This window comes from Pristiophorus japonicus, chromosome 9, assembly GCF_044704955.1.
Source record: "Pristiophorus japonicus isolate sPriJap1 chromosome 9, sPriJap1.hap1, whole genome shotgun sequence".
Classification (NCBI taxonomy): Eukaryota; Metazoa; Chordata; class Chondrichthyes; family Pristiophoridae; genus Pristiophorus; species Pristiophorus japonicus.
Window position 1 is genome coordinate 190,344,169 of NC_091985.1, and position 71,691 is coordinate 190,415,859.

Below are 71,691 nucleotides of genomic sequence, written 5' to 3' on the forward strand. Positions count from 1 at the left end.
GAAATGTCCTTACAGGCTTTTGTCTTTTGTGGGGTAATCGCGTGGTCTTGCCCAAGAAAGGCAGGGAAACGTTCATACGCGACCTACACAGTACCCACCCAGGCATAGCCAGATCCCATGTGTGGTACCCCAGCATGAACTCTGATTTGAGTAATGCGTGCACCAATGCAACATTTGCTCTCAACTGAGGAACGCATCCGGAGAGGCACCGCTAAGTTTCGGGTCGTGGCCCTCCAAACCATGGTCTAGGATCCACGTTGACTTTGTGGGCCCATTTCTAGGCAAAATGTTCTTGGATGTTGTGGATGCTTATTCAAAATGGATTGAATGTGTAATAATGTCTGTAAGCATGTCCACCGCCACCATCGAAAGCCTACGAGCCACGTTTGCCACACACGGCCTGCCAGATGTCCTTGTCAGTGACAATGGGCCCTGTTTCACCAGTGCCGAATTCAAGGAATTCATGACCCGCAATGGTATCAAGCACGTCACATCTGATCTGTTCAAACCCGCATCCAACGGCCAGGCAGAACGGACAGTTCAAACCATCAAGCAAAGCTTGAAACGTGTGTCGGAAGGCTCCCTGCCGACCCGACTGCCCGAGTCCTGCTCAGCTACTGCACCAGACCCCATTCGCTCACTGGAGTCTCCCCAGCAGAGCTGCTCATAAAAAGGATGCTCAAAACAAGGCTCTCTCTTGTCTAGACTGATCTCCATGATCACATCGAGGGCAGGCGGCATCAACAAATCATATATCATGATCTCGCAAACTTGTCACACGATATTGAAGTCAATGGCCCTGTATTTGTACTATGGACATGGTCCCAAATGGCTTGCCGGCATGGTCATAGCCAAAGAAGGGAGTAGGGTATTTCAGGTCAAATTGGCCAATGGACGAAGGTGCAGAAAGCATTTGGGCCAAAACAAATTACGGTTCACAAACAGCCACGCGCAATTGAAGACGACTCCACCAACTTCGACCCTTCAACACACATGCAAGTGGCAACCAACATCACTGTTGACCACGAAGCCGAACTCACCATCCCCAGCAGCCCGGCAAGGCCAGCTGGCCAGCAGCACACCGAAGAACTAACTAACTCACCCACACCTGCATTTGTACCGAGACGATTGACAAGGGAGCGAAAAGCCCCAGATTGTCTCACCCTGTAAATAAGTGTACTGCTGACTTTGGGAGGGAGTGATGTTATGTATGTAACCCTTTGCAACTTGTATCACACCACCACCAGAGGGCCTACCTATTGGAGTCCCAAGGGATCCCAGCATCCCTTGGGAGCACTGAATATAAGCAGGCCACACACGAGGTACCTGCCATCTGGAGTTTAATTAATTGAGCTAATGTCACACATACTCATTGCATACAGTACTCAGTTGTATCTTTTATAATGAGCATAACAATATCTTCGTTCATTACCCACCTTTCGCCCTAATTAGAGTTGCTTTCACCAGCATGACCATTCCCCATACTGAGACTCTCTAATTTCCGAGCAGAGCATAAACACTGGCATCACTGGTTCATCTGAATGGCCCATTTCTGTGCCGTATATCCTAGGTAATTCTGTAGTCACAGTATAAGTGGTCCCTGGATTTGATGTCTCAGTGTTACTGGTCCCTGGATTTGTTGTCATGGTATTAGTAATCACTCAATTTGGTGTCACGATGTAATTCATCGTGGATTTGATGTCTCATTATAACTGGTCCCTGAATTTGGTGTTACAGTATAAATGTCCCTGGATTTGATGCCTCAGTGTAAGTGGTCCCTTGTTTGGTTTCACAACGTAAGTGGTCCCAGGAGTTGGTATCACAATGTAACTGGTCCCTGGATTTGGTACCATACATTGTGTGGTCCCTCGATTTGATGTCATTATGTAAGTGGTCCCTGGATTTGGTATCACAATGGAAGAGGTCCCTGGATTTGGTATCACAATTTATGTGGATCCTGGATTTGGTATCACAATGTAAGTGAACCCTATATTTGGCGTCACAATGCAAGTAGTCCCTGGATTTGTTGTCACCAGCACCTCGTCACTGGGACTGAGGGCAAACCCGCAGCCCAGCAACACATTCAGCACAGAACGATCCCACAGAAATCTATTCCCAATTAATATTGCCCACATTAATTCACCAGAATCAGTCCAGTGCCTGCAACGAACTGCAACCCCACGTATAACTTCAGTGAAACACACAATACAAAATATTAAAGGAAAAATAAACCCCATCATAGTTCAACAGAGGCTATTAATGGGAAATAAATCCCCCTCACTCATACACCTCCTTCACCCCTACTCTCCAACCCCTCACCAGAACTCCTTTTTCATCCCATTTATCTCAAACTCTCACCCCGACTCCTATCTCACTCCTAATCTCCAATTCCCCTCATCCAACTCCTCTTTCACCCCTACTCTCCAAACCTTTCACCCCAACTCCTCTTTTACCCCTACTCTCCAAACCTCTCACCCTAACTCCTCAGTTACCCCTACTTCCCAAACCCCTCACCCCAATTCCTCTTTTACCCCTACAATTTCATTTTCAACATCACTTACACAAGCCATCCACACAGGAGGTAAATCTGAGGAGCTTCTGTGTGACGTTGAGGTGATCACTGGACAATAAAGTGTAGAGACTGGCGGGTGGCTGCTCATTATCCTCGGTGTGATTTACTCCCCTTTTCCACTGAATACTGCGGACAGACATGGTCACCTTAGTAACGGAATAGTCAGTGTGACATCACTTTCTAAACAAGAGCACACAAGACAATGCGTTATCAATAAATGGTAAAGGGATTAAACACTCTGCAAGTACATTGTAAATAATAGGAAATAAAATGCTGGAAAATAATGCTGGCGAAGATAATAACTTATCTTAGATGCATAACTTATCTCTGTGGCATTAAGAATGATGTGGTTAGTAACACACACACACACGCACATACTAGATATAGAGAGAGCAAAGACATTGTGTGCACACTTTTCAGTTGTTCTGTTTAATCTGTGCAATTGTAGATATTAGGTCTTTAGGACCCTGCGGGAGCCCATCAGGCGGTGCTTGCTGCGTCAGGATACAAAGAGACCGCGCGCTGTTGCTCCTCCCACTGCCTGAGGGAATGGGGAAGATAGTTAAAGGGACAGTGACTCTCTTGTCACTGCCTATTTATACTTAAAGGAACAGTCCAATTTATTTCGGAGTTTCGAGGACTTCACGAACCGAGCTCCCATTAACAGTCGCTCCCTTCTGTACTGTGCAGTGATTGTAAAGCTGTCTATTTCAGTGATTTGCGCCTTTCTAAAATGTCTCACTGTTTTTGATGATCCATTTGACGCTTGTCAAATTTGGAAAGACTTCAGAATTGTGCAGTGTGCAGAAGGTTTTGTTGAGTAAAATTTGTTTCAAAATATTGTTTCTAACCCTCCCCCAAACCCCCAAATTTTAGAACATTCTGCAACACTGATTAGGAAGGTTCCAAGTTCGATCCTTGATCTGGACTGTTCGTTGATCTCAGCCAAGGCAGCAGTTCAGGGGTTATAATTGTCCTCAGTACCACTGGGCTAAATATTAGTAAAAATTAGCCATTGCCCCTGCTCTTGATACCGATCCAATGACATCAACTGGGAAATGACCTCAACTGGGAAGTGTGTGGATCTTATTTGAGGGCAGGTTTGGACTCGGCTCTGATGCTTACCACAGTGTAAATTTATATCCTATACTTAAAGTAATAACTTTTGTAACCTCCGTTTGCAGGGTATTAAAAGGGGAGGATCTGCAGCTGGGAAACTCAAACCAAACATCACGTCAAGATTTGAGAGATTCACCGGATTGATCAGGATCACCTTATCATCAGCCTTTGGAAAAACACCAATCACAGCGGGGAAAAACAGGACATATATACTGTGTGTGGATGCACCTTCAACCAGTCGTCTAGCCTGTGAGACTCTTGCGCCCAGCTGAATCAACACTGTAAATGTGGGGACTCTGGGAATGGATGCAGATGCGCGTTAGGTGGAAACATATCAGGGAGAGGCCGTTTACCAGCTGAATGTGGAAAGAGATTCAGTCGCTCATCTCACCAACTGACATTCGAGGATTTAGATATCAGACTTTCTCCTGTGAATATAGAACTGTGTTATTGAGCTGTGATGTTTTTACGTGTTCATCTTGTTGACTGTATACCTTTGCCAATTATTTGATGTGATCGATTTACTTGTACATATTTTTAAAAATACATTTACTAAGTGGATTCAAATTTAAATTGAAAGCAGCTTTGCAGGCGTGATACTCTATTCACACATCGAAGGTGAGAGAGATCCTGTGGGGCACCCGAAAAGTCCAGTATCTGAGCGTAATTGACAAACTGGGTTTTGTGTTTATTGATCCTGGGAGTGTTAGCTATCCCTACCCTGGAGACCAAGGCAAAAAGAGGCACTCTGGAAGGTATGGGGAACTGAGAGTTGTGCCTGAGCGTCACCAAAGGCATGAGAACTGAATCACTCTGGAGTTAGAAAGGAGAAAGGGCGCAAAATGGAGCAGTCGGTAACAGGACATCAATTAGTCTCACCTTATCATGGAGATATCAAATATCGACACATTGTATTATTTGAAACATCACAATATTAAACTCCATCCCAGTATTCGGGGTTATTAACATCAGCAGAAACAAATCCCAAATGACAGAACGAACACGATTCAGTCAGAATGCGATTATCAGCAGTAATAACAGTAGAACCACACTCCTGCAGTCAATTGTGAACTCGCATTTCAGATAACTGAGTGAATCCCTTCCCACACTTCCCCAGTGTGAACTCGCTGGAGTTTCAGGAGATCGGATGACTGAGTGAATCCCTGCGCACACACCGAACAGGTGAATGGCCTCTCCCTGGTGTGACTGCAACGATGAATTTCTCGATCAGACGGGGAACTGTAACCCTTCCCACAGTCCCCATATTCCCACGGTTTCTCCATTGTGCGGGAGTCCTTGAGTCTCTCCAGGTTGGACGATCAGTTGAAGCCTTGTCCACCCACAGAACACGCATAGTTTCTCCCCGCTGTGAATGGTGCAATGTTTTTTCAGGCTCTGTAACTGGTTGAATTTCTTTCAACAGGCAGTGCATTGGAACACTCTCACTCGGGTGTGTGTGTGTCTCGGTGCTTTTCCAGTCACAGTGATATTTGAAATATTTTCCCACAGACAGAACAGACAAACATTTCTCCTTCCGCATTCAAAGGCCGATGATCATCATTTCCAGCTTATATGGTTGGGTTCAGACCTGCACCCGCTGTGCATAGAGTGAGAGTAAAATCAATGAGATGCTGATTTTCTCTGCTGGTCACTGGGCCTTTCGTGCTGGCACAATAGGGTGAGCCTGGGCTGGCCCAATAGGGTGAGCCTGGGCTGGCCCAATAGGGTGAGCCTGGGTTGGTCCAATAGGATGATCCTGGGTTGGTCCAATCGGGTGAACCTGGGCTGGCCTAATAGGGTGAGCCTGGACTGTCACAATAGGGTGAGCCTGGGCTGATCCAATAAGGTGAGCCTGGGTTGTTCCACTAGGTGAGTCTTCATTGTTCCAATAGGTTGAGCCTGGGCTGCGCAATAGGGTGAGCCTGGTTGGCCCAATAGGGCGAGCCTGTGTTGGCCCAATAGGGTGTGACTGTGCTGGCCCAATAGGGTGAGCCTCGGCTGGCCCAATAGGGTGAGCCTGGGCTGGCCCAATAGGGTGAGGCTGGGCTGCTCCAATAGGATGAGCCTGGGTTGGTCCAATAGGATGACCCTCGGCTGTTCCAATAGGGTGAGCCGGGGCTGTCAAAATAGGGTAAGCCTGGCTGACCCAATAGGCTGAGCCTGTGTTGTCCCAATAGGGTTAGCTTGGGCTGTGCTGGCCCAATAGAGTGAGCTTGGGCTGTCTCAATAGGGTTAGCCTGGGCTGTGCTGGCCCAATAGCATGAGCCTGTGTTGTCCCAATAGGGTGAGCCTGGGCTGGTCCAATAGGATGAGCCCGGGCCCAGGGTCACCAGACAAAAATCAGACCAACAAGGTTCCTTTCAGGGGCCACTGACCTGGGCACAAACATGTGACCAATCAAACTGACAGACACCGTGAAGCCCCGCCCACACTTTGTCCCTGCCTAAAAGGCCGCTCATGCGACATGATACCTATCCTGACTGAGATGGTGGCCGCTGAACCTGCTCCCCCAGCCAACACCCACCCCCCACCCCCACCGCCGTGGAAAACAGTTACCGACAAGAAAGCCGCGAAGAAAAGGGTCACTGAACCCCCAGCGAAGGTCGACAGGCAGCGCAGAAAGTCGAGGAAGGAGAGTTACTCCATCTAAATCGACAAAGTCATGAAGCAGGTTCACCCCGACACCGGCATCTCCTGCATGGCCATGCGCATCATGAACTCGTTTCTGAACGATATTTTGGAGTGCATCGTAGGTGAGGCTTCCCGCCTAGCCCATTACAACAAGCGCCGCACCATCAGCTCTCAGGAGATCCAGACCGCCGTTCGCCTGCTGCTGCCCGGGAGTTGACCTAGCATGCTGTGTCAGAAGGGACAAAGGCGGTGACCAAGTACACCAGCTACAAGTAAAACTGTGCGCTGTCCTGAGAGAACAAACCCAAACGCAACGGCTCTTTTATGCGCCACCCACAGCCTCTCTGAAAGAGCTGCACAAACCCATCATCATTTAAGAAATAGGAGCAAAGTAGTCCATTTGTCCACACGAGCCTGCTCCGCCATTCAATAAGATCATGGCTGATCTGATCATGGACACAGCTCCACTTCCCTCCCCGCTCCCCATAACCCTTTACTCCCGTATTGCTCATAAATATGTCTATCTCCACCTTAAATATATTTAATAACCCAGCCTCCACAGCTCTTTGGGCAGAGAATTCCATAGATTTACAACCCTCTGAGAGAAGACATTTCCCTTCATCTCAATTTTAAATGGGTGGCTCCTTATTCTGAGACTATATACCCGAGTTTTAGTTTCCCCTATAAGTGGAAAGATTCTTTCTGCATCCACCTTGTCGAGCCCCCTCATTATCTTATAATTTTCAATAAGATCACATTGCATTCTTCTGAACCCCAACCTACTCCACCTATCTTCATGTCAACCCTATTATCTCCGGAATCAACCTAGTGAACCTTCTCTGAACAGCCGCCAATGCAAGAATATCCTTCCTTAAATACGGAGACCAAAACTGTACGCAGTACTCAAGGTGTGACCTCACCAATACCCTGTACAGTTGTAGCAGGATTTCCCTACTTTTATACTCTATCCCCCTTGCAATAAAGGCCAACATTCCATTTGCCTCCCTGATTACTTGCTGTACCTGCATACTAACGTTTTGTGTTTACTGTACTTATTTCCTGACAACCTTTGAAGTTCCAACCGTAGATTTAGTTTTGAATTCTTAGATAAGGAGCTTCACTGTCTGGTTAGACCTTAGCGTCGCTGTTGAATTTCCCGCCAAACTACAAACACGGTCCCTGGTTGCTCTTTCCTTTTGTTATCATCCGTTGATTTATAGCACCTGCCGACAAATTACGAGCTTGTTTTAGGGCTGAGACTCAGATATTAGCCACCGCATTCCCTTTCATGGCCTTTCCAATTGAAAAAAAGTTCTAGTTGGTGGTCAAACCGTTTATTAACCTGAGAGTCCGAGTGTAACAACCCAGATTGGGAGATCTTACAGAGAGAAAAACGGGGGCAGTCTGAACACTCTGTCCTTCTTCGCTTTTCACAGAAGGACTCCCAGTTCTGGTCTCACTGCCGCCTGTGCAGGGGATCGATCGATAATAAGAACATAACAATTAGGAGGAGGAGGAGGCCATATGGCCCCTCGTTTCTGCTCTGCCATTCAATAAGATCATGGCTAATCTGATCATGGACTCAGCTCCACTTCCCCTTACGCTAGCCATAACCCCTTATCCTCCTATCATTTAAGAAACTGTCTATTTCTGTCTTAAATGTATTCAATGTCCCAGCTTCCACAGCTCTCTGAAACAGCGAATTCCACAGATTTACAACCCTCCAAAAGAAGAAATGTTTCCTCAGCTCTGCTTTAAATGGGTGGCCCCTTATTCTAAGATCATGCCCTCTCTGCATCCTCTCTGCATCCACCTTGTCAAGTCCCCCCAAAATCTTATACATTTCGATAAGATCACCTCTCATACTACTGAATTCCATTGAGTAGTGGCCCAACCTACTCAACCTTTCCTCATGTCAACCCCCTCATCTCCGGAATCAACCTAGTGAACCTTCTCTGAACTGCCCCCCAAAGCAAGTATACCCTTTCGTAAATATGGAAACCAAACCTGCACGCAGTACTCCAGGTGTGGCCTCACCAATACCTTGTATAGCTGTAGCAAGACTTCGCAGCTTCTGTACGCCATCCCCTTTGCCATAAATATCAAGATACAATTGGCCTTCCTGATCACTTGCTGTACCTGCGTACTATCCTTTTGTGTTTCACGCACAAGTACCCCCAGATTCTGCTGTACTACGGCACTTTGCAATCTTTCTCCATTTAAATAATAACTTGTTCTTAGATTTTTCTGCCAAAGTGCATGACCTCACACTTTCCAACATTATACTGCATCTGCCAAATTTTTGCCCACTCGCTTAGCCTGTTTATGTCCTTTTGCAGATTATTTGTATCCTTCTCACACATTGCTTTTCCTCCCATTTTTATATCGTCAGCCAACTTGGCTACGTTACACTCGGTCCCTTCTTCCAAGTCGTTAATATAGATTGTAAATAGCTGGGGTCCCAGCACTGATCCCTGCGGCACCCCACTAGTTACTGATTGCCAACCCGAGAATGAACCATTTATCCCGACTCTCTGTTTTCTGTTAGTTAGCCAATCCTCTATAATCTAGGAATCTCAAGTTTTACAAAGCTTGAGCTGGAATGTATGCCATTACAGAATCATTGGTGATTCAGTTTAAAACTGAACCTGAATTTAATCCTGATTGTCACAGACTGGAATTTGCGAGAGAAATATGGAATATGATAAAAGAAACAAAACATATTTGGAAATATTTGGCTAATGTTGAAGTTTTTAACATAATCCGCAATTTTAACAATTATTGGAGTGATTCTTGACTTTCTGAATCGTTTGGGGACTGACTTTTGAGGACAGTAATTTCATCCCTGGATTCATTTGCGGGCTATAGAGACTTTGATTGGACATCGGAAAAGACCAATGAAATTCGCCACAAAGCGACCAATCAAAAGTTCCCTCCCTGCATTTCTCCAGAAGGGAAAAAGGCAGATGTGGCAGGAGTTTCTCATTCTTTCTCTGAATGCGTTGATTGTGGAAATGTCTGGAAGAGGAAAAAGCGATGGTAAAGCTCGGGCCAAGGCCAAGTCTTGCTCCTCCCGGATCGGACTGCAGTTCCCTGTGAGCCGTGTTCACAGGCACCTGCGGAAGGGAAACTACGCTGAGCAGGTGGGTGCCGGAGTCCCAGTCTACATGGCTGCTGTGCTCGAGAATCTGACCGCTGAAATCCTGGAGCTGTCTGGCAACGCGACCCGCGACAACAAGAAGACCCGCATCATCCCCAGACACTTGCAGCTGGCCATCCGCAACGACCAGGAGCTGAACAAGCTGCTGGGAAAGGTGACCATCGCTCAGGGCGGGGTGCTGCCTAGTATCCAGGCTGTGCTGCTGCCCAAGAAAACCACCAGTGCGTCCGTGAGCAAGTAAAGCGGACAGGTTTTAATCTAAGAACCGAACAGCTCTTTTTAGAGCCACCCACAGTATCTGAAAGGGGTCCTTAATGTTCGATGGTTCTCATTTGTCCGTTGATCTATGGATCATAATTATCCCAGATCTAATTTAACATATTGCATTTCGGCAATGAAGCTGAGCGTTTCCTGATCTCGGTTATAAACCGGTCACTCTCTGTCGAACATGTAGAAATCTAGATCACCAAACACTGCCACAGGTTTGCTGTCAGCGGATATTCCCATCAATGGTTCAATATAGAGAGAGACCTACTTCAGAGAAATGCAAAACAGACGGAACCTGAACGTGAGACCGGCCTTCAGTGAACACGTTGTCTGAGTCGAATAAAAACGGATGTTAAGAACCGAGTATAAAGGGAATCAGCGGTTGATGGCCCAACGTTTCTGACTGAGAATTCATTTGTTGGTTCAAGTCCGTTTTAATTCCATGGGAGACTCACATGAATGATTTTCGTCAACATTCATTTCATTGTCAAAAAAAGTGCAGTACAAATAATTGTCAGACAGGCATCTGTGAAGCTCCGCCCCCGCACTTTTTGGACAGACATGCGACAAGCTCCGCCCCCTGATGGAATCATTCCATGGACGTGGTACCGAGAAGAAACACGTGAAGCTCTGACGATCTCCCCCTGGGGCCGCTCGGTCCGAATACAATCAAGCTCACATAAGTCATTTCTGACCTGACAGGGATATTAAAATTACAGCGGTTGCGATGGCCGGGAATCGAACCCGGGTCAACTGCTTGGAAGGCAGCTATGCTCACCACTATACCACCATCGCCTACACTACATGCGTTGTATTTACGACCAACTAGGTCTTGTGGCTCTTAAGTGGGACAAATACTATGTTCAGTAATCAGAACCTGAGCACTCTGCTGGGACACTTTCCCTCGATTAGAAATGGTTACTGTGAATAGTTAACTTGCTTGGGATGAGCCCACACCCCATTTATTATTTAAAGCCCTTCTAGCCTAAAAAATAATTATCAACAGATAAAAGGAATATGTTTAGTAATTTTTAAAAGTTGCACATCTTTTGACTAATTTGAGCGACATCATCCTGCTGGAAGGCACTGAGTTTGGTCCAAATTACCATCGCGTGACCATTATATTAAAACCAGCCTGCTTTCAATGGACAGGTATCGAACCAGCGGCAGGTGTTTGAAAGACAGCTCTGTTCACCACTTTACCACCATCGTGCTCTGTGTAAACTGTGAGCTTCTCTATGTGCAGAGCACTGGTCATGGGTCATTGGAGCATTACTGGATCTTTACTCCTGCTCCTATTTCTCATGTTCTTTTGTAAATGTGGATTTTATTTTGTACCTGTCATTTCTCTGTTGTGTGCATATCATTTTTCTAATATGTGAGTGTGGATTTAATCTATATTTCCGCTTCTGATATGTGATTGTGGGTTTTACTCTCACCCTATCAGCCCCGGGTCGTTAAGTGTGGATTTTACTCAGTGCCTGTCAGTTTCTGGTCTGTGAGTATGTGATTGATTCTGTACCTGTTGGCTTCCGTTATGTGAGTTCAGGTTTTATTCTGCACATGTCAGTGTCGGATATGACAGTGTTTTATCCTGCAACTGTCAGTTTCTGGAATGTGAGATTGGGATTCCTGTCACTTTCTAAAATGTGAAGATATGTGAGCGATGGTGTATAGTGAGCTGCCTTCCAAGCAGTTGATCCGGCTTCGATTCCCCGCCATCGCAATCGAGCTAAGTTTACCTCGCCTCGCGGGCCAGAAATGAATAATGGTACCTTGCAGCAGGATCTTATAACAGCAAACCTGTTGCACTGTTCGTCGACAGTGACCAGTTTATAACCGAGAATGTCTGAGGGTCATTTCTGATCAGGAAACTAACACCTTAATTACAGAGATTCAATGTTAATTGTGATCCATAGAACAGTAACTAGCCCTTTCACAGAAACTGTGGGGGGCTCTGAAAAGAGCCTTTGGATTATTAGATTAAATCCTGTCCGCTTTACTTGCTCTTGGACGCATTGGTGGTTTTCTTGGGCAGCAGCACAGCCTGGATATTAGGCAGCACCCCGCCCTGAGCGATGGTCACCTTTCCCAACAGCTTGTTGAGCTCCTGGTCGTTGCGGATGGCCAGCTGCAGGTGTCTGGGGATGATGCGGGTCTTCTTGTTGTCGCGGGCCGTGTTGCCGGCCAGCTCCAGGATTTCAGCGGTCAGATACTCGAGCACAGCAGCCATGTAGACCGGGGCTCCGGCACCCACCTGCTCAGCGTAGTTCACCTTCCGCAGGAGCCTGTGAACACGGCCCACAGGGAACTGCAGTCCGGCCCAGAAGGAGGAGACTTGGTTTTGGCCCGAGCTTTACCGCCACTTTTTCCTCTTCTAGACATTTTCACAATCGACAGGTTCAGAGAAAGAATGAGAAACTCCTCCCACATCTGCCTTTCTGTGTGTGTGTGTGTCTGGAGAATGCAGGGAGCGAAGTTGTAATTGGTCGCTCTGTGGTGCATTTCATTGGTCTTTTCCGATAACCAATCACAGTCTGCTTAGCCCACCAATGAAAGAGAGGCCGAAATTACCGTCTCCAACAGTCAGAATAATGACTTTTTAATTCAAAACCCACGCCAATAATTTTAAAACTAGCGGATTATGTTAATAAATTCATTATTAGTCAAAGATTTGCCAACACGTTTTAATTTATTTTGTCTTATTCCACATATCCCTTGCAAGTTCCATACTGTTACAGTCAAGATTAAATTCGGGTGCTGTTTCAAACTGTCTGTAATGGGCGGGAATTAATCGCCACTGATGCTGTAACGGGATACATTTCAGCTCAAACTTTGTAAAAGTTGGGTTTCATAGATTATTGATCGATCCCCCGCAAAGGCGGCAGTGAGACCAGAACTGGGAGTCCCTCTGTGAAAAGAGAAGAGGGACAGAGTGTTCAAACTGTCCCGGTTCTGGTCTCTGTAAGAACTCCCATTCTGGGTTGTTGCACTACGGAGAGTGTCGGGTTAGTAAACGGACTGACCCGCAACAGGAATTGAAAAACAAACTTGAAAAGGGCTTGCGAGAGAGAATGTGTGATTGAAACCTGAGTTTCAGCCCCTAAACAAGCTCTTAATTCGGCAGGCGGTGTAAATGAACGGGGTTGAGAGCAAAGGGAAACAGCGAGCAGGGACCGTGTTTGTAATTTGTGGGCGGGAGATTCCAGCGACACTGAGGTTGAAGCGGACAGTGAAGATGCTTATCGGAGAATTCAAAACTAAATCTACAGCTGGAAGTGCAAAGGTTCGCACACAATTGTTCAGGAAATAATTAGTGATTTGAGTCTAAAGGGTGGTGCGTTTGTGCAGCTCTTTCAGAAAGGTTGTGTTTGGGTTTGTTCTCTCAGGACAGCGCGCAGTTTTACTTGGAGCTGGTGAACTCAATCACCACCTTTGTCCCTTCTGATACGGCGTGCTTGGGCAGCTCCCCGGGCAGCAGCAGGCGCACGGTGGTCTGGATCTCCCGGGAGCTGATGGTGCGGCGCTTGTTGTAATGGGCCAGGTGGAAAGCCTCACCGCGATGTGCGCCAATTCACTAAATATATTCAAAAAGGAGTTAGATGTAGTCCTTACTACTCGGGGGATCAAGGGGTATGGCGAGAAAGCAGGAATGGGGTACTGAAGTTGCATGTTCAGCCATGAACTCATTGAATGGAGGTGCAGTCTCGAAGGGCCGAATGGCCTACTCCTGCACCTATTTTCTATGTTTCTATGTTTTTCTAAAATATTGTTCACAACCGAGTTCATGATGCCCATGGCCTTGGAGGAGATGCCGGTGTCGGGGTGAACCTGCTTAATCACTTTGTAGATGTAGATGGAGTAACTCTCCTTCCTCGACTTTCTGCGCTTCTTGCCGCTGTTCGGTGCGTTTTCGGGATTACTTTCTTGGCGCCTTTCATGGCGGAAACAGTTTTGGGGGGAGAGAGCTCACCGGCCGCCATCTTGGTCAAGGTGGGTCTTGCAGCACATGCGCGGCCTTTTGGACAGGGACAAAAATGGGCGGGGCTTCAGAGTCTCTGTCAGTTTGATTGGACAGATGTTTGTGCCCAGCTCAGTGGCCCCTGAAAGGGAGCCTTGTTGTGCTGCTTGTTGTCTGATGACCCTGGGCAGCACAGGCTCACCCTCTTGAGCCAGCCCGGGCCTCACTCTATTGAGCCAGCCCAGACTCACCTTATCGGGCAAGCATGGGCTCACCCTATTGGGCCATTCCAGGCTCACCCTATTTGACCAGCTCCGGCTCACCCTATTGGGCCAGCATTTGCTCACTCTATTCGGCCAATCCAGGCTCACCCTATTGGGCTAACTGAGGCTCACCCTATTGGGCCAGCACAGGCTCACCCTATTGCACCAGTCCGGGCTCTCCCGATTGGGCCAGCACAGCCTCACCCTATTGCACCAGCCCGGGCTCTCCCGATTGGGCCAGCACAGCCTCACCCTATTGGGCCGCACAAAAGGCCCAGTGACCAGCAGAGAAAATCAGCAGCTCATTGATTTTATTCTCACTTTGCCCACAGCAGGTGCAGAACTGAACCCAACCATGTCAGCTGGAAATGATGAACATCATCGGCCTTTGAATCTGGAAGGAGAAATATTTGTTCTGTATGTGGGAAAGTATTTTGAACATCATTGTGACTGGAAAAATACCGAGACACACATACATCCGAGTGAGAGTGTTCCAGTGCACTGACTGTGGAAAGAGTTTCAACCAGTTACACAGCCTGAAAAAACATTGCACCATTCACAGCGGGGAGAAACTACATGTGTTCTGTGTGTGGACGAAACTTCAATTGATCGTCTAACCTGGAGAGATACACGGACACCTGCACCATGGAGAAACCGTAGGAATATGGAGACTGTGGGAAGGTATTCAGTTCCCCATCTGATCGAGAAAATGATTGTCGCAGTCACACCAGAGAGGGGCCATTCACTGGCTCCATGTGTTTGGTTTCACTCAGTCATCCGATCTGCTGAAACTCCAGCAAGTTCACACTGGAGATCTGTGGGAAGGGGTTCACTCAGGAATTGTGAGTTCACAAGTGACTGCATGGGTTGAGTTCAACTATTATTACTGCTGTTAATCGCATCCTGACTGAATCGTGTTCATACTGTCAGTTGGGATTTGTTTCTGCTGATGTTAATAAGCCCGAAAATTGGGCTGGAGTTTAACATTTTGATATTTCAAATAATACTGTGTTGATATTTGATGGCTCCATGATAAGAGGAGACAAATTGATATCCTGTCACTGACTGTTCCATGTTGCGCGTTTCCTCCTTTCTAATTCGAGATTGGTTCCGTTCTCATACCTTTGGTTATTCTCAGGGACAAGTCCCAGTTCCCCGTACCTTCCCGAGTGCCTCTCTTTGCCTTGGTGTCCAGGATAGCGATAGCTAACACGCCCGGAATCACTAAACACAAAACTCAGTCTGTTAATCACTTTCAGCAACAGGACTTAGCGTGTGCCCACAGCATCTCTCTCACCTTCGATGTGTGAATAGAGTATCACGCCTGCAAAGCTGCTTTCAATTTAAATTTGAATCCACTCAGTAAATGTATTGTTTTAAGATATGTACAAGTAAACAAATCACACCAAACAATTGGCAAAGATTTACAGTTAACAAGATGAACAAGTAAAAACATCACGGCCCAATAACACAGCTCTATATTCACAGGAGAAAGTCTGTTATCTTAGTCCTCGAATGTCAGTCGGTGAGATGAGAGACTGAATCTCTTTCCACACTCAGCTGATAAATGATCTCTCCCTGATGTGTTTCCACCCGATGCGCATCTGCATCTATTCACACTGTCCCCACATTTACAGTGTTGAGTCAGCAGGGCACACGAGTCTCACAGTCTGAACGATTGGTTGAAGGTGCATCCACACACAGAACATGTTTCCTGTTTCTCCCCGCTGTGATTGGTGTTTTTCCAAAGGCTGATGATAAGGTGATCCTGATCAATCCGGGGAATCTCTCAAATTTTGACGTGATGTTTGGTTTGAGTTTCCCAGCTGCAGATCCTCTCCTTCTAATACCCTGCAAATGGAGGTTACAAAAGTTGTTACTTTAAATATAGTATATCAATTTCCACTGTGGTAGGCATCAGAGTCGAGTCCAATCCTGCCCTCAACTAACATCCACACACTTCCCAGTTGATGTCATTGGATCGGTATCAAGAACAGGGGCACTGGCTAATTTTTACTCATATTTAGCCGAATGGTACTGAGGACAATTATAACCTTGAACTGTTGCCTTGGCCGAGATCAACTTACAGTCCAGATGAAGGACCGAACTTGGGACCTTCCCAGTCAGTATTGCAGAGTGTTCTAATATTTGAGGGTTGGGGAAGGGTTAGAAAGAATATTTTCAAACAAATTTTACTCCACCTTTAAATAAAACCTTCGGCACACTGCACAATTCTGAAGTCTTTCCAAATTAGACAGGCAAGCAAGGATCATCAAAAACAGTGAGACATTTTAGAAAGGCGCAAATCACTGAAATAGGCAGCTTTACAATCATTGCACAGTACAGAAGAGAGCGACAGTTAATGGTAGCTCGTTTTGTGAAGTCCTCCGACACTCCGAGATAAACTGGACTATCATTTAAGTATAAATAGGCAGAGAAAAGTTAGTCCCTGACCCTTTAAATATCTGCCCCATTCCTCTATCAAGCACTGCCGGATAGGTTTCCGACGGGTCCGAAAGACCTAAGAATATATATTGCATCATGTAAAGCAGAACAACTGGAAAATGTGCAAACAAAGTCTTTGCTATCTATCAATCTATATATATACGTGTGTGTAAACTAAACACATCATTCTTAATGTTTGCTAGTCAATTCCACAGCGATAAGTTATTATCTTTGCCAGTTATTTTCCAGCATTTTATTTCCTTTTATTTACAATGTAATTGCAGAGTGTTTAATCCCTTTACCATTTATTGATGACCCATTGTCTTGTGTGCTCTTGTTTAGAAAGTGATGTCACACTGACCATTCCATTACCAAGGTGACCATGTCTGTCTGCAGTATTCAGTGGGAAAGGGGATTAAATCTCACCGAGGATAATGAGCAGCCACCCACCAATCTCTGCACTTTATTGCCCAGTGATCACCTCATCGTCACACAGAAGCTCCCGATATTTACCTCCAGTGTGGATAACTTGTGAAAGTGATATTACAAATAAAATTGTAGGGCTGAAAGAGGAGTTGGGTGAGGGGGGTTTGGAGAGAAGGGTGAAAGAGGAGTGAGGGTGATGAGTTGGAGAGTAGTGGTGTAGAAAGTGTTGGGGTGAGGGGTTTGGCGAGTAGGGGTGAAGGAGATGTTGCGGTAAGGGTGTGAGAGGAATGCAGTGATAGAGGAATTGGTGTCACGGGTTAGAGAGTTGGGGTGAAAGATTAATAGGGGAGTGGGTGTTGGAGAGCAGGGGTGAAGGAGGTGTATGAGTGAGGGGGATTTACTGCCCATTAATCGCCTCTGTTGAACTATGATGGGGTTTATTTTTCCTTTAAAATGTTTTGTATCATGTGTTTCACTGAAGTTAGAAGTGGGGATGCAGTTCCTTCCAGGCACTGACTGTTTGTCGTGAATTAATGTGGGTAGTGTTAATTGGGAATAGATTTGTGTGGGATCATTCTATGCTGAATGCGTTGCTGGGCTGTGGGTTTTCCCTCAGTTCCAGGTATGAGGTACTGTTGACACCAAATCCAGGATCCACTTACATTGTGACATCAAATCCAGGGACCCCTCACACTGAGGCATCAAATCTAGGGACACATACTGTAGCAGCAAATCCAAGGACCGCTTACACTGAGGCAACAAATCCAGGGACACATACTGTAACACCAAATCCAGGGACCAGTTACAATGAGACATCAAATCCAGGATTAATTACATCCTGACACCAACTGAGGGATTACTAATACCATGACAACAAATCCAGGGAGCAGTAACACCGAGGCATCAAATCTCGGGACCACTTACACTGAGACTACAAAATTACAAAGGATATAAGGCACAGAAATAGACCATTTGGATGAACCAGTCCATGCTGCTGTTTATGCTCTGCTTGGGAATTAGAGAGCCTCGGTATGGGGAATGGTCATGCCGGTGAAAGCAGCTCTAGTTAGGGGGAAAGGTGGGTAATGAATGAAGATATGATGGTGGAATCAGATGGTGACTGGTGGGGCATGGTGACAGATTATTGTCAGAAGCTCTTTTCAGGCAGTCTGATGATTAGTTGTAACCATTGCAACAATTGTATCCATCTGTTCTTGTCCCAAAATTGCCAAATCTAATGTCACTAATTTATTTCTCTGTGAGAAATATAGAGATGTGAAAAAAGGGAGGAAATTAGGTTTGCGCAGTAAAGAAGATTCCTTGAATGAACTTGGTGAGTGGGCAAATGCATGGCAGATGAAGTATAATGTGCATAAATGTGAGGTTATCCACTTTGGTGGTAAAAACAGAGAGACAGACTATTATCTGAATGGTGACAGATTAGGAAAAGGGGAGGTGCAACGAGACCTGGGTGTCATGGTACATCAGTCATTGAAGGTTGGCATGCAGGTACAGCAGGTGGTTAAGAAAGCACGTGGCATGTTGGCCTTCATAGCGAGGGGATTTGAGTACAGGACAGGGAGGTGTTACTACAGTTGTACAGGGCATTGGTGAGGCCACACCTGGAGTATTGTGCACAGTTTTGGTCTCCTAACTTGAGGAAGGACATTCTTGCTATTGAGGGAGTGCAGCGAAGGTTCACCAGACTGATTCCCGGGATGGCGGGACTGACATATCAAGAAAGACTGGATCAACTGGGCTTGTATTCACTGGAGTTCAGAAGAATGAAAGGGGATCTCATAAACGTTTAAAATTCTGACGGGTTTAGACAGGTTAGATGCAGGAAGAATGTTCCCAATGTTGGGGAAGTCCAGAACCAGGGGTCACAGTCTAAGGATAAGGGGTAAGCCATTTAGGACCGAGATGAGGAGAAACTTCTTCACCCAGAGAGTGGTGAACCTGTGGAATTCTCTGCCACAGGACGTTGTTGAAGCCAATTCACTAAATATATTCAAAAAGGAGTTAGATGTAGTCCTTACTACCAATGGGATCACGGGGTATGGCGCGAAAGCAGGAATGAAGTACTAAAGTTGCATGTTCAGCCATGATCTCATTGAATGGTGCTGCAGGCTCGAAGGGCCGAATGGCCTACTCCTGCACCTATGTTTCTTTCAAGTGTGGGTTAAAGGATACATCAAATGAGTGTAAAGTGAGAGACTCCGGTTCAGTCGATGACACCCACAAGCCGTATTCTGAAATGAGAACAGCTTTGGATTTGATGTGGGAAAAGATGAACTGCGTGAGAAGTGAAATAATCTAGACTAAAAAAAGGCCTAAAATGGAAGGGGATGGAACATTAATTAGTCTCCTTTTATTATGGAGAAATCAAATATTCGACACAGGGTACAGGCTTGGCAGAGCTAGGTCTTAGTCCAGTGGCAAGGGTTAATCAAGACGATTGGAGACCAGCTCTGCTGCACGGACCGAGCGCGCACACATATAGCAGGGTGAGCTGGCCCGTGCTGCCCCCTGGGCCCTCGTCTCTCCTGGGCCCCGGTCACTTCCTTCTACAAATTCTTGCTCCTTCGCCCCTCCTGCTGTGCCTGCCCGCACTGCAATCAGCGACCTGACTTCGCAACCGTCGCCCTCCTGCAGTCGTATGCCGCCGCACGTTGCTCTCTCTGATGGCCCCGGCCTGCAGGCCGCGACCGCGCGGATTTCCGGGCCGGGACGGGCCGCCTCACTCTATTGCAACCTTTCAATCACAATAAATTCTCAATTCACTAACGTGGCCTTTCAATGGCGGTGTATTTACCCAGCATTCCCCGCGACGGAGAATGTGCTGATGCCAGATTACAGGGGCCCACTGCGCAGGCGCGGGACCTGGCTGTGTTTGGGGCATCGCGGTGTGTGTAATGGCGGAGCGCACATGGTGAACATCTGCTGCGCAAAAGAGCCCGTTTTCAGCGGGGCGGAGGGGAGTAATGGACCTGCGGGGATCCGGGGAGGCTTCATAAACAACTGGTGCCCGCCGGAAGCCCGGAATAATAACCGGAATATCGGCGACTGCAGCTTCCGGGCTTTCTGCTGGTCACAGGCCCAGGGTAACGGCGGCCATCTTTGTACAGGAAGGCAAGATCAGCGTTCCGCCATCTTGATTCACTGAGCAGCAAACCGCATGCGCGGCCATCTTGGTGGAGGAGCAACGTGAGGTGCGGTCAGTGTCTGTTTCCAACCGGTCCTCCTGGGTAAAGCAACAACTTGTTTATTTTATTCTCACTCAACACCTCGGATTTCTCACTATTTCTCCTAAAGGCGCTGCTCAGTGCTAAGCTTACGGTTTACCTCCCAGACAGTTGGAACAGGAAAGCCCCAGAGCTGTTCACTCCCAGTGTTAGAAACCCTGTGAACAGTCCCAGGGTTATTATCTCATAACAACATAAGAAATAGGAGCAGGAGGAGCCTGGAGCCTGCTCCGCCATTCAATAAGATCGTGGCTGATCTGATCATGGACTCAGCTCCACTTCCCTGCACACTCCTCTGTTCCCTTATCGCTCAAAAATCTGTCTACCTCTGCCTTAAATATATTCAATGCCCCAGCCTCCACAGCTCTCTGGGGCAGAGAATTCCACAGATTCAAAACCCTCTCTGAGTGAAGAAATTTCTCTTCATCTCAGTTTTAAATGGGTGGCCCCTTATTAGGGTAAACTAAAACTAGCGGGTACAGTCTATGAGTGGAAATATCCTCCCTGCATCCACCTTGTCGATTCCTCTCGTTATTTTATATGTTTCAATAAGATCACCTCTCATTCTTCTGAACTCCAATGTGTATAGGCCCAACCTACTCAACCTATTCTCATAAGACAACCCCCTCATCTCTCGAATCAACCTCTGAACAGCCCCAATGCAAGTATATCCTTCCTTAAATACGGAGACCAAAACTGCATGCAATACTCCAGGTGTGGCCTCACCAATACGCTGTACAGTTGAAGCATCACTTCTCTGCTTTTATACTCTATCCTCCCCTTGCAATAAAGGCCAACATTCCATTTGCCTTCCTGATTCCTTGCTGTACCTGCATACTAACTCTTTGTGTTTTATGCACAAGGATCCCCAGGTGTCTCTGCACTGCGGCACTTTGCAATTTTTCTCCATTTATATTATAATTTGCTTTTCTATTATTTCTGCTAAAGTGGATAACCTAACATTTTCTCACATTATACTACATCTGCCAAATTTTTGCCCACTCACTGAACCTGTCTATATCCGTTTGCAGATTTTTTGTGTCCTCACAATTTGCTTTCCTACCCCTCTTTGTATCATCAGCAAACTTGGCTACATTAAACTCGGTCCTTTCATTCAAGTCATTAATAACGGATTGTAAATAGTTGAGGACCCAGCACCGATTCCTGTGGCACCAATCGGAAAGTGACACATTTATCCTGACTCTCTAACTAACAGAAAACAACCAATCCTCTATCCATGCTCATATATTATCCCCAACGTCATGAAATTTTATCTTGTGCAGTAACCTTTTATGTGGCACCTTATCGAATGCCTTCTGGAATTCCAAATATACTACATCCACTGGTTCCCCCTTATCCACCCCGCTCGTTACATCCTCAAAGAACTCCAGCAAATTTGTCAAACATGATTTCCCTTTCATAAAACCATGCTGACTCGGCTTGATTGAATCATGCTTTTCCAAATGTTGCGCTACTGCTTCCTTAATAATGGACTCCAGCATTTTCCCAACGACAGATGTTAGGCTAACTGGTCTATAGTTTCCTGCTTTTTGTCTGCCTCCTTTTTTAAATAGAGGTTTTACATTTGTGGTTTTCCAATCTGCTAGGACCACCTCAGAAGCAAGGGAATTTTGTTAGATTACAACCAATGCTTCCACTATCTCTGCAGTCACTTCTCTTAAGAATCTAGGATATAAGCCATCAGGTCCAGGTGACTTGTTGGCCTTTAGTCCCATTATTTTACCGAGTACTGCTTCATGAGCGATAGTGAATGCATCACGTTCCTCTCTCCCTATAGCCCCTTGATTATCCACTTTGTTATTACTCTCAGTGACCGAGTGTTTTACTTTAATTAAACTGATCTCGGACTATTTCTGTCAGATATTAACTCTTGCACGGTCCCAGCAAACACTCCCACTCCCTCGTCCCTCCGATGTTTCTGCAGGATTACTTTGTGAAGACGGGCTCATGAAGAGAAATACCCTGCACAGAATGATCCCAAATTGAGCATCTCCAAGGGACAGGATTCCCAGCTTTAATCATTCTCTGTCCTTTCCGCCCAGGCACAGTTCCTTTGCTCAGATTCTGACAAAAGGAAATTGGGAAAAGAGCACTTTTGATTTTTACAGGCTGTATTAGTGCAGAGAGCTGTGCATGCGCGGTTCAGCCCCGTCCCCTGTGTCGATTTGCAGTGAGCAGAAGAGCACATGTGCCCTCCCCTCCCCCAGCCCTGCCTGTGATCGCCATTCACTCAGTAAGTGGAAGAAGATGGTTTAAAACAGCCGGAAACGGAGACCCCGCGGCCCCGGGGTAAGGCAGCGAGCAGCAGCCTCCTTACAGCAGCGCAGCGCTTTGGGAGCGTGTCTGCAGATGGGCTCAGAGATCGGCATGGAGTCCAAGGGTGAGATCAGGGTGAGTCGGGGCTGTGTGGAAGAGGCAGAGTGGAGCAAGAACCAGTCTCAGTGAGTGGGGGAAGGGAGAGGCCATTCTCGGGCTGTGTTTCGACAGTGTAAGGTAACAGAAAGTAAATCACCTCGCTCTTTCAAATCATTGCTGCTTTCTTTCCCCAAACCAGCAGTGAATGTCCCTGATTCAGTTCCAATCTCACCGTGTCTGTTGTTCTTGGACAGTGAGCAGTGGAAACACAGCCTGACAGTGAGGATGTGGGGAGTTTCACAAAGTGCATCTATTGCAGACATCAGGAGAGGAGTGTGGGAGAAGATATTTTAAAGTCGGGTTATATTGTTTCGGTGTGTTGAGTTCTCCAGAACAATGTTGCTGGTGATCGAGAGATATATTGTCGCTCCCTCAGATACATCATATTCTCCCCCGCATCCATATCTTAGAACTAATATTGTTCTCGTATTATTATTCTCAGAGCAAAATTCTTCAACCAGCCAGAACAAATGTGAGCTTTCCTCCTCCACCCGGAACATAAGGAACAGTGCATACAGCTCCTTCTCACACACAGTAAGTACATTATCACTCACAGAGCAGAGACCCAGAACTGGCCTCAATCCTATTATCACAGGCAGCAGAAGCTGTCAGTCCCACGGTGATCCGAAGTGGCAGTTACATTGTGAATCTTACAGCCACATGGAGCAGTAGAATCAGATGCTGTTAAACCATTGAAACAGATCACACTGATACGTACATTAAACACCCACACTCACTTGCCAGGAACTGGCAGGTACAGATTATATTCCACACTCACTTGCCAGACACTGCCAGGTACAGATTATACCCCACACTCACTTGCCAGACACTGACAGGTACAGATTAGACCTCACACTCACAGACCAGAAACTGACAGGTACAGTGTAAAACATAAAACCACGTAGACAAATAGATACAAATTAAAGGCAGACTAACATACCAGAAACCTAGACACACAGCTTAACCCCCCCCCCCCCCACACACACCAAAACCTGTCTGGTACAGAATAATACGCACACTCGCATATCAGAGACTGAGAGATACAGTATAAAACCCACACTCACACACCAGAGGCTGATATATTACAATCCATATTCCCATAACATAAATTGACATACAGTGAAGTACCAATACTCACTTACTAGTTATTGACAGGTACAGGGTAAAGACCTCTCTTCCATACCAGAAACTGACAGATATAGAGTAAGGCCCACAATCACATATCAGAACTTGGCAGGTACAGAATAAAACCCAGGCTCCCATAACAGAAATGGAGAGACAGAGAAAGGCCCACACTCACATACCAGACAGATAGATACATAGAAACATAGAAAATAGGTGCAGGAGTAGGCCATTCGGCCCTTCTAGCCTGCACCGCCATTCAATGAGTTCATGGCTGAACATGCAACTTCAGTACCCCATTCCTGCTTTCTCACCATACTCCTTGATTCCCCGAGTAGTAAGGACTTCATCTAACTCCTTTTTGAATATATTTAGTGAATTGGCCTCAACAACTTTCTGTGGTAGAGAATTCCACAGGTTCACCACTCTGGGTGAAGAAATTCCTCCTCATCTCGGTCCTAAATGGCTTACCCCTTATCCTTAGACTGTGTCCCCTGGTTCTGGACTTCCCCAACATTGGGAACATTCTTCCTGTATCTAACCTGTCTAACCCCGTCAGAATTTTAAACGTTTCTATGAGGTCCCCTCTCATTCTTCTGAACTCCAGTGAATACAAGCCCAGTTGATCCAGTCTTTCTTGATAGGTCAGTCCCGCCATCCCGGGAATCAGTCTGGTGAACCTTCGCTGCACTCCTTCAATAGCAAGAATGTCCTTCCTCAGGTTAGGAGACCAAAACTGTACACAATACTCCAGGTGTGGCCTCACCAAGGCCCTGTACAACTGTAGCAACACCTCCCTGCCCCTGTACTCAAATCCCCTCGCTATGAAGGCCAACATGCCATTTGCTTTCTTAACCGCCTGCTGTACCTGCATACCAACCTTCAATGACTGATGTACCATGACACCCAGGTCTCGTTGCACCTCCCCTTTTCCTAATCTGTCACCATTCAGATAATAGTCTGTCTCTCTGTTTTTACCACCAAAGTGGATAACCTCACATTTATCCACATTATACTTCATCTGCCATGCATTTGCCCACTCACCTAACCTATCCAAGTCGCTCTGCAGCCTCATAGCATCCTCCTCGCAGCTCACACTGCCACCCAACTTAGTGTCATCCGCAAATTTGGAGATACTACATTTAATCCCCTCGTCTAAATCATTAATATACAGTGTAAACAGCTGGGGCCCCAGCACAGAACCTTGCGGTACCCCACTAGTCACTGCCTGCCATTCTGAAAAGTCCCCATTTACTATACAGAGTGAAACTCAGACTCATTTACCAGAGACCAACAGATACAGGGTAAACACTCACCTCCATAACAAAAATTGACAGTTAGAAAGTAAAACGAATACTCTTATCAGGAATTGGTGGTACACAGTAAAACAATACTAACATACTGGAGAATGACAGGTATGGAGTAGAGCTCACATTCACATAACAGAGATGGACAGATACAGCACAAAACACACACTCACACACCAGGAATGGAAAGATACAGAATGAAACCCACAGGCAATTACCAGAAAGTGACAGGTACAGGATAAAACCCACACTCTCCTTACCAAAAACTGATATACAGAGTAAAACCCTCATTCACATACCAGAGATGGACAGATAGAGTCAAAACCACACTCCCATACCAGACACCCACAATATTCATTCTATATTTACCCGTCGATGGTTCAGAGAGTGAAAGTGTCAGTATCTATCCTATAATCACCGGTCAGTCCCACACTGACACTGCACCGGAGATTGAAAGTGGCAGTATACATCCTATACTCATCTGTCAATCAGAATCTGTCACATCGTGTCAGAGAACGACAGAGGCAGTATCTATCCAACACTCACCTGTCACATAGTATCAGAGAATGAGAGAGGCAGTATCTATCCACACTCACCTGTCACATAGTATTAGAGAATGAGAGGCGCAGTATCTATCCAACACTCACCTGGCAATCCAACTCTGCCTCACTGTATCAGAGATTGAGAGATGCAATATCTATCCTATGTTAACAAATATATCCCATACTGATAGCAATATTCAGAGAATGAAAGGTACAGTGTCTGTCCTATACACACCTGTCAATCACACACTGACACACAGTACAGAAAGTGACAGATAAAGTGTATAGTCTATCCTAATCAAGCAATTTAAAACTGTCGCATTGTATCAATGAGTGACAGAAACAATATCTGTCCCTTTTCACCGGACTAGTGAGTGTAGAACTGAAACCAGCCAGAGTCAGCACCTTCAGGGGAGGGAGAGGGAGGGGCACCAGTGAGTGCAGAACTGAACCCAGCCAGACTCAGCACCTTCAGGGGAGGGGAACCAGTGAGTATCGAACTGAACCCAGCCAGAGTTGGTGATGATAATTAGGAGCGGAGGACAATCTGCCTTCAGACGTGCGATGTGTTTGAATTTCAGGGCAGGGACGGGGAAGAGTGTATGGGGCGGGAATTTACTGCTTTGGAAGAACAAGAGAGGAAAGAATGTTCCATACAATCTACAATTGTCTGTTCTAAATTTCTGTCCTGTACTTGCAGTAATGATTTTGTAAACTCCTTTTCCAGGGTATCAGGAGGGGAGGATTTGCAGACGGGAAACTCAAACCAAACATCACATCAAGATCTGATGGAATCACTCGATTCCTCAGGACCTGAATATCATCGGCCTTTGAATGTGGAAGGAGAAATGTTTGTTTGTTCTGTCTATGGGAACAGATTTCAAACATCAGTGTGACTGGAAAAGCACCGAGACATACACACCCGAGTGAGAGTGTTCCAGTGCACTGACTGCAGAAAGAGCTTTAACCAGTTACACAGCCTGAAAAAATATCGCACGATTGACAGCGGGGAGAAACCGTACACGTGTTGTGTGTGTGGACCAGGCTTCAACTGATCGTCCAACCTGGAGAGAAACAAGGACACCCACACCATGGAGAAACCGTGGGAATGTGGGGACTGTGGGAGGGGATTCAATTACCCGTCTGAGCTGGAAGTTCATCGACACAGTCATACTGGGGAGAGGCCGTTCATCTACTCCGAGTGTGGGAAGGGATTCACTCCGTCATCCCAGCTGCTGAGACACCAGCGAGTTCACACTGGGGAGAGGCCGTTCACCTGCCCTGAGTGTGGGAAGGGAATCACTACATCATCCCACCTGCTGACACACCAGCGAGTTCACACTAGGAAGAGACTGTTCACCTGCCCTGAGTGTGGGAAGGGATTCACTACATCATCCCACCTGCTGACACACCAGCGAGTTCACACAGGCTAACCGGTCTATAATTACCCGCTTTCTCTCTTCCTCTTTTTTTTTTTAAAGTGGTGTTACATTAGCTACCTTCCAGTCCATAGGAACTGAACAAGAGTCGATAGATAGTTGGAAAATGATCACCAATGCATCCACTATTTCTAGGGCCACTTCCTTAAGTACTCTGGGATACAGACTATCAGGACCCGGGGATTTATCGGCCTTTAATCCCATCAATTTCCCGAACACAATTTCCCACCTAATAAGGATATCTTTCAGTTCCTCATTCTCACTAGACCCACTGTCCCCGAGTACATTCGGAAGGTTATTTGTATCTTCCTTTGTATTGGTTCAATTGGTCTGCCATTTCCTTATTCCCCATTATAAATTCACCTGAATCCAACTGCAAGGGACCTACGTTTGTCTTTACGTTTCAATAAGATCACCTCTCATTCTTCTGAACTCCAATGAATAGTGGCCCAACCTATTCAACCTTTCGTCATGTCAACCCCCTCATCCCCGGAATTAACCTAGTGAACCTTTTCTGAACTGCCTCCAAAGCATGTATATCTTTTCGTAAATATGCAAACCAAAACTGCACGCAGTATTCCAGGTGTGGCCTCAGCAATACCTTGTATAGCTGTAGCAAAACTTCTCTGCTTTATCCACCTTGCAATAAATGCCAACATTCCATTTGCCTTCCTGATCACTTGCTGTACATGCATACTAACTTTTTGTGTTTCATGCACCAGGACCCCCAGGTCCCTCTGTACTGAAGAACTTTGCAATTTTTCTCCATTTAATTTGTAATTTGCTTTTCTATTTATTCTGTCAAAGTGGATAATCTCACTTTTTCCCACATTATACTCCATCTGCCAAATTTTTGCCCACTCACTTAGTCTATCTATATCCCTTTGTAGATTGTTTGTGTCCTCCTCACAATTTGCTTTTCCACCCATCTTTGTATCATCAAGAAACATGGCGACATTACACTTGATCCTCTCATCCAAGTCATTAATATAGATTGTAAATAGTTGAGGCCCCAGCACCGAACCCTGCGGCACCCCACTAGTCACTGATTGCCAAACAGAAAATGTCCTATTTATCCTGACTCTCTGTTTTCTGTTAGTTAGCCAATCCTCTATCCATGCTAATATATTATCCCCAACCCTGTGAACTTTTATCTTGTGCAGTAACCTGTATTGTGGCACCTTGTCAAATGCCTTCTAGAAATCCAAATACACCATATCCACTGGATCCCCCTTATTCATCCCGCTCATTACATCCTCAAAGAACTCCAGCAAATTTGTGAAGTGAGAGTTCCCTTTCATAAAACCATGCTGACTCTGCTTGATTGTATTATGCTTTTTCAAATGTTTCCTTAATAACGGACTCCAGCATTTTCCTAATGACAGATGTTAGGCTAATTGGTCGATAGTTTCCTGCTTTTTGTCTCCCTCCTTTTTTAAAAACAAAGCAGCCCACTTGATTGGCTCTGCATCCACCACCTTCAACATTCACTCCCTCCACCACCGGTGCACCGTGGCTGCAGTGTGCACCATCTACAAGATGCACTGCAGCAACTCACCAAGGCTTCTTTGGTAGCACATCCCAGACCCTCGACCTCTACCACCGAGAAGGACAAGGGCAGCAAGTGCATGGAAACACCATCACCTGCAAGTTCCCCCCCAAGTTACTCACCATCCTCACTTGGAAAAAAGATCGGCTGTTCCTTCATAGTCTCTGGGTCAAAATCTTGGAACTCCCTCCCTATCAGCACTGTGGGAGCACCTTCACCACAGGGACTGCAGCGGTTCAAGAAGGCGGCTCACTCTCACCTTCTCGGGTGCAATTAGGGATGGGCAATAAATGCTGGCCTCGAGAGCGCCGCCCACATCTGAAGAACAAATGAAGAAAGGAATCAAATTAATCAGAATGCACCAGATTAAAGTGACAATTCAGCACTTTCTGGGGGGGGTGATCGGCCCAGACACATTGGGACTGAATAGTATTTAGAAAGATCCAGATAAAGGGGCAGGGGCAACACAGATACAAACAGAGACACAAATATAGCCACACGCGTACACACAGACACACATATAAGCACAGACATATAATCACACACACACACAGGTACAGACATCTCCCAAACACACACACAGCCCGTACACAGACATATATCACACACACACAGTCCGTACACAGACATATATCACACACACACACAGCCCGTACACAGACACATATCACACACACAGTCCGTACACAGACATATATCTCACACACAGCCTGTTCACAGACCTATATCTCACACACACAGTCCGTACACAGACATATATCACAAACACACACAGCCCGTACACAGACACATATCACACACACAGTCCATACACAGACATATATCACACACACAGCCTGTACACACACATATATCACACACACACAGTCCGTACACAGACATATATCACACACACAGTCCGTACACAGACATGTATCACACACACAGCCCGTACACAGACATATATCACACACACACACAGCCCGTACACAGACACATATCACACACAGTCCATACAAAGACACATATTACACACACAGTCCATACACAGACATATATCACACACACAGCCTGTACACAGACATATATCACACACACAGTCCATACACAGACATATATCACACACACAGCCTGTACACAGACATATATCACACACACAGCCTGTACACAGACATATATCACACACACAGTCCATACACAGACATATATCACACACACAGCCCGTACACAGACATATATCACACACACAGCCTGTACACAGACATATATCACACACACAGCCCCCTCCTGATGCCAGCTTACTTGACGTCACACAGACCGCGTTGCTGGGTTACGGACGCCACACGAACTGGGGCGGTTGAAGGGCGCGCCAGGATTCAAATCAGGAGCCACGTGACTGGGAGAAGCGCGCCTCCAGCTGTGAGAGAGGGCGGGGGACTTTTGGAGCTGTGCCGGGCGTGGATTCGTGGGGCAAGCTGTCAATCAGCTGCTTTCAACCAATAGCAGCGACAGAACACGTCAATTCGCTGAGCGCGCTCTGCGCATGTCTCGGATCCCCGGATGTTGACGATTGGTGAAGGAACTGCAAAATGGCGGCAAGTGATCGGCGGTTGAGGGAGAGTGTCCCGGGGGGGGAGGGGGGAGATTATATGTCTACCCCCCCCCCCTCTCAGACAGTGTGTAACCCGGGGGTCCTGTGAGATCAGACAGTGTGTAACCCGGGGGCCCAGTGAGATCAGACAGTGTGTAACCCGGAGGTGGGCCCAGTGAGATCAGACAGTGTCTAACCCGGGGGCCCAGTGAGATCAGACAGTGTGTAACCTGGGGGACCAGTTCGATCAGACAGTGTGTAACCCGGGGGCCCAGTGAGATCAGACAGTGTCTAACCCGGGGGCCCAGTGAGATCACACAGTTTGTAACCCGGGGAGAATTCTGGTGATTTTCTCTAAGCCCAGACGTGCGGGACAGAGATCTGAGGAAAAGGATAAAATCAAACAGAAATACTGGACATGTACTTTGCTGAAATGTTGGGAAAACACTTTACACTACATTCCATTTCACAACATTAATATTCTTCTCATTTTCTGCCCTGTCATAATTAGCTCTCCCCCTGGTGAATGGCGGAGTGACTGAGAAAGTTCCACAGCTGGAAGGAAACAGGGATTGTGGACTGAGGAACAACAGCAGGTGAACCAGCGCAGGATTGTGAGAGCACCAACCAGTGAGCCCCTTCCGATTGAAAGTGCTTCAATAGATCGACTGGGGAGGAAGGTAAGAGAAAGTGCCATTTACTCAGATACACAGCGGTCCTGTAGACAGTACACACAGGTTACACAGTCAGACAGGAAATGAGACTGGGAGAGTCTGACCACCGAGCACAATTATCCAGCATGAGGCCGTGTCATGGGATGTGAAGTGAGATCAGTTTCAGTCTCATAAACACAGTCACAGTGAATCTTGTATGTGTTTTAGAGTAAAGGGCTTTGATCTAAGAGGTGACTCCAGTTTGAGGCAGAGCCCAGCAGATGGACCGGTCTCTGTACATTAGGTGCGGCTGCACTCACACCGACACCATCAGATCTCAATGTTCAAATATTTCCCATCTGGTGAGAAAGCCAATGGAAAGATTGAAGCGGAAGCACAGAGACAATTCACTGATCACGATGCACAGACCCATCTGAAAGACCAGCACGGCATATCACCCATAGAATCAATTATTCATTCATCAACATTTAGAATTATAAGAAAATATATTGATAACTACTAATATTGATAACTACTAATATTGAAGCATTGATCACTGGAGATATGTAGTATTCTAATATACTGAAACACAGATATGGAGAGTTGCAGTTTATTGATTGGCGTCGTACTTGACCCTGAGATGAGCTTCTGAACCCATATTCCCTCAGTCACTGAGTACGCTTACTTCCACCTCCATAATATCGCCGGTCTCTACCCCTTCCTCAGCTCATCTGCTCAAACCCTCATCCATGCCTCTGATCAGCCTCACAATTCACACTCACCGTAAACTTAAGCTTAAACTTAGGGGGCATAGTTTTAAGGTGGTTGGTGGAAGGTTTAGAGGGGATTTGAGGGGGTGGGGGGCTTCTTTACGCAGAGGGTTGTGGGGATCTAGAACTCACTGCCCGGAAGAGTGGTGGATACAGAAACCCTCACCACTTTTAAGAGATGGTTGGATAGGCACTTAAAGTGCCATAACCTGCAGGGTTACGGACCAAGAGCTGGTAATTGGAATTAGACAAAATCACCTCTTGTTGGCCGGCGCAGATATAATGGTAAGTGCTGCAGGGAATCGAATACGGCCAGGGTGACCTGGACTAGTTTCGATCGCCTGGATGGGTAGGAGAGAAATTTTCCCAGATTTTTTTTCTCTTAAATTGGCCTGGGTTTTTACCTGGTTTTTGCCTCTCCCAGGATATCACATGGCTCTGGTTGGGCTGAAGTGTAGAATGTTTTGGTGCAAAGGGTGTCGCAGTTGTGTGAGGCGGACTGGTTGGGCTGGGTGCTATTTACCTTTTCACCATTGTTCATTATTCATAGGTTTATATGTAACTTTAGGGCTGCTGACCAAGGGCCGTGTGGCTCTTTGTCGGCCAACGTGGACACGATGGTCCGAAATGGCCTCCTTCTGTGCTGTAAATTTCTATGTTTCGAAAACACTCCTGCCCGTATCCTTACTCAAGAACACAAGTAGCAGCAGCAGGAGTAGGCCATACGGCCCCTCCCATCTGCTCCACCATTCAGTAAGATCTCTATTCGATAGAGAATTTTAAAAGATTCACAACTCTGAATGATGAAATAGCTCCTCCTCATCGTCTTAAATGGCTGATCTCTTAACCTAATACTAGGACCTCTAACTCTAGACTATCGAGCCCTTGTCAATTCCTCTAAGAATTTGATATGTTTCAATTATATCACCTTCCGTTCTTCTAAACTCCAGAGAATATCGGCCTATTCTACTCAATCTGTCCTCAGCTCTCTCATCCCAATTTGTACCAATTTCCGTTCACCCATCACCCCTGAGCTCGCTGAACTACATTGGCTCCTGGTCCATCAATGCCTCGCTTTCAAAATTCTCATCCTTGTTTTGAAATCCGTCCAGGATCTTTCCCCTCCCTATTGCTCTAATCTCCTCCAGCCCTACAACCCTCAGAGATCTTTGCATTCCTTCTATTCTGGCCTCTTGAGCAGCCCCAATTTTCATCCCACCAATTTTGGTGGCTGTACCTTCAGCAGCCGAGGCCATCAGCTCTGGAATTCCCTCCCGAAACCTCTCGATCTTTATAATACTCCTTAATACCTACTCTTTTAAACAAGCTTTTAGTCACCTGTGCTAATATTTCCTTACGTGAGTGGGTGTCAAATTTTGTTTGATCACGGTCCTGTGAAGTACCTTGGGACATTTTACTACGTTTAAGGCGCGTTATAAATGCAATTTGTTGCTGATAACTCAAGATATTTCGAATTGTAATATAACGAAACTGCAGGCATGGGGAATTGCAATAGATTGATAACTGCAGAGGAAGAGGATTGTTATGTATTACGAATAGCGTGAATTCTTTTAACATGAGGTGGCTCTTGCACATTAGCTACCACACGGGCTTGGCAGAGAAACGGTCTTGGTCCAATGGCAAGGGGAACCCGAGATGACTGGAGACCAGGCTCTGCTGCATGTTTCCTCTGGCACTGATTCTCACTGGAATACAGTTTCCTCTGGCACTGACTCTCACTGGGGCAGTTTCCTCTGGCACAGATTCTCACTGGAATACAGTTTCTTCTGGCACTGACTCTCACTGGGGTAGTTTCCTCTGACACTGACTCTCACTGGAATACAGTTTCCTCTGGCACTGACTCTCACTGGGGTACACTTTCCTCTGGCACTGACTCTCACTGGGTACACTTTCCTCTGGCACTGACTCTCACTGGGGTACACTTTCCTCTGGCACTGACTCTCACTGGGGTACACTTTCCTCTGGCACTGACTTCACTGGGGTACACTTTCCTCTACCGCTCACTCTCAATGGGGTACACTTTCCTCTGGCACTGACTCACACTGGGGTGCACTTTCCTCTGCCACTGACTCTCACTGGGGTACACTTTCCTCTGGCACTGACTCTCACTGGGGTACACTTTCCTCTGGCACTGACTCTCACTGGGGTACACTTTCCTCTGGCACTGACTCTCACTGGGGTACACTTTCCTCTGGCACTGACTCTCACTGGGGTACACTTTCCTCTGGCACTGACTCTCACTGGGGTACACTTTCCTCTGGCACTGACTCTCACTGGGGTACACTTTCCTCTGGCACTGACTCTCACTGGGATACACTTTCCTCTAGCACTGACTCTCACTGGGGTACAGTTTCCTCTGGCACTGACTCTTACTGGGGTACAGTTTCCTCTGGCACTGACTCTCATTGGGGTACAGTTTCCTCTGGCACTGACTCTCACTGGGGTACAGTTTCCTCTGGCACTGACTCTCACTGGGGTACACTTTCCTCTGGCACTGACTCTCACTGGGGTACACTTTCCTCTGGCACTGACTCTCACTGGGGTACAGTTTCTCTGACACAGATTTACTGTGTATCTAATTTGTGCTGCCCCTGCCCTGCTTGATGGGACAGTTTAGAGGGAGCTTTAACCTGAAACTGATCAGGAGCTGCGGGTGGAAAGTTTTCAGTGAAGTGGCAGATCGTACTGCTGCTGAATTTTAATTGATAAGCTGCCAGCAGCGCATTCGGGACGGACACCGAAGTTTGCCCTGCAGCAGTGTAGAGGGAACTTTACTCTGTATCTAACCCATACTCCACCTAGTCTGTGGGAATTTAGTGTGAATTTGAAAGCAATTGCGAGGGTAGATAGAGAGAAATTGATTCTGCTGCGGTGGGTGTCTAGGACGAGGGGACATAACCTTAAAATCAGAGCCAGGCCATTCAGGAGAGATGTTAGGGAACACTTCTTCACTCAATGGATGGTTGAAGTATAGAACTTCCCACAATAAGCAATCGATGCTCGCCCATTGAATAATTCTGGGCCGGTTGTGATTTCTGCCCAATGACCCGTTGCTTGTTCCCTTGGATTGGATCTTTATTTATTCCCTTTGGTTTAATTTCAGTTTCACTGCTGGAGCCACCACTCAAAGCACTTTGTCTGATCTGCCCCTGGGAATGAGCAGACTCCTCTCTCATCTCTCACACTGCACCAGCTCTCCTCCTCTTTTCCCCTGGGTTATGTTCCACACTCTGGGCCTTGGGCCTTCCCCGGGGATTCTCAGTATGAACAAGGGGATGTGTGTTGAGACAGGATGTCCCAGCTCTCCACCTTTAAAGGGACAAGGAGAGGACCAGCTGGGCTGAATGGCCCTGCTTTATGACATCACTACAGTGCCTAGCAACCACTCTCCCTGGGCCCTGCTCATTATGGGCTGGGTTGAGCTCAGTGCTGTTACAGGAAGGGAAACAGGAGCAGGATTCGAGCCGTGTGTAGCCCAGGATTAATGGGGAGAGGTACAGGATCAATTTATATCAATTTATACCTTATTGAGTGAGAAATGTCAGTGTCCCGGACACTCCCTGTCCCTCAGTATCTGTCGGGGAGCGACCGATGGGTTCACTCTGTATCTAACCCATGCTGTGCCTGACTGGAGAGTGGTTGATGCTGGCATGGGGTGCTCAGCTCGATGAGCACAACATTTAACCCAAAGATAATCAGATAAACCCATCAGCTTCTCCCCTGGACACAGGTCCTGAAGGAGAGGGAGTGTCTCTAATAATTTGACTGGTGTCCTTGATCAAATTTAAACACCTCACATCTCTTTTTAGATTCGTTCATGGGATGTGGGCGTCACCCCTCATTCTTCTAAATGCTCGAGAATATAGGCCTGGTCTACTCAATCTCTCATAGGAGAATCTCCCCATCCCAGGAATCAGTCTGGTGAACCTTCGTTGTACTCCCTCTATAGCAAGTTTATCTTTCCTGAGGTAAGGAGACCAAACCTGTGCACAATACCCCAGGTGTGATCTCACCAGGGCCCTGTATAATTGCAGTAAGACGTCTTTAGTCTTATACTTAAATCCTCTTGTAATAAAGACCAATATACCATTTGCTTTCTTAATTGCTTGCTGTACCTGCATGTTAACTTTCAGTGATTTGTGTACAAGGACCCCCAGGTACCTCTGAACACCAACATTTCCCAATCTCTCACCATTTAAAAAAAATACTCTGCCTTTCTATTTCTACTATGTGTATAACTTAACATTTCTTCACACAATATTCCATTTGCCATGTTCCTGCCCACTCATTGAGCCTGTATATATCCCCTTGAAACATCTTTTTATCCTCCTCACAACTTACATTCCCAATTAGTTTTGTATCCTCAGCAAACTTCAATATATTACATTTGGTCCCTCGTCCAAATTATTGATATAAATTGTGAATAGCTGGGGCCCAAGCACTGATCCTCGCAGCACCCCACCAGTTACAGCCTGCCAACCTGAAAATGACCCGTTTATTCTTACTCTCTGTTTTCTGTCCGTTAACCAATTCTTAATCTTTGCTAGTAAATTACCCTAATCCCATGAGCCCTAATTTTGTTTAATAATCTTGTGTGGCACCTCATCGAATTCCTGCTGTAAATCTAAATATACCACATCCAGTGATTCCCCTTTAACTATCCTGCTAGTTCCAACCTTGTCAAGAACAATTTCCCTTTCATAAATCCATATTAATTCTTCCTAATCCTGTTATTAGTTCCGAAGTGCCCTGTTACTATGTGCTGAATAATAGATTTTAGCATTTTCCCTATTACTGATGTCAGGACTACCGGTACTGCATGGGTTTGATACAGAGTAAATCTCACTCCATCCTGTCCCAAACACTACCAGGGTTGATAGAGTAAATCTCAGTCTACAATATCCCAAACACTCCCAGGGCAGTTATACACGGGTTAGATACAGAGTAAAGCTCCCTCTGCACTGTCCCATCAAACACTCCCAGGGCAGGTACAGCACGGGGTTAGATACAGAGTAACGCTCCCTCTACACTGTCCCATCAAAGACTCCCAGGGCAGGTACTGCATTGTTTAGATACTAAGTAAAGCTCCCTCTACACTGTCCAAATAAACACTCCTAGGTCAGGGACAGCATAAGATACAGTGTAATTCTCTCTCTAACTTCACTCTACAATTGTACAGGGCCTTGGTGAGACCACACCTGGAGTACTCTGCACAGTTTTGGTCTCCTTATCGAAGGAAGGATATACTTGTCTTGCTTAGATACAGATTAAAGCTCCATTAACATTGTCCCACCAGACATTCCAAGGGCAGGAGTAGGCCACTTGGCCCCTCGAGCCATTTAATAAGATCACGGCTGATTGGATCATGTATTCAGCTCCACTTCCCTGCCCGCTCCCCATAACCCTTTATTCACTTATCGCTCAAAATTGTGTCTATCTCCGCCTTAAATTTATTCAATGACCCAGCCTCCACAGCTCTCTGGGGCAGAGAATTCCACAGATTTACAATCCTCAGCAGAAATTCCTCCTCCTCTCAGTTTTAAACGGGTGGCCTCTTATTCTGAGACTCTGTCCCCTCGTTTTGGTTTCCCCTATGAATGGAAATATCCTCTCTGCATTCACCTTGTCGAGCCCCCTCATTATCTTATCTGTTTCGATAAGATCACCTCTCATTCTTCTCTACTCCAATAGGTATAAGCCCAACCTACTCAACCTCTTTTCATAAGTCAACCACCTCATCTCCGGAATCAAGCTAGTGAACCTTCTCTGAACAGCTTCCAATACAAGTAAATCCTTCCTTAAATACAGAGACCAAAACTGTATGCAGTACTCCAGGTGTGGCCTCACCAATACCCTGTACAGTTGTAGCAGGAATTCTCTGCTTTTATACTCTATCCCCCCTTGCAATAAAGGCCAACATTCCATTTACCTTGCTGATTATTGCCGTACCTGCATACTAAGTTTGTGTTTCATGTACAAGGACCCCCAGGTCCCACTGTACTGTAGCACTTTGTAATTTTTCTCCATTTAAATTATAATTTGCTTTTCTATTTTTTCTGCCAAGGTGGATGACCTCACATTTTCCCACATTGTACACCATCTGCCAAAATTTTGGCCAGTCACTTAACCTGTCTATATCCCTTTGCAGATATTTTGTGTTCTCACAATTTGCTTTCCCACCCATCTTTGTATCATCGGCAAACTTGGCTGCATTACACTTGGTCCCTTCATCCAGGACATTACTGTAGATTGAGGACCCAGCACCAATCCCTGTGGTACTCCACTAGTCACTCTTTGCCAATAGAAAAATGACCCATTTATCCCGACTCAGATACAAAGTAAAGCTCCATCTACACTGCCCCATCAAACATTCCCAGGGCAGGTACAGCACGGGTTAGACACAGAGTAAAGCTCCCTCTACACTGTCCCATCAAACACTCCCAGGGCAGGTACAGTACAGGTTAACTACAGCGTGAAGCTCTCTCTACACTGTCCCATCAAACACTCCCAGGGCAGGTACAGTACAGGTTAACTACAGCATAAAGCTCCCTCTACACTGTCCCATCAAACACTCCCAGGGCAGGTACAGTACAGGTTAACTACAGCGTGAAGCTCTCTCTACACTGTCCCATCAAACACTCCCAGGGCAGGTACAGTACAGGTTAACTACAGCGTAAAGCTTCCTCTACACTGTCCCATCAAACACTCCCAGGGCAGGTACAGCACAGGGTAGATTATAATATAAGAAATAGGAACAGGAGTAGGCCACTTGGCCCCTCAAGACTGCTCCACCATTTAATAAGATCATAGCTGATTGATCTAGTGCTCAGCTCCACTTTCTTGCACGTTCCCCATAACACTTTATTCCTTTATCGCTCAAAACTCTGTCTATCTCTGCCTTTAATATATTCAATGGCTCAGCCTCCACAGCTCTCTGGGGCAGAAATTCCATAGATTTACAACCATCAGAGAAGAAATTCCATCTCGTCTCAGTTTTAAATGGGCGGCCTCTTATTCTGAGACTATATCCCCTAGTTTTAGTTTTCCATATGAGTGCAAATATCCTCTCTGCATTCACCTTGTCGAGCCCCCTCATTATCTTATATGTTTCGATAAGATCACCTCTCATTCTTCTCTACTACAATAGGTATAAGCCCAACCTACTCAACCTATCTTCATAAGTCAACCACCTCATCTCCGGAATCAACCTAGTGAGCCTTCTCTGAACGGCCTCCAATGCAAGTATATCATTCTTTAAATACAGAGACCAAAACTGTATGCAGTACTCTAAGTGTGGCCTCACCAATATCCTGTACAGTTGTAGCAGGACTTCCTGGCTTTTATACTCCATCCCCCTTGCAATGAAGGCTAACATTCCATTTGCCTTCCTGATTACTTGCTGTACCTGTATACTAACTTTTTGTGTTTCATGCACAATGTCCCCAAGGTGTGACTCTACTGCAGCACTTTGTAATTTTTCTCCATTTAAATTATAATTTGTTTTTCTGCCCCAGTGGATAACCTCACATTTTCCCACATTATACTCCATCTGCCAAATGTTTGCCCACTCACTTAGCCTGTCTATATCCCTTTGCAGATTTTTGTGTCCTCTTCACAATTTTCTTTCCCACCCATCTTTGTATCATCAGCAAGCTTTGCTAGATTACACTTGGTCCCTTCATCCAAGTCATTAATATAGATTGTAAATAGTTGAGGACCGAGCACCGAGGCTTCCGGCACCCCTCTAGTTACTGTTTGCCAACAGAAAAATTACCCATTTATCCCGATACAAAGTAAAGCTCCATCTACACTGTACCATCAAATACTCCAAGGGCAGATACAGCACAGGTTAGACACAGAGTATATCTCCCCCAAAGACTCCAGGGTAGGGACAGCACGGGATAATTACAGAGTAGTTTCTCCCTCTACATTATCCCAACAAACAATCCCAGGGCAGGTACAGCACAGGTTAGATACAGAGTAAAGCTCCCTCTACACTGTCCCATCAAGTATTCCCAGGGCAGGTGCAACACAGGTTAGATGCAGAGTAAAGGTCCCGCTACGCTGTCTCACCGGACATTCTCAGGGCAGGTACAGCACGGGTAACATAAAGATTAAATCACCCTCTAGCCTGTCCCAAACACTCCCAGGTTAGGTACTGCATTGGTTAGATACAGAGTTAATCTCCCTGTACGCTGTCCCATCAAACACTGCAGAACAGGTACAGTATGGGGTAAGATACAGAGTAAAGCTCCCTCTACAGTTCATTGGATATATTCAAGAGGGAGTTAGATATGGCCCTTACGGCTAAGGGGATCAAGGGGTATGGAGAGAAAGCAGAAAAGGGGTACTGAGGGAATGATCAGCCATGATCTTATTGAATGGCGGTGCAGGCTCGAAGGGCCGAATGGCCTACTCCTGTACCTATTTTCTATGTTTCTACACTGTCCCATCAAATTTCATTGAATGGGCAGCAGGCTCGGGGGTCGGGTGGCCCACTCCTGCTCCTATTTCTCATGGTCTTATGTACCCAGCATGCCTCGCGGGGAAGAATGTGCTGCACCCAGACTACAGGAGCTCAGTGCGCAGGCGCGGGCCCTGGCTGTGTTTGGAGCATGCGCGGTGCGTGTAATGGCGGAGGCGACACGTTTTGGACAAGCTCCACAGAAGTGTCCTTTTCAGTGGGACGGAGTGGAGTAATGGTCCAGCAGGGAGCCGGGGAGGCTTCATAAACAACCGGTGCCCACCGCAAGCCTGGAATAATAACCGGAATATCGGCGGTTGCAACTTCGGGGCTTTCTCCCGATCACAGGCCCAGCCTCACGGTGGCCACCTTGGTGCAGGAAGGCAGGTTGAGCGCTCTGCCATCTTGATTCAGTGATTAGCACAGCGCATGCGTGTCCATCTTGGTACTGGAACTGAACCAAGCCAGAGTCAGCACCTTCAGGGGAGGGGAACCAGTGAGTGTAGAACTGAACCCAGCCAGAGTCAGTACCTTCAGGGGAGGGGAACCAGTGAGTGTGGAACTGAACCCAGCCAGAGTCAGCACCTTCAGGGGAGGGGAATCAGTGAGTGTAGAACTGAACCCAGCCAGAGTCAGCATCTTCAGGGGAGGGGAACCAGTGAATGTAGAACTGAACCCAGCCAGAGTCAGCACCTTCAGGGGAGGGGAACCAGTGAGTGGAACTGAACCCAGCCAGAGTCAGCACCTTCAGGGGAGGGGAACCAGTGAGTACAGAACTGAACTCAAACAGAGTCAGCATCTTCAGTGGGGGAGAGGGAAACCAGTGAGTAGAACTGAATCCAGTTAGAATCAGCACTTAAGGGAAAGAGAGGGAGGGGAACATAAGAATATAATAGGAGCAGGAATAGTCCATACGGCCCCTCAAGCCTGCTCCGCCATTTAATATGATCATGGCTGATCCGATCATGGACTCGGGTCCACTTCCCTACCCAATCCCCATAACCACTTAATCCCTTATCGGTTAAGAAGCTGTCTAGCTCGGTCTTAAATTTATTCAATGACCCAGCTTCCACAGCTCTCTGAGGCAGCGAATTCCACAGATTTACAACCCTCTGAGAGAAGATATTCCTCCTCATCTCAGTTTTAATTGGGCGTCTCCTTATTCTAAATTTATGCTCCCTAGTTCTAGTCTCCCCTATCAGTGGAACATTCTCTCTGCAACGGCCTTCTCAAGCCCCCTCCTAATCTTATACGTTTCGATAAGATCACCTCTCATTCTTCTGAATTGCAATGAGTAGAGGCCCAACCTCATCAACCTTTCCTCATAAGTCAACCCCTCATCTCTGCAATGAACCTCGTGAACCTTCTCTGAACTGCCTACAAAGCAAGTATATCCTTTCGTAAATATGGAAACCAAAATCTTTACGCAGTATTCCAGGTGTGGCCTCACTAATACCCTGTATAACTGTAGCAAGACTTCCCTGCATTTATACTCAATCCCCTTTGCAATAAAGGCTAAGATTCTATTGGCGTTCCTGATCAATTGCTGTACCTGTATACTAACCTTTTGTGTTTCATGCACAAGTACCCCCAGCTCCCACTGTACTGCAGCACTTTGCAATTTTTGTCCATTCAAATAATAACTCGCTCTTTGATTTATTTCTGCCAAACCTCACACTTTCCAATATTAGACCCCATCTGCCAAATGTGTGCCCACTCACTTAGCCTGTCTGTGTCCTTTGCAGGTTTTTTGTGTCCTCCTCACACATTGATTTTCCTCCCATCTTTGCATCGTCGACAAACTTGGCTACGTTACACTCAGTCCCTTCTTCCAAGTCGTTAATATAGATTGTAAATAGTTGGGGTCCCAGCACTGATCCCTGCGGCACCCCACTAGTTACTGATTGCCAACCCGAGAATGAACCATTTATCCCGACTTTCTGTTTTCTGTTAGTTAGGCAATCCTCTATCCATACTAATATATTACCCCCCAATCTGATGATATTTTATCTTGTGTGGTAACCTTTTATGTGACACCTTGTCAATGCCTTCTGGAAGTCCAAATACACCACATACACTGGTTCCCTTTTATCCACCCTGTTCGTTACATCCTCAAAGAGTTCCAGCAAATTTGTCAAACATGACTTTCCCTTCATAAATCGATGGTGACCCTGCCTGACCAAATTATGCTTTTCCAAATGTCCTGCTACTCCTTCTTTAATAATGGACTCAAACATCTTCCCAACCACAGATGTTAGGCTAACTGGTCTATAGTTTCCTGCTTTTTGTCTGCCTCCTTTTTTAAATAAAGGCATTACATTTGCAGTTTTCCAATCTGCTGGGACCTCCCCAGAATCCAGGGAATTTTGGTAAATTACAGCCAATGCTAATTCCCCGGTCTCATCCTCCTAGATTTCATAGAGTGCATAAGGGACGGGTTCCTTGAGCAGTATGTAACTGAACCAAACAGTGGGCAGACTATTTTGGATCTGGTCCTGTGTAATGAGACAGGGTTAATAAACAATCTCCCAGTAAAGGATCCCCTTGGAATGAAAGCCCATAGCATGGTTGAATTTCAAATTCAGATGGAGGGTGAGAAAGTTGGAATTCAACCAGTGTACTCAGCTGAAATAAAGGAGACTTCAAAGGAATGAGGGATGAGTTGGCTGAAGTGGACTGGAAAAATAGATCAAAGTGTAGGATGGTTGATGAACATAAAAGATTCTGACGGGACTGGACAGGTTAGATGCGGGAAGAATGTTCCCGATGTTGGGGAAGTCCAGAACCAGGGGACATAGTCTTAGGATAAGGGGTAGGCCATTTAGGACCGAGATGAGGAGAAACTTCTTCACTCAGAGAGTTGTTAACCTGTGGAATTCCCTGCCGCAGAGAGTTGTTGATGCCAGTTCACTGGATATATTCAAGAGGGAGTTAGATATGGCTCTTACGGTTAAGGGGATCAAGGGGTATGGAGAGAAAGCAGGAAAGGGGTACTGAAGGAATGATCAGCCATGATCTTATTGAATGGTGGTGCAGGCTCGAAGGGCCGAATGGCCTACTCCTGCACCTATTTTCTATGTTTCTATGTGTACATTTAAGGAGATATTTCACAACTCTCAAGAAAAATATATTCCAGTGAGGAGGAAAGGTCATAAGAGAAAAGATAACCATCCGTGGCTAACAAAGAAATAAAGGACAGTATCCAATTAAAAACAAGGACATACAATGTGGGCAAAACCAGTAGGAGGACAGAAGTTTGGGAAGCATTTAAAAGCTAACAAAGAATAAATAAAAAAATGATTAAGAAAGGGAAGATAGACTATGAAAGGAAACTAACATGAAAATAGAAACAGATAGCAAGAGTTTCTATCGGTATATAAAAAGGAAAAGATTGACGAGAGTAAATGTTGGTCCCTCAGAGGACGAGACCGGGGAGTTAGTAATGGGGAACATGGAGATGGCAGAAACTCTGAACAAACATTTTGTATCAGTCTTTACGGTAGAGGACACTAATAATATTCCAACAGTGGATAGTCAAGGGGCTACGGGGAGAAAGGAACTTATCACAATCACAAAGGAGGTGGTACTCAGTAAGATAATGGGACTAAAGGCGATTAAATCCCCTAGAACTGATGGCTTGCATCCTAGGGTCTTAAGAGAAGTAGCGGCAGGGATAGTGGATGCATTGGTTGTAATTTACCAAAATTCCCTGGATTCTGGAGAGGTTCCAACAGATTGGAAAACTGCCAATGTAACGCCACTATTTAAAAAAAGGAGGCAGACAAAAAGCAGTAAACTATAGACCAGTTAGCCTAACATCTGTGGTTGGGAAAATGTTGGGGTCCATTATTAAAGAAGTAGTAGCAGGAAATTTGGAAAAGAAAAATTCGGTCAGGCAGAATCAGCATGGATTTATGAACGGGAGGTCATGTTTGACAAATTTGCTGGAATTCTTTGAGGATGTAACGAACAGGGTGGATAAAGGAACCAGTGGATGTGGGGTATTTGGACTTCCAGAAGGCATTTGACAACATACCACATAAACGGTTACTGCATAAGATAAAAGTTCACAGTGTTGGGGGATTGCAAAGTGCTGCAGTACAGCGGGACCTGGGGGTACGTGTGCATGAAACACAAAAGGTTAGTATGCAGATACAGCAAGTGATCAGGAAAGCCAATGGAATCTTGGCCTTTATTGCAAAGGGGATGGAGTATAAAAGGGAAGTCTTGCTACAGTTGTACAGGGTATTGGTGAGGCCACACCTGGAATACTGCGTGCAGTTTTGGTTTCCATATTTACGAAAGGATATACTTGCTTTGGAGGCAGTTCAGAGAAGGTTCACTAGGTTGATTCCGGGGATGAGGGGGTTGACTTATGAGGAAAGGTTGAGTAGGTTGGGCCCCTACTCATTGGAATTCAGAAGAATGAGAGGTGATCTTATCGAAAAGTATAAGATTATGAGGGGGCTTGACAAGGTGGATGCAGAGAGGATCCACTGATAGGGAAGACTAGAACTAGGGGGCATAATATTAGACTAAGGGGCCACCCATTTAAAACTGAGATGAGGAGACATTTTTTCTCTGAGGATTGTTGATCTGTGGAATTCGCTGCCTCAGAGAGCTGTGGAAGCTGGGACATTGAAAAAATTCAAGACAGAAATAGACAGTTTATTAAATGATAAGGGAATAAGGGGTTATGGAGAGGGGCAGGAAAGTGGACCTGAGTCCACAATCGAATCAGCCATGATTGTAATCAATAGTGGAGCAGGCTCAAGGGGCCGTATGGCCTACTCCTGCTCCTATTTCTTATGTTCCTACGTACTAGCATACCCCCCGCCCCCTCCCCACGGCGAGGATATTGGTTCCGGCGCTGTTGAGGTGCAAGCCGTCTGGTCTGTACAGGTCCCACCTCCACCAGAAGCGATCGCAATGCCTCAGGAAACTAAAGCCCTCCTGCATACACCATCTCTCCAGTCATGCATTTATCTGCTCGAGCCTCCTATTTCTGTACGCACTAGCTCGTGGCACCGGGAGTAGTCCGGAGATTACTACCTCTGAAGTCCTGCTCCTAGCTCCCTAAACTGTGCCTACAGGACCTCATCCCTCTTTCTACCTATGTCATTGGTCCCGATATGGACCACAACCTCTGGCTGTTCACCCTCTTCCCCCCAGAATGCCCTGCAGCCGCTCGGTGACATCCTGGACCTGGTACCTACGAGGCAACATACCATCCTGGAGTCATGTCTGAGGCCGTAGAAACACCAGTCTGCTCCCCTGACTATTGTAACCCCTACCACTATAGATCTTCCATTCTTCTTCCTCCCCCCTGTGCAGCTGAGCCACCCGTGGTGCCGTGGATTTGGCTTTGGCTGCACTCCCCAGAGCCACCATCGCCCTCACTGGTACTCAGAACAGAGTACCGGTTGGAGAGCGAGATGGACTCGGGACTCCTGCACTACCTGCCTGGTCCTCCTCTTCTGTCCGGTGCTCACCCACTCCCTCTCTGCCTGCACACTCTAAAGCTGCGGGGTGACCACCTCTAGAAATGTGCTATCCACAAGCTCTCAGTCTCACGGACACACCGCAGTGATTCCAGACGCTGCTCAAGCTCCTAAACACACAGCTCGACTTGGTGCAGCTGAAGACACCTCCTGCACATGTGGGCATCCAGGATTTGCCACAGGATGCGCAAACCATGGGACTGAGCTATCCTGCCATCCCCCTTGTTACACTCGGAACTATCAAGTAGAATTAAACTCTAAACCTTAGAAAAACACACCCAACAACTACTTAGCAATCAGCTGATTTAACTGACCTTTATTTAAAGACTAAGTACTAACTGAACTAGAAAAAAAAAACCTTCAGGGGAGGAGAGGGAGGGGAACCAGTGAGTGTAGAACTGACCCCAGCCAGAGTCAGTACCTTCAGGGGAGGGGAACCAGTGAGTGCAGAACTGACCCCAGCCAGAGACAGTACCTTCAGGGGAGGGGAACCAGTGAGTGCAGAACTGACCCCAGCCAGAGACAGCACCATCAGGGAAGAAGAGGGAGGGGAGCCAGTGAGTGTAGAACTGAAACCAGCCAGAATTGGTGGTGATAACTGGGAGTGTTGGAGAAACAGTCTAGAAATGTGTGTTGATTTGGATTTCAGCACAGCAGGAGGGACAATGTGTGGGACAGGAATTTACAGCTTTGGAAGAACAAGAGGGGAAAGAATGTTCCATGGAAATGAGATGTGTCTATCCTGAATTTCTGTCTTGTACTGACAGTGATGAGTTTTGTTATCTCCTTTTACAGCGTATTAGAAGGGGAGATTTTCAGGCAGGAAACACAAAGCAAACAACACTTTAAGATCTGACGGAGTCAATCGATTCTTCAGGACGTGAATATCATCGGCCTTTGAAAGTGGAAGGAGAAATGTTTGCCTGTTCTGTCTGTGGGAAAAGATTTCAAACATCAGTGTGACTGGAAAAGTACCGAGAGACACACACACCCGAGTGAGTGTTCCAGTGCACTAACTGCGGAAAGAGCTTTAACCAGTTACACAGCCTGAATAAATATCGCACCATTCACAGTGGGGAGAAACTGTAAATGTGTTCTGTGTGTGGGAGAGGCTTCAACTGATCGTCCAACCATGGAGAGTCACAAGGATACCCCCACCACGGAGAAACCGTGGGAATGTGGTGACTGTGGGAAGGGATTTAGATCACCATCTCAGCTGGAAATTCATCGACGCAGTCATACTGGGGAGAGGCCATTCACCTGTTCTGAGTGTGGGAAGGGATACGCTCATTCATCCACCCTGCTGATACACCAGTGAGTTCACACTGGGGAGAGGCCGTTCAGCTGCTCTGAGTGTGGGAAGGAATACACTCATTCATCCACCCTGCTGACACACCAGCGAGTTCACACTGGGGAGAGGCCGTTCACATGCCCCGTGTGTGGGGAGAGATTCGCTCGGTCATCCAACCTTGTAGCTCACCAGCGAATTCACACCGTGGAGAGGCCGTTCACCTGCTCTGAGTGTGGGAAGGGATTCACTCAGTCATCCCACCTGCTGAAACACCAGCGAGTTCACACTGGGGCGAGACCGTTCACCTGCTCTGAGTGTGGGAAGAGATTCACTCGATCATCCCACCTGCTGAGACACCAGCGAGTTCACACTGGGGAGAGACCGTTCACCTGCTCTGAGTGTGGGAAGGGATTCACTCGATCATCCCACCTGCTGACACACCAGCGAGTTCACAAGTTATTGCTGCTGTTAATCACATCCCGACTGAACCATGTGCATTCTGACAGTTGGAGTTTGTTTCTGCTGATGTTAATAACCCTATAACGGGGCTGGACTTTAATATTCTGGATATATTGCTGGTTGTGTTCTCGGGGCTGCTGTGTCCATTTATGAAACGCTGTGTGTTATCTTTTCCCTTAAGTCAGCGACTCTCAACAGAAATTCAGTTTGGAATAAAATTATGAACTTTTACTTTAATTCTAAATTGATCTTTGGTACAAAATCTACAATAGTGTGTGAAAGTTTCTACTGAATAAAATCTCCAATTAGAAAGAGCTTGCTAACAATTCTTACTGACTTGCACATTACACACAGTGGCCCCTCCATTATCCACCAGAAAGAAGGGGAATGGGAATTGGCGGGAAATCAGTGTCCCCAAATGTTGCCCCTCCCGTCTGGTGTAGCAATACCCTCGGCATGGGAATGGAGACAAGTCCAGACCAAAGCTGTACGCAGTACTCCAGGTGTGGTCTTACCAACGCCCTGTCCAGTTGTAGCAGGACTTCCCTACTTTTATACTCCATCCCCCTTGCAATAAAGGCCAGCATTCCATTTACCTTCCTGGTTTCTTGCTGTATCTGCATACTAACTTTTTGAGTTTCATGTACAAGAACCCCCAGATCCTTCTGTACTACAGCATTTTGTAATTGTCACATATAAATAATTTACTTTTTTATTTTTCCTACCAAAGTGGATAACCTGACATGTTACCACATTATAGTCCATCTGCCAGATTTCTGCCATCTCATTGAGCCTATCTATATCCCTTTGTAGATTATTTGCGTCCTCCTTACAACTTGCTTTCCCACCATCTTTGTAGCATCAGCAAATTTGGTCGCGATACACTCGGCCCCTTCATCCAAGTCATTAATATAAATTGTAAATAGTTGAGTCCCCAGCACTGATCCCTGCGGCACGCCACGAGTTACTGATTGCCAACCAGAGAATGACCCATTTATCCCGACTCTCTGTTCTCTGTCAGCCAATCCTCTTTCAATGCTGATATATTACCTCCAACCCTGTGAACTTTTACCTTATGCAGTAACCTTTAATGTGGCACCTTGTCAAATGCCTTCTGGAAGTCCAAATGCACCTGATCCACTGGTTCCCCTTTATCCACCCTGTTCGTTGCATCCTCAAAGAATTCCAGCAAATTTGTCAAGCATGTCTTCCCCTTCATAAATCTATGCTGACTCTGCTTGATCGAATTTTGCTTTACCAAATGCCCTGCTACTGCTTTAATAATGGACTCCAACATTTTCCCAACCACAGATGTTAGGCTAACTAGTTTACCTCTTTTTGTCTGCCAACTTTTTTAAATAGGCGTGTTACATTTGCAGTTTTCCAATCTGCTGGGACCTACCCAGAATCGCGGGAATTTTGGTAAATTTCAACCAGTGCATCCACTATCCCTGCCGCTACTTCTCTTGCAGAAATTTGCAGATGACACAAAGATTAGTGGGAAAGCAGGTTGTGTAGAGGACACAGAGAGGCTGCAAAGAGATTTAGATAGGTTAAGCGAATGGGCTAAGGTTTGGCAGATGGAATACAATGTCGTCATCCACCTTGGGGGAAATAAAACAGTAAAAGGGAATATTATTTGAATGGGGGGAAATTACAACATGCTGAGGTGCAGAGGGACCTGGGGGTCCTTGTGCATGAATCCCAAAAAGTTAGTTTGCAGGTGCAGCAGGTAATCAGGAAGGCGAATGGAATGTTGGCCTTCATTGTGAGAGGGATGGAGTACAAAAGCAGGGAGGTCCTGCTGCAACTGTATAGGGTATTGGTGAGGCCACACCTGGAGTACTGCATGCAGTTTTGGTCACCTTACTTAAGGAAGGATATACTAGCTTTGGAGCGGGTACAGAGACGATTCACGAGGCTGATTCCGGAGATGAGGGGGTTACCTTAAGATGATAGATTGAGTAGACTGGGTCTTTACTCATTGGAGTTCAGAAGGATGAGGGGTGATCTGATCGAAACATTTAAAATAATGAAAGGGATAGACAAGATAGAGGCAGAGAGGTTGTTTCCACTGGTCGGGGAGACTAGAACTAGGGGGCACAGCCTCAAAATCCGGGGGAGCCAATTTATGACCGAGTTGAGAAGGAATTTCTTCTCCTAGAGGGTTGTGAATCTGTGGAGGGAAGCAGTTGAGGCTAGCTCATTGAATGTAGTCAAATCACAAATGGATAGATTTTTAACCAATAAGGGAATTAAGGGTTATGGGGAGCGGGCGGGTAAGTGGAGCTGAGTCCACGGCCAGATCAGCCAAGATCTTGTTGAGTGGCGGAGCAGGCTCGAGGGGCTAGATGGCCTACTCCTGTTCCTAATTCTTATGTTCTTATGAGGCCTTAGGATGCAAGCCACTCTGCTGCTCTTGCCTCATAACCCTGCAAATCTTTCCAACTCAAATATTTATCTCTTTTGAAAGTAACATGTGAATCTGCTTCCATGACATAATAGCACGTTTAGTGAGTTGGTCTTACCGCAGGTAAAGGGTCCACAGCCAGATCGAGAATGGAAGACCAACAGGAAGAGCAGTGCAAGGAAGATTGTGCAGGGGTCCCCTGCGGTCATCCCCCTGCAAAACAGATACACAGCTTTGAGTACTGTTGAGGGGGATGACTCATCAGGGGGGAGCAGCAGCAGCCAAGTTCATGGCACCATGGCTGGCTCTGCTGCACAGGAGGGCAGGAAAATGAGTGGGAGAGCGACAGTGATAGGGGATTCAATTGTAAGGGCAATAGACAGGCGTTTCTGCGGCCGCAACCGAGACTCCAGGATGGTATGTTGCCTCCCTGGTGCAAGGGTCAAGGATGTCTCGGAGTGGGTGCAGGACATTCTGAAAAGAGAGGGTGAACAGCCAGTTGTCGTGGTGCACATTGGTACCAACGAAATAGGTAAAAAAAATGGGATGAGGTCCTACGAGAAGAATTTAAGGAGCTAAATTAAAAAGTATGACCTCAAAAGTAGTCATCTCGGGATTGCTATCAGTGCCACATGCTAGTCAGAGTAGGAATCGCAGGATAGCTCAGATGAATACGTGGCTTGAGCAGTGGTGCAGCAGGGAGGGATTCAAATTCCTGGGACATTGGAACCGGTTCTGGGGGACGTGGGACCAGTGCAGACCGGATGGTCTGCAGCTAGGCAGGACTGGAACCAATGTCCTTGGAGGAGTGTTTGCTCGTGCTGTTGGGGAGGAGTTAAACTAATATGGCAGGGGGATGGGAACCAATGCAGGGAGACCGAAACAAAATGGAGACAGAAGCAAAAGACAGAAAGGAAATGAGTAAAAGTGGAGGACAGAGAAACCCAAGGCAAAAAACAGAAACGGCCACTTTGCAGCAACATTCTAAAGGTTCCAAGTGTGTTAAAAAGGCAAGATTGAAGGCTCTTTGTAGCAATGAGGAGTATTCGGAATAAGGTGGACGAATTAACTGTGCAGATAGCAGTTAACGGATACGATGTGGTTGGCATCACGGAGACATGGTTCCAGGGTGACCGAGTCTGGGAACTCAACATCCAAGGGTATTCAACATTTAGGAAGGATAGACAGAAAGGAAAAGGAGGCGGGGTGGCGTTGCTGGTTCATGAGGAAATTAATGCAATTGTAAGGAAAGACATTAGCTTGAATGATGTGGAATCGGTATGGGTGGAGCTACGGAATACCAAGGGGCAGAAAACGCTAGTGGGAGTTGTGTACAGACCTCCAAACAGTAGTAGTGATGTTGGGGAGGGCATCAAACAGGAAATTAGGGGTGCATGCAATAAAGGTGCAGCAGTTATCATGGGTGACTTTGATATGCATATAGATTGGGCTAACCAAACTGGAAGCAATACGGTGGAGGAGGATTTCCTGGAGTGCATAAGGAATGGTTTTCTGGACCATTATGTTGAGGAACCAACTAGGGGGGAGGCCATCTTAGAGTGGGTGTTGTGTAATGAGAGAGGATTAATTAGCAATCTCGTTGTGCGAGGCCCCTTGGGGAAGAGTGACCATAATATGGTGGAATTCTACATTCGGAAGGAGAATGAAACAGTTAATTCAGAGCCCATGGTCCAGAACTTAAAGAAGGGTAACTTTGAAGGTATGAGGCGTGAATTGACTAGGATAGATTGGCGAATTATACTTAAAGGGTTGAAAGTGGATGGGCAATGGCAGACATTTAGAGACCGTATGGATGAACTACAACAATTGTACATCCCTTTCTGGCGTAAGAATAAAAAAGGGAAGGTGGCTCAACCGTGGCTATCAAGGGAAATCAGGGATAGTATTAAAGCCAAGGAAGTGGCATAAAAATTGGCCAGAAATAGCAGAGAACCTGGGGACTGGGAGAAATTTAGAACTCAGCAAAGGAGGACAAAGTGTTTGATTAGGGCAAGGAAAATAGAGTACGAGAGGAAGCTTGCAGGGAACATTAAAATGGACTGCCAAAGCTTCTATAGATATGTAAAGAGGAAAAGGTTAGTAAAGACAAACGTAGGTTCCCTGCAGTCAGAATCAGGGGAAGTCATAACTGGGAACAAAGAAATGGCAGACCAATTGAACAAGTACTTTGGTTCGGTATTCACTAAGGAGGACACAAACAACCTTCCGGATATAAAAGGGGTCAGAGGGTCGAGTAAGAAGAAGGATCTGATGGAAATCCTTATTCGTCGGGAAATTGTGTTGGGGAAATTGATGGGATTGAAGGCCGATAAATCCCCAGGGCCTGATGGTCTGCATCCCAGAGTACTTAAGGAGGTGGCCTTGGAAATAGCGGATGCATTGACAATCATTTTCCAACATTCCATAGACTCTGGATCAGTTCCTATGGAGTGGAGGGTAGCCAATGTAACCCCACTTTTTAAAAAAGGAGGGAGAGAGAAAACAGGGAATTATAGACCGGTCAGCCTGACATTGGTAGTGGGTAAAATGATGGAATCAATTATTAAGGATGTCATAGCAGCGCATTTGGAAAGAGGTGGCATGATAGGTCCAAGTCAGCATGGATTTGTGAAAGGGAAATCATGCTTGACAAATCTTCTGGAATTTTTTGAGGCTGTTTCCAGTAGAGTGGACAAGGGAGAACCAGTTGATGTGGTGTATTTGGACTTCCAGAAGGCTTTCGACAAGGTCCCACACAAGAGATTAATGTGCAAAGTTAAAGCACATGGGGTTGGGGGTAGTGTGCTGACGTGGATTGAGAACTGGTTGGCAGAGGAAACAAAGAGTAGGAGTCAATGGGTACTTTTCATAATGGCAGGCAATGACTAGTGGGGTACTGCAAGGTTCTGTGCAGGGGCCCCAGCTGTTTACATTGTACATTAATGATTTCGACGAGGGGATTAAATGTAGTATCTCCAAATTTGCGGATGACACTAAGTTGGGTGGCAGTGTGAACTGCGCGGAGGATGCTATGAGGTTTCAGAGTGACTTGGATAGGTTAGGTGAGTGGGCAAATGCATGGCAGATGAAGTATAATGTGGATAAATGTGAGGTTATCCACTTTGGTGGTAAAAACAGAGAGACAGACTATTATCTGAATGGTGACAGATTAGGAAATGTGGAGGTGCAACGAGACCCGGGTGTCATGGTACATCAGTCATTGAAGGTTGGCATGCAGGTACAGCAGGTGGTTAAGAAAACAAATGGCATGTTGGCCTTCATAGCGAGGGGATTTGAGTAAAGGGGCAGGGAGGTGTTACTACAGTTGTACAGGGCCTTGGTGAGGCCACACCTGGAGTATTGTGTACGGTTTTGGTCTCCTAACTTGAGGAAGGACGTTCTTGCTATTGAGGGAGTGCAGCGAAGATTCACCAGACTGATTCCCGGGATGGCGGGACTGGCATATCAAGAACGACTGGATCAACTTGGCTTGTATTCACTGGAGTTCAGAAGAATGAGAGGGGATCTCATAGAAACGTTTAAAATTCTGACGGGTTTTGACAGGTTAGATGCAAAGAGAATGTTCCCAATGTTGGGGAAGTCCAGAACCAGGGATCACAGTCTAAGGATAAGGGGCAAGCCATTTAGGACCGAGATGAGGAGAAACTTCTTCACCCAGAGAATGGTGAACCTGTGGAATTCTCTACCACAGAAAGTTCTTGAGGCCAATTCACTGAATATATTCAAAAAGGAGTTTGATGTAGTCCTTACTACTAGGGGGATCAAGGGGTATGGCGAGAAAGCAGGAATGGGGTACTGAGGCTTCATGTTCAGCCATGAACTCATTGAATGGCAGTGCAGGCTCGAAGGGCCGAATGGCCTACTCCTGCACCTATTTTCTATGTTTCTATTCACCTGCACTTTCACAGAAACTGTGGGTGGCTCTGAAACGAGCCTTTGGTTTATTAGATTATCTCCTGTCCGCTTTACTTGCTCTTGGACACACTGGTGGTTTTCTTGGGCAGCAGCACAACCTGGATATTCGGCAGCACTCCACCCTGAGCGATGGTCACCTTTCCCAGCAGTTTGTTGAGCTTCTGGTCGTTGCGGATGATGCGGGTCTTGTTTTTTTTTTATTTTTTTATTTTATTTTATTTATTCGTGTCCAATCGTTCCAATCGTTCCAATTCTTTGTCAAACGCCAGAGGTCACCCTGCACCAGTCAAGGATCACTCTGCGCCAATGCTCTTAGCCAAAAGGCCTAGAGCCACTGCACCGTTCCTGGAAGTACTGCAATACCAGGTTCGTGCCATGGAGGTGGATGGGTCAGGTCCCCCACACACCTCCGTGGAGGTGGATGGGTCAAGCCATCCCACCCACCTCCTGGTTACAAAAATGTAAGCATATACCTTCCTGACCAGGGAGAAACCACCCGGAGGTCATGGTGGCTGGTCAGGTTAGTTATGCAGATCTTAGCCAAAAGGAAGAATGATGCGGGTCTTGTTGTCGCGGGCCGCGTTGCCGGCCAGCTCCAAGATTTCAGTGGTCAGATACTCGAGCACAGCAGCCATGTAGACCGGGGCTCCGGCACCCACCTGCTCAGCGTAGTTCCCCTTCCGCAGAAGCCTGTGAACACAGCCCACAGGGAACTGCAGTCCGTCCCGGGAGGATTGAAACTTGGCCTTGGCCCGAGCTTTACCGCTGGTATTTCCTCTTCCAGACATTTCCACAATCCACACGTTCGGAGAAAGAATGAGAAACTCCTCCAACAGCTGCCTTCCTTTTCCCTTCTGTAGGAATGCAGGGAGCGAACTTGTGATTGGTCGCTCTGTGGTGAATTTCATTGGTCATTTCTGATGACCAATCGCAGCCTGTTTATTCCCCAATGAAACCTAGGCGGAAATTACTATTCTCAACAGTCAGTCCTCGAACGATTTAGAAATTCAAACATCCCGCCAATAATTGTTAAAATTGCGGATTATGTTTGTAACTTTACCATTAGCCAAATATTTCCAAACACTTTTGGTTTCCTTTTATCTTAATCCATTTTTCACTTGCAAATTCCAGGCTGTTACAATCAGGATTAAATTTGTTTACTGTTTCAATCTCTCTGCAATGGGCGGGAATCAATCCTCACTGATTCTGTAACGGGACACATTCCAACTCAATCTTTGTAAAAGTGAGCTTTCATAGATTATCGATCGATGCCCCACAGAGGCGGGAGTCCCTCTATGAAAAGAGAAGAGGGACAGAGTGTTCAAACTGTCCCCATTCTGGTCTCTGTAAGAACTCCCATTCTGGGTTGTGACACTGCGCGGAGTGTCGGGTTAATAAACGCACTGGGCCGCAACAGGAATTGAAAAATAAACTTGAAAAGGGCTTGTGAGAGAGAATGTGTGATTGAAACCTGAGTCTCAGCCCCTAAACAAGCTCTTAATTCGGCAGGCGGTGTAAATGAACGGGTCTGAGAGCAAAGGGAAACAGCGAGCAGGGACCGTGTTTGTAGTTTGTGGGCGGGAGATTCCAGCGACACTGAGGGCGAACCGGACAGTGAAGCTGCTTATCGGAGAATTCAAAACTAAATCTACAGCTGGAAGTGCAAAGGTTCGCACACACTTGTTCAGGAAATAATTAGTGATTTGCGTCTAAATGGTAATGCGTTTGTGCAGCTCTTTCAGAAAGGTTATGTTTGGGTTTGTTCTCTCAGGACAGCGCGCAGTTTCACTTGGAGCTGGTGTACTTGGTCACCACCTTTGTCCCTTCCGACACGGCGTGCTTGGTCAGCTCCCCGGGCAGCAGCAGGCGCACGGTGGTCTGGATCTCCCGGGAGCTGATGGTGCGGCGCTTGTTGTAATGGGCCAGGCAGGAAGCCTCACCCGCGATGCGCTCCAAAATATTGTTCACAACGGAGTTCATGATGGCCAGGCATCTGGCCCCTGGAGAAGATGCCGGTGTCGGGGTCAACCTGCTTCATCACTTTGTAGATGTAGATGGAGTAACTCTCCTTTCGCGACTTTCTGTGCTTCTTGCTGCCCTTCGGTGAGGTTTTCTTGATTACTTTCTTGGAGGAAACTTTACTTTCCATCAGGCATCGTGTCGTTCAGTCCGGCGCAGATTTGAGGAAACTCTGCTCCGAGCCCGTATTATATGGGCAGCCCCACACTCTGCCCACAGCCCTATGCTAATTCGGGGTGGGTGAAGGCAATGGTTGTGATTGGTTCATTGGCCGCCATGTCAACATCCATTTTCTATATCTCTCTGATTGGTCTTTTTAAACATCCAATCAGCTTTGTTGCTCGACACAATCACAAATTATTGAATGACGTCATCAAGAGGGACAATAATATCGTAGAATTCTTCATTAAGATGGAGAGTGACACAGTTAATTCAGAGACTAGGGTCCTGAACTTGAGGAAAGGTAACTTCGATGGTATGAGACGTGAATTGGCTAGAATAAACTGGCGAGTGATACTTAAAGAGTTGATGGTGGATAGGCAATGGCAAACATTTAAAGATCACATTGAACTTCAACAATTGCACATCTCTGTCTGGAGTAAAAATAAAATGGGGAAGGTGGCTCAACCATGGCTAACAAGGGACATTAAGGATAGGAACAGGGAGGTCTTACTTCAGTTGTACAGGGCCTTGGTGAGGCCTCACCTGGAATATTGTGTTCAGTTTTGGTCTCCTAGTCTGAGGAAGGACGTTCTTGCTATTGAGGGAGTGCAGCGAAGGTTCACCAGACTCATTTCAGGGATGGCTGGACTGTCATATGAGGAGAGACTGGATCAACTGGGCCTTTATTCACTGGCGTTTAGAAGGATGAGAGGGGATCTCATAGAAACATATAAGATCCTGACGGGACTGGACAGGTTAGATGCGGGAAGAATGTTCTCGATGTTGGGGAAGTCCAGAACCAGGGGACATAGTCTTAGGATAAGGGGTAGGCCATTTAGGACTGAGATGTGGAGAAACTTCTTCACTCAGAGAGTTGTTAACCTGTGGAATTCCCTGGCACAGAGAGTTGTTGATGCCAGTTCATTGGATATATTCAAGAGGGAGTTAGATATGGCCCTTACGGCTAAAGGGATCAAGGAGTATGGAGAGAAAGCAGGAAAGGGGTACTGAGGTGAATGATCAGCCATGATTTATTGAATGGTTGCACAGGCTCGAAGAGCCGAATGGCCTACTCCTGCACCTATTTTCTATGTTTCTATGTTTCTATCAGTTACAACCCCTCCTGGTTTATACTCTGTTCTTTGTGTTTCTATTCTGCTCTCAGGCAAAAATCTTACCAGAAGGTTCATTAATGTTTAGTATATATATATATATATATATATATGCAATAATCTGAACAGCAAACTCGCTGCGCTGTTTGTGGATCTATATTGTTACATGTTTACAGACAATTACCGGTTTATAACTGAGATCGACTGAGGATCACCTGGTCAGGAAACTCCCAGCTTATCAACCGTAGGGATTTAATATTAAGCAGAGAAATAGAGACTTGGATTTATATTGCGCCTTTCACGACCATCGGACTTCTGAATGTGCTTCGCAGCCAATGAAGTACTTTTTGAAATGGAGACACTTTAGTAATGTAGGAAAGGCGGCAGCCATTTCGCGCACAGCAAACTCCCACAAACAGCAATGTGATAATGACCAGATAAACTGTTGTGTTATGTTGATCGAGGGATAAGTATTGGCCAGGACATCGGGGATAACTGACGTGCTCTTCTTTAAAATAGTGGCCGTGGGATCTATTACATCCACCCGAAAGAGCTGAAGGGGCCTCGGTTTAACGTCTCTTCCTATAGATGGCACCTCCAACAGTGCAGCACTCCCGCATCACTGCACTGGTGTGACAGCCTAGATTTTGTGCTCAAGTTGTGGGACTTGAACCCACAACCTTCTGACTCAGAAGTGAGTGTGCTACCCACTGAAGCACAGCTGATAAGATTGTGATCAATAGATCAGTTTCTTCAGACAGTACGCAGCCCTTTCACAGATAATAGAAATATAGGAACATAGAAATTTACAGCACAGAATTAGGCCATTTCGGTCTTAGGCCATAAGGGGGAAGCCATTTAGGACCGAGATGAGGAGGAATTTCTTCACCCAGAGAGTGGTGAACCTGTGGAATTCTCTACCACAGAAAGTTGTTGAGGCCAATTCACTAAATATATTCAAAAAGGAGTTAGATGAAGTCCTTACTACTTGGGGAATCAAGGGGTATGGTGAGAAAGCAGGAATGGGGTACTGAAGTTGCATGTTCAGCCATGAACTCATTGAATGGCGGTGCAGGCTAGAAGGGTCGAATGGCCTACTCCTGCACCTATTTTCTATGTTTCTATGTTTCTATGTATCCGCACCGGCTGACAAAAAGCTGCACGGCTCTTGGTCAACAGCCCTAAAGGTTACATTTAAACCTTTGAACAATGACAGAAAGGCAAAGAGCACTCAGCCCAACCAGTCCGCTTCACACAACTGCGACACACCTTATACTGAAACATTCTACATTCGACCCCAACCAGAGCCATGTGATCTCTTGGGAGAGGCAAAAACCGATTTTAAAAAACCCAGGCCAATTTCGGGAGAAAAGATCTGGGAAAATTCCTCTCCGACCCATCCAGGCGATCGAAACGAGTCCAGGAGATCACCCTGGCTGTATTCGATTCTCTGCAGTAGTTACCATTATATCTGCACCGTCCAACAAAATGTCATCCAGTCTAATCCCAGTTACCAGCTCTAGGTCCATAACCCTGCAGGTTACGGCACTTTAAGTGCCTATCCAACCATCTTTTAAAAGTGGTGAGGGTTTCTGCATCCACCACTCTTCCAGGCTGCGAATTCCAGATCCCCACAACCCTCTGTGTAAAGAACCCTCCCCCCCCTCAAATCCCTTCTAAACCTTCCACCAACCCACTCTAAAACTATGCCCCCTCGTAATAGACCCCTTCACCAATGGAAATAGACCCTTACTATCCACTATGTCCAGGCCCCTCAATATTTTGTACACCTCAGTGAGGTTTCCTCTCAATCTCCTCTGTTCCAATGAGAATAAACCCAGCCTTTCCAATCTGTTCTCATAACTAAGATTCTCCATTCCAGGCAGCATCCTAGTAAATCTCCTCTGCACCCTCTCTAGTGCAATCATGTTCTTCCAATAATATGGCGATCAGAACTGCATGCAGTACTCCAGCTGTTGCCTAACTAAAGTATTATACAACTTAAGCATAACCTCCCTGCTATTATACTCTATGTCTCGGCCAATAAAGGCAACCATTACGTATGCCTTCTTAACCACATTATACCTGGCCTGCTACATTCAGGGATCTGTGGACAATCACTCCAATGTCCCTTTGTCATCTACACTATTAAGTGGACTACCGCTTAATGTGTATAACCATTCCGTATTAGCCCTCCCAAAGTCCATCACCTCACACTTCTCTGAAATAAATTCCATTTGCCACTGCTCTGACCAGTAGATTGATATCCTCCTGCAGCCCATGACTTTCCTCTTCATTATCAACCACAGCCAATTTTAGTGTCGTCAGCAAACTTCTTAATCATACTCCCTATACTCAAATCCAAATCGTTGATATATACCACAAAAAGCAAGGGACCCAGTACTGAGCCCTGCAGAATCACACTGGAAACATCCTTCCAGTCACAAAAACTACCATCAATCATTACCCTTTGCTTCCCACTTCCAAGTCAATTTTGGATCCAACTTGCCACTTTGCCCTGTATCCCATGGGCTTTAACGTTCATAACGAGTCTACCATTTGGGACTTTATCAACTGCCTTGCTAAAGTCCATATATACTACATCGTACGCACTACCCTCATCGACCCTCTTGGTTACCTCCTCAAATAATTGAATCATGTTAGTCAAACACGAAGTTCCCTTAACAAATCTGGACTGACTGTCCCCAATTAATCCTTGCCTTTCTAAATGCAGATTTATCCTGTCTTTCAGGATTTTTCCAACAATTTTCCCACCACTCAGGTTAGCCTGACAGGCCTGTAATTACTCAGCCTATCCCTTTCTCACTTCTTAAACAAGGGTACTACATTGTGGGTGGCTCTGAAAAGAACCCACGTGTTGTAGATTAAATCTTCTTCACTTTACTTGCTCTTGCTGGGCCCAGCATTGGATTTCTTTGTCAGAAGCACCACCTGGATTTTTGGCTGTTCAGCCATGATCATATTGAATTTCCAGAAGGCATTCGATAAGTTGCCACATAAGAGGTTACGGCACAAGATAAAAGCTCACGGGGTTGGGGGTAATATATTAGCATGGATAGAGGATTGGCTAACTAACAGAAAACAGAGAGTCGTGATAAATGCATCATTTTACGGCAGGCAAACAGTAACTATTGGGGTGCCGCACGGATTGGTGCTGGGGCCTCAAATATTTATAATCTATAGTAATGACTTGGATGAAAAAACTGAGTGTAATGTAGCCAAGTTTGCTAATGATACAAAGATGGGTGCAGAAGCAACTTGTGAGGAGGACACAAGAAATCTGCAAAGGGATAAGTGAGTGGGCAAATTTTTGGCAGAAGGAGTATAATGTGGGAAAATGTGAGGTTATCCACTGTGGCAGAAAAAAATAGTAAAGCAAATTATTATTTAAATGAAGCCAAATTGCAAAACGCTGCAGTACTAAGGGACCTGGGGGTCCTTGAGCATGAAACACAACAATTTAGTGTGCAGGTACAGCAAGTAATCAGGAAAGCAAATGGAACATTGGCCTTTATTGCAAGGTGGATAGAGTATAAAAGCAGAGAAGTCCTGCTACAACTGTACAGGGTATTAGTGAGGCCACATCTGGAGTACTGCGTACAGTTTTGGTCTCCATTTTTAAAGCAGGACATACTTGCACTGGAGGCAGTTCAGAAGAGAAGGTTCAGTCAGTTTATTCCGGAGAAGAGGGGGTTGACTTATGAAGATAAGTTGAGTAGGTTGGGCCTGTACTCATTGGAGTTCAGTAGGATGAGAGGGAATCTTATCGAAACATATAAGATAATGAGGGGTCTCGACAAGCTTGATGCAGAGAGGATATTTCCACTCATAGGGGAATCTAGAACTAGGGGGCATAATCTCAGAATAAGGGCCGCCCATTTAAAACTGAGATGAGGAGGAATTTCTTCTCTGAGGTTCGTAAACCTGTGGAATTCTCTGCTCCAGTGAGCTGTGGAAGCTGATTCAATAAATATATTTAAAGCGGAGATAGACAGATTTTTGAGCGATAAGGGAATAAAGGGATATGGTGAGCGGGCAGGGAAGTGAAGCTGAGTCCATGATCAGATCATCCATGATCGCATTGAATGGCAGAGCAGGTGAGAGGGGCCAAATGGCCTGCTCCGGCTCCTATTTCTTAGGTTCTTATGTTCCAGGCTTCGATCTGATAAAGTGCCACACAAGGGGCTGATCTATCAAAAATTATCAGGAAGTCTGGAGAAGGAAGGGTGAGGGGAGGGGGTGGCCTGGCACAGGGGAGGGTGAGGGTGCCTGGGTCAGTCTGGACAGGGGAGTGAGTGCGGGTCTGGGTCAGTCTGGGACAGGGGAGGCTGAGGGGGTCTGGGTCAGTCTGGGACAGGGGAGGGTGAGGGGGGTCTGGGTCAGTCTGGGACAGGGGAGGCTGAGGAGGGTCTGGGTCAGTCTGGGGCAGGGGAGGGTGAGGGGGGTCTGGGTCAGTCTGGGACAGGGGAGGGTGAGGGGGGTCTGGGTCAGTCTGGGGCAGGGGAGGGTGAGGCAGGGGGGTCTGCGTCAGATGGGGACAGGGGAGTGTGAGCGGGGGACTGGGTCAGTCTGGGACAGGGGAGTGAGGGGGGGTCTGGGTCAGTTTGGGACAGGGGAAGGTGAGGGGGGTCTAGGTCTGTCTGGGACAGGGGAGTGTGAGGTGGGTCTGGGTCAGTCTGGGACAGGGGAGTGAGGGGGTCTGGGTCAATCGGGGACAGGGGAGGGTGAGGGGGGTCTGGTTCTGTCTGGGACAGGGAAGGATGAGGGGGGTCTGGGTCAGTTTGGACAGGGGAGGGTGAGGGGGGTCTGGGTCTGTCTGGGACAGGGGTGGGTGAGGGGGGTCTGGGTCAGTCTGGGACAGGGGAGTGAGGGGGTCTGGGTCAGTCTGGGACAGGGGAGGGTGAGAGGGGTCTGGTTCTGTCTGGGACAGGGGAGGGTGAGGGGGATCTGGGTCAGTCTGGGAAAGGGGAGGGTGAGGGGGGTCTGGGTCAGTCTAGGACAGGGGAGGATGAGGGGGGTCTGGGTCAGTCTGGGACAGGGGCGGGTGAGGGGGGTCTGGGTCAGTCTGGGACAGGGAAGGGTGAGGGGGTCTGCGTCAGTCTGGGACAGGGGAGGGTAAGGTGGGGCGTCTGGGTCAGTCTGGGACAGTGGAGGGTGAGGGGGCGTGGTCAGTCTGGGATAGGGGAGGGTGAGGGGGTCTTGGTCAGTCTGGGACAGGGGAATGTGAGGTGGGGGGGGCCTGGGTCAGTCTGGGACAGGGGAGGGTGAGGGGTGTCTGGGTCAGTCTGGGACAGAGGATGGTGAGGGGGGTTTTGGTCAGTCTGGGACAGGGGAGGGTGAGGGGGGGGTCTGGGCCAGTCTGGGTCAGGGGAGTGAGGGGGTCTGGTTCAGTCAGGAACAGCGGAGGGTGAGGGGGTCTGGGTCAGTCTAGCAGAGGGGAGGGTGAGGGGGGGTCTTGGTCAGCCTGGAACAGGGCAGCGTGAGGTGGGTCTGGATCAGTCTGGGACAGTGGAGGGTGAGGGGGCATGGTCAGTCTGGGATAGGGGAGGGTGAGGGGGGTCTGGGTCTGTCTGGGACAGGGGTGGGTGAGGGGGGTCTGGGTCAGTCTGGGACAGGGGAGTGAGGGGGTCTGGGTCAGTCTGGGACAGGGGAGGGTGAGAGGGGTCTGGTTCTGTCTGGGACAGGGGAGGGTGAGGGGGTCTGGGTCAGTCTGGGAAAGGGGAGGGTGAGGGGGGTCTGGGTCAGTCTAGGACAGGGGAGGATGAGGGGGGTCTGGGTCAGTCTGGGACAGGGGCGGGTGAGGGGGGTCTGGGTCAGTCTGGGACAGGGAAGGGTGAGGGGGTCTGCGTCAGTCTGGGACAGGGGAGGGTAAGGTGGGGCTTCTGGGTCAGTCTGGGACAGTGGAGGGTGAGGGGGCGTGGTCAGTCTGGGATAGGGGAGGGTGAGGGGGTCTTGGTCAGTCTGGGACAGGGGAATGTGAGGTGGGGGGGGCCTGGGTCAGTCTGGGACAGGGGAGGGTGAGGGGGCGTGGTCAGTCTGGGACAGGGGAGGGTGAGGGGGGTCTTGGTCAGTCTGGGACAGGGGAATGTGAGGTGAGGGGGGCCTGGGTCAGTCTGGGACAGGGGAGGGTGAGGGGTGTCTGGGTCAGTCTGGGACAGGGGAGAGTGAGGGGGGTCTGGGTCAGTCTGGGACAGCTGAAGATGAGGGGGGTCTGGGTCAGTCTGGGATAGGGAAGGGTGAGGGGGGTCTGATCAGTCTGGGACAGGGGAGGGTGAGGGGTTCTGGGTTTGTCTGGGTCAGGGGAGGGTGAGATGCGTCTGGATCAGTCTGGGACAGGGGAGGGTGAGGGGGGTCTGGGTCAGTCTGGGACACGGGAGGGTGTGGGGGTGAGTCTGGGACAGGTAAGGGTGGGGGTGGTCTGGGTCAGTCTGGGACAGAGGATGGTGAGGGGGGTTTTGGTCAGTCTGGGACAGGGGAGAGTGAGGGGGGATCTGGGCCAGTCTGGGTCAGGGGAGTGAGGGGGTCTGGTTCAGTCAGGAACAGCGGAGGATGAGGGGGTCTGGGTCAGTCTAGCAGAGGGGAGGGTGAGGGGGGGTCTTGGTCAGCCTGGAACAGGGGAGCGTGAGGTGGGTCTGGATCACTCTGGGACAGGGGAGTGAGGGGGTCTGGGTCAATCTGTGACAGGGGAGTGTGAGGGGTGTCTGGGTCAGTCTGGGACAGGGGATGGTGAGGGGGGCGGGAGTCTGGGACAGGTGAGGGTGGGGGCGGGTGGTCTGGGTCAGTCTGGGACAGAGGAGGATGAGGGGGTCTGGGTTAGTCTGGGGCAGGGTAGGGTGAGGGTGGGGTATCTGCGTCAGTCTCGTACAGGGGAGTGTGAGTCTGGTTCTGGGTCAGTCTGGGACAGGGGAGTGAGGCGGGGTGTGGGTCAGTCTGGAACAGGGGAGGGTGAGGGCATCTGGGTCAGTCTGGGACAGGGGAGTGAGGGGGTCTGGTTCAGTCTGGGACAGGGGAGGGTGAGGGGAGTCTGTGTCAGTCTGGGACAGGAGGTGTGACGGGGGGATCTGGGTCAGTCTGGGAGAGGGGAGTGTGAGGGTGTGGTCTGGGTCAGTCTGCGACAGGGGAGGGTGAGGGGCGTGGTCAGTCTGGGACAGGGGAAGGCAGAGGGGGGTCTGGGTCAGTCTGGGACAGGGGAGGGTGAGGGGGATCTGGGTCAGTCTGGGACAGGAGAGGGTGAGGTGGGTCTGGATCAGTCCGGGACAGGGTGGTTGAGGGGGGTCTGGATCAGTCTGTGACAGCGGAGTGTGATGGGTGTCTGGGTTAGTCTGGGACAGAGGAGGGTGTGGGAGTATGGGTCAGTCTGTGACAGGGGAGGGTGGGGGGGGCGGAAGTCTGGGACAGGTGAGGGTGGGGGGGGTGGTCTGGGTCAGTCTTGGATAGGGGAGGATGAGGGGGGTCTGGGTCAGTCTGGGACAGGGGAGGGTGAGGGGTGTCTGGGTCAGTCTGGGGCAGGGGAGGGTGAGGGTGGGATGTCTGCGTCAGTCTCGGACAGGGGAGTGTGAGTCTGGTTCTGGGTCAGTCTGGGACAGGAGAGTGAGGCGGGGTGTGGGTCAGTCTGGAACAGGGGAGCGTGAGGGCATCTGGGTCAGTCTGGGACAGGAGAGTGAGGGGGTCTGGTTCAGTCTGGGACAGGGGAGGGTGAGGGGAGTCTGTGTCAGTCTGGGACAGTGGAGGGTGAGGGGAGTCTGTGTCAGTCTGGGACAGGGGAGTGTGACGGGGGGCTCTGGGTCAGTCTGGGACAGGGGAGTGTGAGGGTGTGGTCTGGGTCAGTCTGGGACAGGGGAGGGTGAGGGGGCGTGGTCAGTCTGGGACAGGGGAAGGGAGAGGGTGGTCTGGGTCAGTCTGGGACAGGGGAGGGTGAGGGCGGTCTGGGTCAGTCTGGGACAGGGGAGGGTGAGGGGGGTCTGGGTCAGTCTGGGACAGGGGAGGGTGAGGGGGTCTGTGTCAGTCTGGGACGGGGGAGGGTGAGAAGGGTCTGGGTCAGTCTGTGACAGGGGAGGGTGAGGGGGCGTGGTCAGTCTGCGACAGGGGAGGGTGTGAGGCATCTGGGTCAGAATGTGACAGGGGAGAGTGAGGGGGTCTTGGTCAGTCTGGGACAGGGTATGGCGAGGGGGGTGTGGGTCAGACTGGGACAGGGGAGGATGGGGGGTGTCTGGGACAGGGAATGGTGAGGGGTCTGGGTCAGTCTGGACAGAGGAGTGAGTGGGGGATTGGGTCAGTCTGGGACAGGGAAGGGTGAGCAGTGTTCTGCGTCAGTCTGGGACAGGGGAGTGTGAGTTGGGGTCTGGGTCAGTCTGGGACAAGGGAGTGAGGGGGGGTCTTGGTAAGTCTGGAACAGGTGAGGATGAGGGGGACTGGGTCAATCTGGGACAGGGAAGTGTGAGTGGTGGTCTGGGTCAGTCTGGGACAAGGGAGTGAGGGGGGGTCTGGCTAAGTCTGGAACAGGTGAGTGCGAGGGGTGTCTGGGTCAGTCTGGACAGAGGAGTGAGTGGGGGATTGGGTCAGTCTGGTAAAGGGGACGGTGAGGTGGGCCTGGATCAGTCAGGGATAGGGGAGGGTGAGGGGGATCTGGGTCAGTCTGGGACAGGGTAGGGTGGTGGGGGGGTGGGGCGGAGTCTGGGACAGGGAAGGGTGGGGGGGTGTCTTGGTTATTCTGGGACAGGGGAGGGTGAGTGGGTTCTTGGCCAGTCTGGGACAGGGGAGTGTGAGGTGGGGAGATCTGGGTCAGTCTGGGACAGGGTAGAGTGAGGGAGGTCTGGGTCAGTCTGGGACAGGTGAAGATGAGGGGGGTCTGGGTCAGTCTGGGATAGTGAAGGGTGAGGGGGGTCTGGGTCAGTCTGGGGCAGGGGAGGGTGAGGGTGGTCTGGTCAGTCTGGGGCAGGGGAGGGTGAGGGGGTGTCTAGGTCAGTCTGGGATAGGGAAGGGTGAGGGGGGTCTGATCAGTCTGGGACAGGGGAGGGTGAGGGGTTCTGGGTTTGTCTGGGTCAGGGGAGGGTGAGATGCGTCTGGATCAGTCTGGGACAGGGGAGGGTGAGGGGGGTCTGGGTCAGTCTGGGACACGGGAGGGTGTGGGGGTGAGTCTGGGACAGGTAAGGGTGGGGGTGGTCTGGGTCAGTCTGGGACAGAGGATGGTGAGGGGGGTTTTGGTCAGTCTGGGACAGGGGAGAGTGAGGGGGGATCTGGGCCAGTCTGGGTCAGGGGAGTGAGGGGGTCTGGTTCAGTCAGGAACAGCGGAGGATGAGGGGGTCTGGGTCAGTCTAGCAGAGGGGAGGGTGAGGGGGGGTCTTGGTCAGCCTGGAACAGGGGAGTGTGAGGTGGGTCTGGATCACTCTGGGACAGGGGAGTGAGGGGGTCTGGGTCAATCTGTGACAGGGGAGTGTGAGGGGTGTCTGGGTCAGTCTGGGACAGGGGATGGTGAGGGGGGCGGGAGTCTGGGACAGGTGAGGGTGGGGGCGGGTGGTCTGGGTCAGTCTGGGACAGAGGAGGATGAGGGGGTCTGGGTTAGTCTGGGGCAGGGGAGGGTGAGGGTGGGGTATCTGCGTTAGTCTCGTACAGGGGAGTGTGAGTCTGGTTCTGGGTCAGTCTGGGACAGGGGAGTGAGGCGGGGTGTGGGTCAGTCTGGAACAGGGGAGGGTGAGGGCATCTGGGTCAGTCTGGGACAGGGGAGTGAGGGGGTCTGGTTCAGTCTGGGACAGGGGAGGGTGAGGGGAGTCTGTGTCAGTCTGGGACAGGGGAGGGTGAGGGGAGTCTGTGTCAGTCTGGGACAGGAGGTGTGACGGGGGGATCTGGGTCAGTCTGGGAGAGGGGAGTGTGAGGGTGTGGTCTGGGTCAGTCTGCGACAGGGGAGGGTGAGGGGCGTGGTCAGTCTGGGACAGGGGAAGGCAGAGGGGGGTCTGGGTCAGTCTGGGACAGGGGAGGGTGAGGGGGATCTGGGTCAGTCTGGGACAGGAGAGGGTGAGGTGGGTCTGGATCAGTCCGGGACAGGGTGGTTGAGGGAGGTCTGGGTCAGTCTGTGACAGCGGAATGTGATGGGTGTCTGGGTTAGTCTGGGACAGAGGAGGGTGTGGGAGTATGGGTCAGTCTGTGACAGGGGAGGGTGGGGGGGGCGGAAGTCTGGGACAGGTGAGGGTGGGGGGGGTGGTCTAGGTCAGTCTTGGATAGGGGAGGATGAGGGGGGTCTGGATCAGTCTGGGACAGGGGAGGGTGAGGGGTGTCTGGGTCAGTCTGGGGCAGGGGAGGGTGAGGGTGGGATGTCTGCGTCAGTCTCGGACAGGGGAGTGTGAGTCTGGTTCTGGGTCAGTCTGGGACAGGAGAGTGAGGCGGGGTGTGGGTCAGTCTGGAACAGGGGAGCGTGAGGGCATCTGGGTCAGTCTGGGACAGGAGAGTGAGGGGGTCTGGTTCAGTCTGGGACAGGGGAGGGTGAGGGGAGTCTGTGTCAGTCTGGGACAGTGGAGGGTGAGGGGAGTCTGTGTCAGTCTGGGACAGGGGAGTGTGACGGGGGGCTCTGGGTCAGTCTGGGACAGGGGAGTGTGAGGGTGTGGTCTGGGTCAGTCTGGGACAGGGGAGGGTGAGGGGGCGTGGTCAGTCTGGGACAGGGGAAGGGAGAGGGTGGTCTGGGTCAGTCTGGGACAGGGGAGGGTGAGGGCGGTCTGGGTCAGTCTGGGACAGGGGAGGTTGAGGGGGGTCTGGGTCAGTCTGGGACAGGGGAGGGTGAGGGTATCTGGGTAAGTCTGGGACAGGGCAGGGTGAAGGGTGTCTGGGTCAGTCTGTGACAGGGGAGTGTGAGGGGGGTCTGTGTCAGTCTGGGACAGGGGAGGGTGAGGGGGGTCTGGGTCAGTCTGGGACAGGGGAGCGTGAGGAGGGGTCTGTGTCAGTCTGGGACAGGGGTAGGTGAGGGGGGTCTGGGTCAGTCTGGACAGAGGAGTGAGTGGGGGATTGGGTGAGTCTGGGACAGGGGAGGGTGAGGGGGGTGTCTACGTCAGTCTGGGACAGGGGAGTGTGAGTGGGGTCTGGGTCAGTCTGGGACAGGGGAGCGTGAGGGGGTGTCTGTGTCAGTCTGGGACAGGGGTAGGTGAGGGGGGTCTGGGTCAGTTTGGACAGAGGAGTGAGGGGGGGTCTGGGTAAGTCTGGAACAGGTGAGGGTGAGGGGCGTCTGGGTCAGTCTGGGATTGGGGAGGCTGAGGGGGGTCTGGGACAGCCTGGAACAGGGGAGTGTGAGGGAGGTCTGGGTCAGACTGTGACAGGGGTGGGTGAGGGGGTATGGGTCAGTCTGGGACAGGGGAGGGTGGTGGGGGGGGGGGGGGAGTCTGGGACAGGTGAGAGTGGGGTGTGTGGTCTGGGTCAGTATGGGACAAGGGAGAGTGAGGGGGGTCTGGGTCAGTCTGGGACAGATGAAGATGAGGGGGGTCTGGGTCAGGGGAGGGTGAGGGGGTTCTAGATCAGTCTGGGACAGGGGAGGATGTGGGTGGTCTGGGTCAGTTTGGGACAGAGGATTGGTGAGGGGGGTTTTGGCCAGTCTGGGACTGGGGAGGGTGAGGGGGGGTCTGGGCCAGTCTGGGTCAGGGGAGGTTGAGGGGGGTTTGGGTCAGTCTGTGACAGGGGAGTGTGAGGGGTGTCTGGGTTAGTCTGGGACAGGGGAGGGTGTGGGATTATCGGTCAGTCTGTGACATGGGAGGGTGGGGGGGGAGTCTGGGACAGGTGAGGGTGAGGGTGTGGTCTGGGACAGGTGAGGGTGAGGGTGTGGTCTGGGTCAGTCTGGGACAGGAGAGGGTGAGGTGGGTCTGGATCAGTCTGGGACAGGGGAGGCTGAGGGGGGTCTGGGTAAGTCTGGGACAGGGGAGGCTGAGAGGTGTCTGGGCCAGTCTGGGGCAAGGGAGGGTGAGGGGGTCTGGGTCAGTCTGGGACAGGGGAAGGTGAGGGGGTCTGGGCCAGCCTGGAACAGGGGAGTGTGAGGGGTGTCTGGGTCTGTCTGGGATAGGGGAGGGTGAGGGGGTCTGGGTCAGTCTGGGACAGGGGAGGGTGGGGGGGTCTGTGTCAGTCTGGGACGGGGGAGGGTGAGAAGGGTCTGGGTCAGTCTGTGACAGGGGAGGGTGAGGGGGGTCTGGGACAGTCTGAGACAGGGGAGGGTGAAGGGGGGGTCTGGGTCAGTCTGGGACAGGGAAGGGTGAGGGGGCGTGGTCAGTCTGCGACAGGGGAGGGTGTGAGGGATCTGGGTCAGAATGTGACAGGGGAGAGTGAGGGGGTCTTGGTCAGTCTGGGACAGGGTATGGCGAGGGGGGTGTGGGTCAGACTGGGACAGGGAAGGATGGGGGGTGTCTGGGACAGGGAATGGTGAGGGGTCTGGGTCAGTCTGGACAGAGGAGTGAGTGGGGGATTGGGTCAGTCTGGGACAGGGGAGGGTGAGCGGTGTTCTGCGTCAGTCTGGGACAGGGGAGTGTGAGTTGGGGTCTGGGTCAGTCTGGGACAAGGGAGTGAGGGGGGTCTTGGTAAGTCTGGAACAGGTGAGGGTGAGGGGGACTGGGTCAATCTGGGACAGGGAAGTGTGAGTGGGGGTCTGGGTCAGTCTGGGACAAGGGAGTGAGGGGGGGTCTGGGTAAGTCTGGAACAGGTGAGTGCGAGGGGTGTCTGGGTCAGTCTGGACAGAGGAGTGAGTGGGGGATTGGGTCAGTCTGGTAAAGGGGACGGTGAGGTGGGCCTGGATCAGTCAGGGATAGGGGAGGGTGAGGGGGGTCTGGGTCAGTCTGGGACAGGGTAGAGTGGTGGGGCGGGGGGGGGGGAGTCTGGGACAGGGGAGGATGGGGGGGTGTCTTGGTTATTCTGGGACAGGGGAGGGTGAGTGGGTTCTTGGCCAGTCTGGGACAGGGGAGTGTGAGGTGGGGAGATCTGGGTCAGTCTGGGACAGGGTAGAGTGAGGGAGGTTTGGGTCAGTCTGGGACAGGTGAAGATGAGGGGGGTCTGGGTCAGTCTGGGATAGTGAAGGGTGAGGGGGGTCTGGGTCAGTCTGGGGCAGGGGAGGGTGAGGGTGGTCTGGTCAGTCTGGGACAGGGGAGGGTGAGGGGGTGTCTAGGTCAGTCTGGGACAGGGGACGGTAAGATGGGCCTGGATCAGTCTGGGACAGGGGAGGGTGCGGGTGGTCTGGGTCCGTCTGGGACAGAGGATGGTGAGGGTTTTTTTGGTCAGTCTGGGAAGGGGGAGGGTGAGGGGGGTTCTGGGCCAGTCTGGGTCAGGGGAGGTTGAGGGGGGTCTGGGTCAGTCTGTGACAGTGGAGTGTGAGGGGTGTCTGGGTTAGTCTGGGACAGAGGAGGGTGTGGGAGTATGGGTCAGTCTGTGACAGGGGAGGGTCGGGGGGGCGGGAGTCTGGGACAGGTGAGTGTGGGGGGGGTGGTCTGGGTCAGTCTGGGACAGGGGAGGATGAGGGGGGTCTGGGTCAGTCTGGGACAGGGGAGGGTGAGGGATGTCTGGGTCAGTCTGGGACAGGGGAGTGAGGCGGGGTGTGGGTCAGTCTGGGACAGGGGAGGGTGAGGGGGGTCTGGGTCAGTCTGGGACAGGGGAGGGTGAGGGGAGTCTGTGTCAGTCTGGGACAGGGGATGGTAAGGGGAGTCTTTGTCAGTCTGGGACAGGGGAGTGTGACGGGGGGATCTGGGTCAGTCTGGGACAGGAGAGCGTGAGGTGGGTCTGGATCAGTCTGGGATAGGGGTGGGTGAGGGGGTCTGTGTCAGTCTGGATAGGGGAGTGAGTGCGTGTCTGCGTCAGTCTGGGACAGGGGAGGCTGAGTGGGGTCTGGGTCAGTCTGGAACAGGGGAGGCTGAGGGGTGTCTGGGTCAGTCTGGGGCAAGGGAGGGTGAGGGGGTCTGGGTCAGTCTAGCACAGGGGAGGGTGAGGGGGTGTCTGGGTCAGCCTGGATAGGGGAGTGAGTGCGTGTCTGCGTCAGTCTGGAACAGGGGAGGCTGAGGGGGGTCTGGGTCAGTCTGGGGCAAGGGAGGGTGAGGGGGTGTCTGGGTCAGTCTGGAACAGGGGAGCGTGAGGTTGTTCTGGATCAGTCTGGGACAGGCGAGGGTGAGGGTATCTGGGGAAGTCTGGGACAGGGCAGGGTGGCGCAGGGGCGGGGGGGGGAGTCTCGGACAGGGGAGGTGGGGGGGTCTTGGTCATTCTGGGACAGGGGAGGGTGAGGGTGGGTCTGGGTCAGTCTGTGACAGGGGAGTGTGAGGGGGGTCTGTGTCAGTCTGGGACAGGGGAGGGTGATGGGTGTCTGGGTCAGTCTGTGACAGGGGAGTGTGAGGGGGGTCTGGGTCAGTCTGGGACAGGGGAGGGTGAGGGGGGTCTGGGTCAGTCTGGGACATGGGAACGTGAGGGGGGGTCTGTGTCAGTCTGGGACAGGGGTTGGTGAGGGGGGTCTGGTTCAGTCTGGACAGAGGAGTGAGTGGGGGATTGGGTGAGTCTGGGACAGGTGAATGTGAGTGGGGGTCTGGGTCAGTCTGGGACAGGGGAGGGTGAGGGGGGTCTGGGTCAGTCTGTGACAGGAGAGTGTGAGGATGTGGTCTGGGTCAGTCTGCGACAGGGAGGGTGAAGGGGGTCTGGGTCAGTCTGGGACACGTGAGGGTGAGGGTGGTCTGGGTCAGTCTGGGACAGGGGAGGGTGAGGGGGTTCTAGATCAGTCTGGGACAGAGGAGGGTGTGGGTGGTCTGGGTCAGTTTAGGACAGAGGATGGTGAGGGGGGTTTTGGCCAGTCTGGGACTGGGGAGGGTGAGGGGGGGTCTGGGCC

General features: G+C 48.9%; 2 protein-coding genes, 1 long non-coding RNA gene, 1 other non-coding gene and 2 pseudogenes across 4 annotated transcripts; 3 read left to right on the forward strand and 3 right to left on the reverse strand.

Annotated features, from left to right (window-relative positions):
- The first annotated feature begins 9,336 nt into the window (after positions 1–9,336).
- LOC139272796 (histone H2A type 2-A-like) lies at positions 9,337–9,723 on the forward strand. The gene has a single exon (XM_070888904.1). The coding sequence runs from the start codon at positions 9,337–9,339 to the stop codon at positions 9,721–9,723; it is 387 nt and encodes a 128-aa protein (XP_070745005.1).
- A 749-nt stretch (positions 9,724–10,472) lies between these two features.
- On the reverse strand, positions 10,473–10,544 carry trnag-ucc (transfer RNA glycine (anticodon UCC)). Its single transcript has one exon. It is a non-coding gene; the product is annotated as a tRNA-Gly (tRNA).
- A 1,231-nt stretch (positions 10,545–11,775) lies between these two features.
- Positions 11,776–12,134, reverse strand: LOC139272794 (histone H2A type 2-C-like; annotated as a pseudogene).
- A 7,613-nt stretch (positions 12,135–19,747) lies between these two features.
- Positions 19,748–35,367, forward strand: LOC139273386 (uncharacterized). Its single transcript, XR_011595096.1, has 4 exons — positions 19,748–20,092; positions 22,968–23,059; positions 26,224–30,734; positions 35,308–35,367. It is a non-coding gene; the product is annotated as an uncharacterized lncRNA (long non-coding RNA).
- Positions 35,368–35,383: 16 nt separating this feature from the next.
- Positions 35,384–47,527, forward strand: LOC139273385 (zinc finger protein 239-like; annotated as a pseudogene).
- Positions 47,528–53,636: 6,109 nt separating this feature from the next.
- LOC139272797 (histone H2A type 2-C-like) lies at positions 53,637–54,347 on the reverse strand (the record flags this gene model as incomplete). Its single annotated transcript, XM_070888905.1, has 2 exons — positions 54,106–54,347; positions 53,637–53,754 (listed from the first exon to the last, which is right to left on the reverse strand). Coding segments are annotated over exons 1-2 (360 nt in total), but the record flags the coding sequence as incomplete, so codon positions are not given.
- Between the last annotated feature and the right edge of the window lie 17,344 nt (positions 54,348–71,691).

Excerpts from the sequence above, each read along its gene's own strand:
- LOC139272796 (XM_070888904.1), top strand. The coding sequence starts at position 9,337 with ATGTCTGGAAGAGGAAAAAGCGATGGTAAAGCTCGGGCCAAGGCCAAG.